Genomic DNA, 72,089 nt, shown 5'->3' on the forward strand with positions numbered 1-72,089 from the left:
CAGGAACTCAGCGGGTCAGGAAGCCTCTGTGGAGAGAATGGTCAGATGAAGTTTCAGGTTGGGACCCTTCTTCGGACTGATGGAAAAGGGGGTTAAAAAAAAGAAGCTGGAAGAGAGATGTGGGGTTAGGGCAAAACCTGGCAAAGTAGATACAGATGAGGGTAGGCTAGAGGTGAAAAGAAGTTATAAAGAATGAAGAGGAGAAGTGAAATGTAAAGCCTGAGGGAGGGATATGGGTAGAAAGGGACAGGTGGGAGGAGAAAGAAGGGTAATAAAATGGAAAATATAGGTCTCGGGGATTGGAGATGAGCCTACGGAGGAGGGAAAAGGAGCTGGGTAACTGAGGTGCGGGGAAAATGTGCACCTCAGGGTAGGTTCACTAAAGACATTGAAGAACGCCCACAGGAAAATGGATTTGAATGATTCTCATTTCCAATGCACTAGAACAGAGATGAAAGAATTTCTGGAATTTATATGAAGATTTCAAGTTAAAGTATTATTACAATAAAATTGAATAGCTTTTGGTGGGTGCAGCAATGGCTTTCTGAACGTTCAATTAAGTGTGCAAATGAAACAGAATCCAAATCTGATAAAAATCAGTCACCACCTAACTTTTAAATCTACTAATTCCAGTTTAGAACTATTGACAATGGAAGGACTGGAATACCCTTCATTTTCCAGTCACAGTCCTTGGCTCCTCATCTTTAATTACTGCCTGGCACAATTAGTACCCTTGCTTTTTAAGAGGTTGCAGAAGATATTTTCATACACGAACAATAATTTCAACTTGTTTGCAAATTGACAATTTGTGAACAGAGATTTCACTGGTTCATTGGTGCTTTATTTCTCACACATGCAACTGCATAGTAAAATTATTTTTGCATATATTACACATGCGGGCGCCATCATTTTTGCCTCCATTATTCAAATTACAAATTCCGGTCGGCACACGCACTTGGAGTATTGGAGCACTTCCCACGAACCAACATCCCACTCCTCTCCTCGTCCGGCCATCTTTGTGTCCTGGGAGGGCCTCCTGCAGCCGACCTTGAAGGTGCTGGAGGCATTACTCCGGTTCACCCTCCAACTAGCCCTTGCTCCCCGCTTCTGACATCTCCAGCTCCCACCCAGTTACGTTGTCTGATGAGCGTTTGGATGGGTTACCGATCCCACCGACCGAAGAGCCTTTAGGCAATAATATTAGATTGTCATTTGCTCCAGGGTGCAATTCCTTGATGGCATGAAGCTCATAGAGCAAACAGTATACGTGGTAATGTTTAATACAATAAATACCAGGATGCTTGCAAAGCAGGAGAATGGTGCAAATATTGTAATGCAATCTAAAGTAATGCAATAAAAAAGATTGACTTACAGAGAAGCATTGCAAAAATAAAAACTAAACAAGAATAAGGGGGCATCTGAATGAGGCAGAGTTAACAGTAAGAGTATGCAGCATCAATCTAGAAGAGGTGATTGGCGCAGGAGTCCGAAAGTCATGGGGAAGAGGCTTTGTCTGGATGTCTGGGCTTTCTGGATGTCCTGTATCTTCTCATAGAAGGCAGGAGAGAGGCAAGGCTGACAACAGAGGTATCATCAACGTAAGCTAAAAATTGAATTGCCACCATACTTGGATGCACAGTCACAGGTGTACTAGTAGAGCAGGTGACTGTTCTTGGATGCATAATCCTGAGGAACACCCATTCCTTCTCTCTAGAGATGCTGCCTGTCCCGCTGAGTTACTCCAGCATTTTGTGTCGATCTTCGGTTTAAACCATCATCTGCAGTTCCTTCCCACACTCCAGTGTTGAGGGTCAGTGTGGAGGAAATGTTGTGGCCAATTCTAACCCGACTGAGGTCTGCTGGTCAGGAAGTCCAGAAGCCATTTGCAGATGCAGGTCTTATAGTCAAGGCAACCTGGGGCTGAATGTAGTGCGGGGGAGAGGGCATCCTCCACTGGCCTATTTTTCCTGTACTTAAATTTCAAGGGTTCTTGATTGATGCCTGTCAAAATTCCTACAGTGCCCAACATATTTTAATAGATTGACACAAAAAGCTGGAGTAACTCAGTAAGACAGGCAGCATCTCTGGAGAGAAGGAATGGGTGACGTTTCGGGTCGAGACCCTTCTTCAGACTAGTTGGGGATAATGAAATGAGAAATATAGACGATGATGTAGAGAGATAAAGAACAAAGAACAATTAATGAAAGAAATGCAAAAAAGTAATGATGATAAAGGAAACAGGCCCTTGTTATAGCTGTTTGTTGGGTGAAAAAGAGAAGCTGGTGCGACTTGGGTGGGGGGAGGGTTAGAGAATTTAATAGTTCTTCTTGATCCAGTTTTGCCTGAAATATTCTTTATCTTTGTTTAATTGTGTAACCATTTATTTAGCTCCTTCCTTTATGTTTCTCCTTTGTGTGCTAACTCGTCCGCCAAGTGCCATTATTGTATATTAATTTACATATATATGTTTGCATGTTTCATTTGAGTTTTATTTCATGATCTGATCAATGATAATCAAAATGTCCACATGGTTGTCTCATCGACTTGTAGGAAGCTGCATTTTTTATGAAGGATCAAAATTCAATAAAGAAAAATCAATGAGCTTTCTTTTCTTTTGGCCCAAATGGAAAAATAATCCTCCACGTTGATAGTAAAGTGAAACTGATCCCTTGCTCATTTCAATTGGAATTACCTAATTGGATAAATCTGGCAGAACATTAAGCAATTAAGAAAAAGGGGCAAGTATTGTATTTACTGCAAGCTGGGTACTTACTGTGAATAAGCTCCAAATGTTACTCAGTATTTCTGATGAGTGGAATGCAAGAGGTCTGAAAATGATAGCACAGGGACTGTAGCACTCTGAAAACATTTTCAGAATGTTTATGAAACAAATGATCCCGGAGATTAGTTTCAATGCAGTAATTGACTAATTTTCAATTATGACATAATTCCAAATTACAATAAATACTCCTCCAAAGGGGGAAAAAATGGTATAAGCTCGTTTTCCTTAAGGCAGCCGTTGGGCACTCCCTCACTGCCTCCTCACGAAGCCTGGGAATCATTCGCCAATCTACTGCTGTGGCTGAGTCCGGGAATGATCCCCTGAGTGAACCTGAAATGGGAGAACTAAATAAAAGACCAGTCGGAATAATTAGCAATTCCTCATTGAATTGATTGTGGGCAGAGGTTTTGTATAAGACTGTCCTTCCTGTTTGACTGACTGTCTTTAATAGGACTCTATGGGAATTCAGTATTATATCTTGCACTAAATGTTATACCCTTTATCCATTATCTGTGCACTATGGCCAACTTGATTAAATTCATGTATAGTCATGTTTCAACTGCAACAAAAGCTTTCCACTGTACCTCAGTACACGTGACAATAATAAATGAAACTAGGATCAATAGAGGCTCCAGGAGTAATACTGTTTCAGTAACAAATCTAAATGAGCTGTATAAACATTTAAAGCAGGTTCCTCTGTTCACATGTTATTGTAAATTCTGCAAGGAAGGTCTTTTTTCACTACAAATATGGACTGGCTCATTGTTCACCGCCAAAGGTAGAGGGTGAGGGTGATCGGGTGGTTGGAATACAAAAGCTCCTGGTGAGCAGCAGTTGTTGTGACCAGCAGAATCCCAGTGTTTATGAATAATGAGTTTTTCACCAGAAAGTCACCATTTCCACAGTGTAATTGGAGGAACTTTGCCGTTTGCCTGCAGCTGTTTTGCTTGCCCTCAGGCTGTGCGTGAAACCTTACCCCAGTCCTACAGCCGGCCAGACAAAGAGGCACCAAAACAGTTCCCACAGACTGCAACTTGAACACTGACCTCACTGACACTGAATGAAGGCTATTCCAGTCTAACAAATATCAGGATTTATTTCAATTTCGGGTATTTGATGCAAATTAAATGCGCCTTTAATATGGTGGAAAACTGCAAGAAACATAAGGTATGAAGGGAGAGTTGTTGGCACATCTTATTCATTCGTTGGATACCCATGAAAATGCATTATTATGTGTGACTGCTTTGTCTGATTCACTGCCGTCTTAAGGACTATACTCCTATTAAATTAATAATGTGCACTGGGTCATAGAGAACTTATGCAGCAGTGAGAACCATCTCCTTTCCTAAAAGGCATGTCATTGCGATGATGATTTGCAGTGCCTGCTTACATGTCAACAATCTGCACTTGGCTTGCACAATCAGCATTTTGGAGGTGGTGCCTGGTTGTTGATGCTCACAGACTAAAATTAGCTTGGATCTCACTTACCACCAATGCTGTTTTAAGGGATGGTACTAAAGGGATCTCCTGAGGATTTATTCTCAGCCCCTTCTTAAGCTTCATCATGAGCTCATCTGCAGATATGGGTCAGCTTGTATGCTAATGATTTCTGGCTCCATCCACCATAGCTGCCCGTGATCAGAACTTCATCATGGCTCCAGTACCATAGGAAAGCAGCTTGGAACATTGTAAATTGCAGCAAATGGCAGAGAAGGATGTGTGCACCATGGTATAACTTGCATACAAGGATGATTGTTTTAAAAATGAGATATTGATTAATCTGCCTGAACTAATGCAAGCTAGGGAACTGAATCACCTGCGCCCCATTGCGGATATTAGACTTTATCTCTGAAACTGGTGCACTACAATGCTGAGAACTATATTCTGTACTTTGTATCAACCACTTTGCTCTACTTATTGGTTTGGTTGTATTTATGTGTAATATTATCTGATTTGATTTGCTAGCATGAAAACAAAAAAAACTTTCACTGTAACATGTGAAACGTAACCATAACAAACCTAAACCCAAATCCAAACCTCGTTGCGTGGCTTAATGTCAGATGTCTAATTATGTTTTTATGCACCCTTGTAGTATAATTCAATGGCAAATAATTGTTGTAGGTTTGAAAGGGAGATAGTTTCTCACAGGTAAAGAGAGAAGTTCAAACTCAAACTCAAATTAGGGCGTTGAGAAGAAAGAGAGGAGAAATGCACCGTTGGGTAATGGAAGGTGAGGGAAAATAAAATGCAAGTGAACTGTAGGGGATTTTGGATTGAAGGAAGAGGGATGGCAAGTCTGGGGGGGGGGGGGGGAATGAAGGAACTGAGCAATGTAGACACTGAAGGAACTGAGCAATGTAGACATTTCTGAATGTTTCTGATGTCCATGTAAGGATTAAAGTTTATGGGGTCTCAACGTTTACAGGGAGAAGGCAGGAGAATGGGGTTTAGAGGGAAAAATATATTTGCCATGATTGAATGGCGTAGACTCGATGTGCTAAATGGCCTATGTCTGCTCCAATGTCTTATGGTCTTATGGAAAGCTATTTGTAAAAAAGATGGCAATCAGATATGACAACAAAGAAAATCTTTATTTCACAATTTCTGCACAAGAGAAGAAGCACTTTTCTTTTGACCCCCTATCATGCCTCATAACCATATGGATATTTGGTGTAACTGCAATTTAAATTATAGCATGTCTGGATTCCATGACATTTACTGTATGACCAATTGATCAAATTACAAGAAGACTAAATCAAGTGGAATATGAGTTTGAGGTCAGTTTTGTGATTTAATAGAGGAGCATTCTTTTTTCCACCTGATTCCAGAAGCTGGATTTGCATCTGTCTTTGCCGAAGTGGAATTTGGTTCAGTCTGCTCTGTTAGTGCTGTTTGGTTTCTTATGAGATAAAAATGTGACCTGTTATTCTTGAGAGGAAAGACTCAAATCTCCATCTACCATGTGTGAAATTCTACTGCAATTAGTAAACGGTGACAGTTCATGTTACAGTAACATTGCCTCACTGTAACATGCATTGGGATGGTCAGATGAGAATGGGCATGGGATGGTTTTATTTTGTGAATAACTTTGTCCCTGTAATCATGAATAAAGTTGTGAATTAATATATGACCTCTCAGTTCTGATAAATATGTAATCGCCCTAGCTCTATCAAATATTGTCGATGCAACTATTTATAAATATTTACACAATAATCCAACCTTTAAAGGACATTAAATCTTCACTAATGGCCGCTGTAGGAAGAAAGTCTGAATAAAACTAGGAATTTCATAGAATTTGAATAAATATTTATTGCTGTGGCAATTTTTCTTTTGATGGTTTTGTAACATAATAAGCATATGTTTGCACATGTTTCTGAGAGGGGACAGTTTGGATACTAGCGAAACGTAGGGTCTATGAGTTACAGGTGGGTAATTTTAGTTTGTTGGGACAATATATGGAGGCTCTGAGAGATGATTTTGGACAGTATCCTCCCAGAAAGATAAATATTATCCCTCAGTGGAGTTGGATAACATCTGTTAATCTCTGCCACAGATCTGGACATGAATTGGATAACTGGATTACACACCCAATCATTTGACGGCACTAAAAAATAAAACAACCCTAGGTGAAAGCACCTCTTATTTTGCATATTGTGTCACACACAGAGTGTTTCTGAACACTGAGTAATAAAGATACAAGTCCGTTCAGTAGAGTGCCCTTCCACAGAATGTAGTTTATGTATCATTCCCAAAGGCTGTATTAGTGAGAGGGGTTATGGCAACTGACCCCGAACAACAGCAGAAAGCTGTGCTTTAAAAAAAAATTATGAACATAAAAAGAGCTTTTGTTTAAAGAAACATAAATTTTCAACATATGGTTCTTAAAAGTCAAGTGAAAGGGTTGAAAGCTTCAGAGGAGTAATTAATTAGGCTGATAATAATGGTTATAATCTTTCCTTCTCTTAAAATCCGAGGGCTGAAAGGACTCTTGGCAACATGCCCCATCTGTCTGTGTGCGTAACTGAGATGGATACTTTACCATCAGACAAGGTATTTTACAGAACATCCCACCCCACCAAGCCACAAAACGACGTCTATTTTCAAAATGTCCTACAATATGTTGTCTACGTATTTCTAAAATTGTGTGGCACACTGAGTTCCTTTGCAATTTGCTGAGAGTATGTGCAGTCCTGCAAGTCGTGAATGCATCATTTCAGTCAATCACCGCTGGGAAATGAACACCCAAGTGGAAAACTGAGCTGCCCGCGCTTGAAGACAGTGGGTTTCGGAAGAGGGCTCTGCTCGAGACGGCTGCCTGTCCCTTTTGCCGGGTTTACATCCGCGCCCGAGTGGTAATAGAAAGGGACTACGCGCTGTCCACGGGCGCCCTGGGGGATGTCTGGGACCGCTAGACACCACGGGGAGTGGAGTGTATCCTCAATAAGGATGGGGAAATAGTTGTTTAATATTTAAGAATATTTGTTTATTTCGTATTATGGTGGTGGATTTGTTTGTATTTTTCTGTGTATTGTTGTAAATAGTTGATTAAAGTTATTTTTGGAAGGAAAAAAAAGAAATTGAGTTAGATCCCCCGTCGGTACAGATCTCGCGTGCTGCGGCAGAGACCATAACCCTGGTATACTAGTCCAGATTTATTCTCATTGTGGCAAAAACAGACGATCTGGTTGGTGTCTCATGGCTGGGTGTGGGATCTTGCTGTGTGACTATTTCCTGCCATTTTTCTTATCAGTGCAACTGCGGTTATATTTCAGAAATGCTGCAGGAGCTTTAAAGTGGTTTAGGACATCCTGAGGTCAGGAAAGGAACATTATAACTATACGCCTGTGGTATGAGCATACCAGCAGCTGCTTTCTGTGCAAGCAACATTGTGAAGATTCGGCTTGCGTTTAGGATTCTGTTCCTGAACATTTTTAATTCACCTTGAGGGGAAAGTGCATACATGAACACACAATGCATACAAGGACAGACTCAGACCTAAGTGATGCCTTCCACATCAACCAGCTCCATCATTTTAGTTTAGTATAGATTAATTTAGAGACACAGCGTGGAAAGAGGCCCTTTGGCCCACCGAGTACACTCTGACCATCGATTACCCATTCCAGATTGATGTTATCCTACTTTTGCATCCTACCCTCTGGGGACAATTTACAGAATCTAATTAACCTACAAATCTGCACATTTTTGGTATGTGGGAGGAGACCGGAGCACCTGGGGACACCCTCGTGGTCACAAGGAGAATGAATAAACTCCGCACAGACAGCACCTGTAGTCGGGATCGAACCCGGGTCTCTGGCGTGTGAGGCAGCAACATTACCACTGCACCCCTCTATCATTGGCCAGTGGCATTTCATCTGATCAAATACCAGATAAATTTACCAATAATATAAACATTATTCCAATTAATTTGAAAGGAAACAATTTTTTCAGTGTGCATGGATATAGTACCTCACTTTTTCTAGATCACAGATACATTTACCAATAACAGACAATATTCCAATAAATGTGAAAGTAAACAGTTTTTTTCCAATGTGCAAGGAAATAATACCTCACTTTTATTGTACTTTTTCTAATTACAGTGCAACGCAATTAAAAGAAGGATTAGCATTGCATGTTGAGAGTACCTGCAAATACGCATCATTGCTTCTGTGCAACAAGTATTTGTTTTATGGACTGACCAGGATATGGGCATCACTGACAATTGATCTATTGCCCACACCTAATTTCCCTTTAGAAGATGGTGGTGAATGGCTTTCTTGAACCACCGCTGTCTGCGAGGTGCGCTGTTTTACATTCTTCATTCAAGTGAAAGACAGAACATCTTGTAAATGTGTTCAAGATAACACTTTACATTGTTAAATTTGCCTTTTTTAAGAAACTAATTTTCTTCTCTTTTTTTTTTCCACAACCCATTCACTCAATTATGCCCAGGGTTCGCCCAAAGCGACCAGTCATTTTCTATAAACGCAGCACCGGTAGTGGTGGCGAGAACAACAGGATCGGCACTTTGATGCCAGCATGTGTAACATAAGCAGCATTTTACTATTTCCAGCAGACATGATGTGGAGGCAGTTCAAACACAGGTAACTTGCTTCAAGTGTAGCTGCAATGCAAGAAGTCCTTGGGCTACCAGAGTCTCTGCAAGGTACTCACTCATCATGCTTCTCATTCTGTTATTGATCTCTGTAATTTCATACTTCCTCTCTGACTCTGATATTTTCATGCCGCCTTTTTCAGATTCCGCACTACTGGAAAAAAATCTAATTAATGGACATTAATGAAACAAAGAAAAAGTAATTCATTGCAACGACCAATTGAATTAACATGTAATGCTTTTGTTGTGCGTGTAATCCTCACAAAAATATCACCACTTCAGGCAACAGCAAAATCCTGCTGTTAATAGCTCGACTGCAGAAGACCACACAGATCTCCATTGACCTCTTGTGGTGAGTACAGTTAACAGGCATCCAATTAAATCAGCCGCCTGGTATATTTCAGTACAGTAATTATAACTTTTTTTACCTGGGTTTAGCCACAAAAATGCAATGTTTACCTTCCATGGACATTTATGTGATTAGAAGCAGATGGTAGATATAACAAGGCAGTGGCTGCATGTGCATCGGTTTGGAGCGTTTCGAAGAGACGCTGGGTGTGGAACATGGGACGCTGTTGGGGAATCTACACCGATGTACAACAAAGAAGTGTTTACTATGAATTGGTGCAACATCTGTAAATAAATCACTTTCAAATGTTTGGAAATCCATCTCCAGCAAGATTATTGCTCCCCTTCATTAAAACTTGTATGGCAATTTGAAAATAGACTGTCACAATAGAGAGAGTCATACGCAGTACTGAAACAGGCCCTTTGGCCCAACTCGATCACGCCGGCCCAGATGCCCAATCTAAGCAAATCCCATTTGTCTTCAGGTGGCCTAAAACCCTCTAAACCTTTCCTATCCATGAACCAATCCATATATCTCCTCCACAGATTTATTCCATGTATCCACCACCCTCTGAGTGATAAAGGTGCCTTTCAGTTTCCAATTAAATCTTGTCCCTCTCACCTTCAAACTATCCTATGTCCCCTGGTTTTTGATTCCCCTATGTAGGGAAAAAAACTGCATATTCACCCTATCTATTGTCGACACATGTTTAATCTTCCTGTGTATTAACCATATAACCATATAACAATTACAGCACGGAAACAGGCCATCTCGACCCTTCTAGTCCGTGCCGAACTAATCAATAAACTATTGATAGATTTTCCTATAACTGTTGTCATTGAGCAGACTGTTGTTTGTGTACAGCATGTGTGTATGGCTCTGTGTGTGTGTCTGTGTGCGTGCAGGTTTAAGAGAGGCAAATTGGATTGGCATTGAAAACATTCAGGAAGGAGTTAAGAAAGCAGCCGTTTTCCAGCCCACGTCTCTGTCCTGCTTTATCACTTAAGTTGAAAGAGGAGAGGAGAAGAAAATATGTTTGGTGACGGCTTTATACTCGAAGAGGCATAGCAATGGAGGCTTGAATATGAAAGTGAAGAAGTGCGTGAAATAGGATTAATGTATCAGGAATAGAATTGCGGATGGGACCACCATTAGGACTGGAACAAAAAATATTCTACATATCCCACAAATAGGTAGGCAAGGGTAGGACAAAGTATGAGTTGTCATAGCAACATCTTTCATTTAGTGGAATCAAAAGGGAAATTGTTCAGTATAAAAGTAAGTTTAGCCAGGTGGTGAAGTTGATGGATGGAGACTGGATTGGCCACCATCCAAGAAAGAAGCTGAGGGCTTTGAGGGTTTCGTGGTGGGGGATGGAAGTGCAGAAAGATTGGACATCCATGGTGAAAATTGAATGGTTAGAACCAAGACAGGGAAACAGTTAAAGTGGTGGAAGACATTAGCGAATTTCAAATGTGCGTGGGAATGGGCTAGACAAGAAAACAATTGTTGAGTTAGGAAGAAATAAGTTCTAACGGAAAAGAAAAGGCAAAAACAAAAGATTTATGATGGCAAATTCAGCTTTTACATTTTGAAAAGAATGTTCAATGGGAAGTAACCATTTGTTATCATTGAGCTGAACAACCAAAACCTCTCTGACTGGAGACATAATACGCAAGTCTTTTAGAGATTTTCCGTGGTGGTAGAAAATAAACTCATTATGAGCATAGATTCTGGCTGGCGCCGTGATGCAGCTGATAGAGCTGCTGCCTCACCGCGCCAGAGGCCTAGGTTCAATCCTGGCCTCGGGTGCTGTCTATGTGGAGTTTGCACATTCTTAATGTCACGGGCTTCTCCCGGGTGCTCCAGTTTCCTCTGACATCCTGAAGAAGTGTGGAATGTTGGTTAATTATCCTCTGTAAATTGTCCCTAGTGTGCAGGGAATGGATGCACACGTGGGATTACATGGAACCAGTGTGATAGGGTCATCAATGGTTAGGCTGGACTCTGTCGGCCGAAGTGCCTGTTACCATGCCGTATCTTTCAGTCAATCAACATAATACAAACGTGCTAGGTCAGTTGACCCATTAAGCCTGCTTTATTTTGGATAAAACTGTGCTGATAATGTTTTCAAGTTGTCTTAAGGACACAGGACTGGGCCATACATTATTGAAGGTAGGTGTGTTTCTTTAAGACAGGAATGTTGAATTTCTCTGCACTTTTGAAATCAATGGTGGGTTTAGTTTCAGGTCAGGTTGCACATGGCTTGATTTGATTGATGGGTCAATTAAATTATTCGAGACATTGCCGAACCAGTATGTGCTTAGTGAGCAAGTCATAACGCACATCATTTAACATTGCTTTACATCTATGAGTTGAGTGAATGCGATAGAAAGTAAATTATATCCTAATTGAAAGGCAATTAGATTTTCTTAAAGAATACCATCATTTACATTTAGCTTTGAGATTCTCAGCTATTTTGACTCAGTTTCGTCTGAAGTCCATTGCAGCTTTAAATTAAATAAAAGACATGGCTAGATGTGGTAGACCTGGCAGATCATCACACTGAAATAATGATGCACACCTGAGTGGTAAAATATATTTACTTAGGTTAAGATAAACTCAAGCTGATTTGAATGGAGTTGACAACAATCTAGAATGCCCGAAATATCGTAAAGACTGAAAAAAAAAAGTGCTATTGGTAATACGGAAAATGCAGATGTGAAATAGGACTTTGTGCCAAGTCATTTACTTTGGACACACGTGTTCCGTCACACCTGGTGCTAATTCTTTAACCTATTTTACTAAATATACCCCTCTGTTGCTTGCCAGTGGATTGTTTCATAAACTGGGACAAAATTAATCTTGGGCAGTGACACAGAACAAGCAGTCAATGGAAATCAGTAACTGGGGCAGCTGGTCTAATATTACTCACCAACAGCCAAGATGAATTTCTAGCCCATTCTTTTCAAGCTACATTCACAGTGAGCTCCACAGTGTGAACTGTTGAAGTGAGGGTGCCTGCATATTTCATTCTTTCACTAATAATATTTTCTCTCGTTTTATTTCCATGTCTGTTCTAATCTGCCGTTGCGCTTTCTAATGCTCTTTAATTCTATTCTCTTCTCCTTGTTGTACTTCTCTTGACCCTCCTGCCCCTGGCAGTGAGGGGTAAATGAGGGAAAGGTGGGCTGCTATGGTTTTGATTTGCGAGGAGCTCCCCTGTACCTCCTGGATTCGGACTGAGGAGAGAATATTTGATAAAACCTAGAATTTCTATAGTCATAGAGCTATACAGCGTGGAAACAGGCCCCTCGGCCCACCTTGCCCACACCAACATGTCACAACTACACTAGTCCCACCTACCTGCATTTGGCCCATATTCCTCTAAACCTGTCCGATCCATGTACCTGTCTCATTGTTTCTTAAATGTTGCCTCGACTACCTCCTCTGGCAGCTCGATCCATGCACCCACCACCCTTTGTTTGGCAGTTCAAGGATTCAAGGTCAGTTTATTGTCACATGTACCAGTTAAGGTACAGTGACATTTGAGTTACCTTACAGCATACTAAGTGAAAAGCAACAAGACACACAACCACATAAAAGTTAACATAAACACCCATCACAGTGGATTCCACATTCCTCACTGTGATGGAAAGCAATAAAGTTAAATCTTCTTTCTTTCAGATTCCTATTAAATCTTTCTCCCCTTCACCAGAAACCTAGGTCCTGTGGTTCTCGATCCCCCTACTCTAGGCAAAAGACTCCGTGCTTCTATCTGATCTATTCCTCTCATGATTTTACACACTAGAATTTTTTCATTGTGGCCGTATCATTGGTTAGGGCCCTGGTAATGCTGTGCTCCCGAATGCAGAACCATATTAAGAACAACCTCGCTCAGTTTGCTGACCTACCTGATCTCCCAGTTGCTAAACCACTTAATTCTCCTTCCCATTCCTACACTGCCTTTCTGTTCTGGGTCTCCTCCATTGTCTGAGTGAGGCTATACGCAAATAGGAGAACAGCATCTCATATTTCGATTGGGCAGCTTACAGCCCAGTGGTATGAATATTGATTTCTCTAACTTCAAGTAACCTGATGCATTTCTTCTCTCTCTAACCCCCCACCAACCAAGTTGCACCAGCTTCTCATTTTCACCCAACAAACAGCTAACAATGACTTATTTCCTTTATCATCATTACTATTTTGCAAATCGTTCATTCATTGTTCTATATCTCTCTACATCACCGTCTATATCTCCCATTTCCCTTTCCCGTGAAATTCAGTCTGAAGAAGGGTCTTGACCTGAAACGTCACCCATTCATCTCTCCAGAGATGCTCTCCTGTCCCGCTGAGTTACTCCAGCTTGTTGTGCCTATCTTTGGTTTAAACCAGCATCTGTAGTTCCTTCCTATACATTAAAAACAACCCAATTTAGTTAACGTGACCTCATACAAATGTCAGGCCCCCTACCTGTTTTCACTCCTAGGTAGGCCCTTGACAACTCATTTACTGCTGTCACCAAAACGCAATTCACAGTGTACTTCAGGGTCATAATGAGCTGCATTGAATGCTTGGGCACCTATTTTGTGTCTGCAAAATGGGTGTGCTGTCATCAAATTTCGAGGGCTATCTTTTCTGAAGCAGTCTTAATAAAGAAAATTAACTGTTTCAAGGTGTTTTAATGGGTTTTTTTCCTGTGGTCTTTGCTTTCACAGTATTCCTTTGTGTAAAATTAGACTGAACTGGCTAACCTATTTCATATGTTATTTATGTTCCATTGCTGCATGGACTAAAGGTAAAGTGTATTTTGAAGGACATAAGAGTTAGAAAATATTTTGATTTTGCAGTTCTTTTTGTGCCTGCAAATATCCTTCCAGATTCTGGGGGTAATTTTTACCCAAGCCCCTTGGGCAGTGGGCTAGTTGAGTGCATCACCATCTGTTTTTGAACCTGAATGAACTTTTATTGATTTAAATGTCAATAACATTCGGAGTGGCCTCCTAATGGTGATCAGTGCATTGTCCCAGTTCATTGGCAATATGTGAAAAGTGAAGGAAGGAACTACAGATGCTGGTTTAAACCGTAGACACTGGAGTAACTCAGTGGGTCAGACAGCATCTCTGGAGAAAAGGAATAGGCGATGTTTTGGGTCAAGACCCTCCTTCAGACAAAGTGAAAATGGCCATTCCCTAATGTCTGCAATTCTCACTCCATCTAACTGCACGATGTGAAATTGATCACAAATACTTTGTGCACAATTTCAAATCGAGAGCATGAAACCTATGCAGCATGGGAAAAGGCCCTTCAGCCCATCTCATCACATTGCTTAACTGTGCTAGTCCCACTTGCCTACGTCTGCCCATATTCCTTCAAACGTTTGTCCAATTCTCTTTTAAATGGCATAATTTAATCCATCTACACTACACTATGTGAAAAAATTGCCCCTCAGGTCCCTTTTAAATCTATTTCCTCTCACCTTAAAGTTATACCCTCAAATTTTAGACTTCCCTACCCTCAGGAAAAGTCTGTGGCTGTTCGCCTCATCTACGCCCCTCACGATTTTATATACCTTGGTAATATCACCCCTCAGCCTCCTTTGCTCTAGAGCAAACAGCCTATCCAGCTTCTCCTTGTAACTCAAACCCTCCAGACTTGTAACATTCTCGTAAATCTTTTTTTGCACAGTTTGATGCCAACCTTCCTATGGCAGGGTGACCAGCAACTTGTACATAGTACTCCAATTGTGGTCCTCTGAATGTCTTGTCTCGCTGTTAGATAATGTCCCAGCACCTGTACTCTGGCTGATAAAGACAGGCATGCCAAATGTCTTCTTCACTACCTTGTCCCCCTGTGTGGAACCTTCATGGAACTATGTCCTTGCATACCTAGGTCTCTCTCTTCTACCACACCCTCTAATGCCCTATGTGAGTCTTGCCCTGGTTTGTCCTGTCAAAATACTACACCTCGCATGTTTCTGAACTGAGCTCCGTCTGCCATTCCTCGGCCCATTGGCTCAGTTGATCACAATCCTATTGAAATCATAGATAAACTTGTTGACTGTCCACTATACCACCAATTTTAATGTCATCTGAAAATGGACTCATTTACTATTCACATCCAAATCTTAATATAAATAATGACGAGCAATTGACCTAGCGCCAATCTCTATGGCTCCAGTATGAAAAACAACACTCTTCCACCATCCTCTTTTTCCTACTTCAAGGCAATTCAAGCAATTTTGTATCAAATTGGCCAGCTTGTCCTGTATCCCATGTGATCTAATCTTCCAGACTAGCCCACCATGTCAAAAGGTCTTGCTGAAGTTCATGTAATCAATCAATCAATCAATCAATCAATCAACCTTTATTGTCATCTTGCAAAGCAACAGTTGTACAGTGCAAAATGAGAAGACGTTTCCCAGGGAATACCAGAGCATCTCTACTACACTGTCTTGATCAAGCCTCTTGATCACCTCTTCAAAAACTCAATCAAATTTTTAAGACATGATTTGCCATGCACAAAGCCATGCTGCCTATCTTTAACCAGACCTTGCCTTTCCAAATGCATATTGATTCGATCTCTCACATTCCTCTACCAAAGGGTTACCTACAACTGATCTTAGGCTCACTTGTTGGTTGTTCCGAGGCTTTTCCTTGCAGCCTTTCTTAAAAAAGGAGGCTTAACATTAGCCACCCTCCAGTCTTCTGGCACTTCCAGATGATGTAATATCTGTGCCATTGGCCCTGCAGATTATTCCATAGTTTCCCCAAAATGTCCTATGGTACACTTGATCAGGTCTTGGGGATTAATACGTTTTAAGACCTCCAGCGCCTCCTCTTCTGTAACAAGGACTTTCTTAAGACTTCACTATTAACTTCCCCGAGTTCCGTTGCATCTATGTCTTGCTCCACTGTAAGTGCAGCTGAGTAAAAATTCATTTAGCACCTTGCCCTGACAAAGACGACAGAATTATTACTCAGTGTTTTGTACAGATGAAGTTTTGTTACTCAAAAAGTCAATGATTTTATAATGGCTATGAGGTTTTCAAAATATTATGGAAGCAATGTTAGGAAATGCAGTATTCTTGCTTTTTATCCCTTTAAAATTACCTCTAAATTTCTCTACCATGTCATCCATTCTCACTGCTACTTCCACTGAATACTGTTTTCTTTGGGCAATGTTGCTGCTGCTACTTTGAAGAAAGATAAAGAACAATATCTATAACCAGTTCAGAAGGTGTCAATACTTTGCTTTTCCTTTAAATTTAAAAAAAAACGTGATCGACCTGTTAATAAGAATGATGCAATTTATTTAAAAAAACTCTGGACGAATATTAACATCCAATACTCTAAGCTGATATACGGCATGGACAATGAGAGAGCAAAAGCCTTTCTTTAAAAAATGCCTGAATACCAATCTCAGGTAAGCAATCATCAGCTATTTGACTAATATTGTGCAACCCTTCTCAGTTTCGACCTCTGAGGCCTGCAGAGAAAAGAGGCTTTCATTTGCTCCGAGAATCTTGGACTGGAGCCTGGGTCCCAGAGGTAGGAGAACAATGTGAACACTCTCTGCTGCTTCAGGTTCCCAGACAGGTTTGGTGCAGAGTGAATCAGAATTAACTAAGGCAGAAACGTTGCCAACTTGTAAATGTGTTTGGTTACCTAATTATATAATAAAAATGGATGAGAATTTTAATTTGTTTGACTATTTTGTTTGGAATAAATAGAGGCCTTTTTTTTATCCACCACCAAAAATGCAACAGCAAACATGAGCTGGCAAGTTCACAAGCCACGGGAGCAGAACTAGGCCATTCGGCCCATTGAGTCGATTCCGCCATTCAATCATGGCTTTCCCTCTGAACTTCATTCTCCTGCCTTCTCCCGCTAGCCTCTGACACCGTTACTAACCGCTGTAGAGTTGCTTCCTTACAGCGCTAGAGACCAGGGTTGGATTCTAACTATGGGTGCTGTCTGTACAGAGTTTGCACGTTCTCCCTGTGACCGCGCGGGCTTTCTCCAGGTGCTCCAGTTGCCTCCACATTCCAAAGCAAAATGCAGGTTAATTGGCTTATGTAAATTGTCCCTCGAATGTGGGATAGAACTAGTGTATGGGATGATTGTTGGTCGGCGTGGACTCAATGAGCCGAAGGGCCTGTTTCCATGCTGGATTTCTAAACTAAACTAAACTAATCAAGAACCTGTCAATCTCTGCTTTAAAAATACACAATGACTTTGCCTTCACAGCTGTCTGTGGCAATGAATTTCACAGATTCACCACCCTCTGACTAAATAAATTTATCTTCATCTCCTTTCTAAAGGTACATCCTTTTATTTTGAGCCTGTGCCCTCTGGTCCTAGACTCTTCCACTCATGGAAACATCCTCTCCACATCCACTCCACCCAGGCCTTTCACTAATCGGTACATTTCAATGAAGTGGCCCCTCATCCTTTTAAATGCATTGATATATTGTGTTCAGCTCAGTGACATGGTAGGTTCAATCCAAACCAATTAATGGTCTAAGGTGGCTGAAACCAATCTGGAAAACAGATAGGGATTATTTCTTTTCTATATTTATTGGGCACTGTCCTGGCCCTCGAAATGTTTGATGCCAGAATTACTAGAACATCATGTTATTGGAGACTTAATAAAGGTCAGCTCGCAGGCACTTTGATAGCCACACAACTGCTTTGTTCCCTCTGGTATGGTGCTCAGTCATCCACCTAACTCACGAGGAAAATCAAAGGCTGCCCGCAACTATCCAAAAGCAAAGATCTTCTGTTTTGTTCTGGAACCTTCTATGTTAGCACGCACATTTCTATGGAAAATGCATTTTCAACTACAACAAGGTGCTCAAGCAGCTCATTTAAAAAATGTTTGCTTTGTCTCTTTCCTGTTTCAAACTAACTGCTCTGAAGGCTGGTTGCCAAGTATCCTTTATTTTTCTTTGGTCCTTCCATGATATTAGGTTACCATGTTTCCCAGTGGGAGTTCCCTTTACATGTTTATGAAGGAAGGGTGCCCAACTGCCTGTAATATTCAGCCCATACTCACAGCTGGTGCTTGCCTGACATTGAACCTGTAGAACTGGGTTCCCAGCATGGCAGCCAGACTCATCAATCATTCCCAAAATGGCACCGCCACTAGTGAAAATGGTCAGCCGCCTCCTTCATCTGCCACCTTTTGAGTATCCTACAATTCTGCCCTAGGAGTGGGGTATCTTGAAAGTGAGAACAGGAACTTATGTGTCATTACTGCGTCATCTCCATTTCATCGGCCCTCCAAACTGGGAGCTGTTGGGCAGAGGTTTGGTTTTCTACCTCCAAATTATTGTACCACCCGCAGTAACATGCCAGGCTGTTCAGTTGCCTCAAGTAACCCTTGCAGAGAGATGTTTAGTAGGTGTCAGAGAGAAGGTGAACAATCATGTCAGGATGGCCGAGTGGTCTAAGGCGCCAAACTTCTTGCTCTCTATAACATCTTAGGATACACCTGGTCAGAGAGTGGGATTTATCCACCATTATGCATTCATGCATGTGAATGGTCTGGGACGACCACATTTAAATACTTTGTACACTATATATATTGGAATATCGCTCACTTGGATTGTGCATAACTGCATTGAGAGAGACACTTGTTTAGGAACGTGGCCATTTCTAAATGAGTGTCTCCCTCATTGCAGTTATGGTCAAATTCTACCTAAGAAGCTTTTTTTTGACAATGAGACAAAAGTCCACTGCCAGCCACATCCTCTTAGCTCCTTCCCATGCTCTCAGTCCCACTGCCCATTTAAGAGAATATCAACAATGCAAGGCACAAGGAAATGATCTCCACTGCAGGTTCTAAACCTTTCACTAATTCCTCCGCGGGAAAAATAAGTGGAATTTACTCTTCACGTGCCAGCTGTGAACAGGTTTTTAAAAATCCCAGTTACCTTTCCACCGCACAAGATGTTTTCTAAACAGAAGACTGGGCCACGGAGCTAGCAAGGGTTTACAGAACACAGTTTGGGAGAATGGATCCCCTTGGGCCCAAAACGTTGACAATGAAGCAATCTAAATGACTATGATTAGTCCGAACCTGTGAAAATGCTGTTATAATCTGATAATGAACGCACCTAATTCCTCTCATTGACAAGGCCCTTGATTGAACACAATGGACAGTTCACTGGACTGCAGAAGTCTCCCACAAACTGATGATCAATCCCACTCTTTTACAGAAAGCAATTTGATGATGAGCGGCCCTATTATTAGCACGGCTTCAATGACTTATGTGACAGTAGAGCCTTGTTTATCAGTGTCAAAGAGGAATCTCCTACGTCTTTCAGGACAGTTGAAGCTTTGCAAAGCTAGCAATTTTCTCATAAACCCCATTTTAAATTGCAGTCTTCACAGGCAACTGCTGCCAGCCCCTAATGAAATGTAGAGCTTAATTATAACAAAATAGTGCTGCTGGGTTAGAGAGAAAAGAATTTCAGGGCAATTCTTTAATACATTTTTATTATTTCTTTTAAACCACTTGAACTGCGTAGTTATATTTGATATAACTTTGTCAGGAATTAGGGTGTCTTCTCAAACTTGTATGCGGATTGTTTTAACAGATTCAATTTTAAAACTAGGTTAGATTGGTGATCTGTTCAGACAGTGAGATTTCACGTTTGACCATATATTGAATACCTGTAAGCCTGGAATGGTAGCGGGAGTTGAAAGATTTCACATTGGATACAAGCAATTTGAAGAATAAATCGACCTTTGAAATAAGGCAAGCAAATTAAGTCTGTGCAGGAACAGGTTGCCTTCGTATCTTCTGTTCCTATCGAACCCATTTCTTTACCGAACTGCTGTGCAGATTTAAAGAACAATGCGACATTGTTCTCAGGATTTAGTAGAACAGGGTTTGATTTTTGCAGGAAACATTGAAGAACCCGGTCACATTTTTGCCTTTTCCCACCAACCTGATTCAAATAAATATACTTTTATTTTATTTTTTTGAAATCTAAAACAAAGTGCAATTGCACTCATTTATAAAAATAAGTATTTTTAGTTAGCATGTTATTCCCAGTAATTGGTTGTGATTAAAGGGCCTGTCCCACGAGCATGCGACTGCATGCGGCAAGCGTGACCAAACCGGAAGCGGGGGCCGCGCGGAGGTCGAGTGATCCCGTACGAGTTGACGTGAAGTTTAGAGCGAAGTCCGTACGCCGTCAAGACGCTGCATACGGCGTCGAGGCGGTGCGTACGGCCTCAATGCGGCTGCGGGGCCGGCAGGCCATTGCCGCGCAGAATTTTTTAACAGTGTCAGTTTTTCGGAGCCCCGCGCGATGTCGGGACCAACTCCATACAGCTCCGGCGATCGAAGTGGGACCGGCCCCGCAAGGCCGTACGGCTCAAGCGACCACGTTAGGTCGCGCTTGCCGCATGCAGTTGCATGCTCGTGGGACAGGCCCTAATTGTGCTATTACAGCTTAGTGGTGCATCTCTTCTCTCAGATGCTGGGTGTTTTGGATGGCTGACACTATGTGTATGAACAGAAGGAGACAAACAATGGCTGAGAGATATTGCCACCTCCAGTCCCCCTCCACCCAAGCACCCAATGGTGGTGGGTGCTCTGGGGATGGAATGGCCTGATGCTTGATGGGTTGGACTTTGGAACAGTGAGCAGAATGCCACCGAGGCTTCTTGCTGAAACTACCAGAACCCCCTTCTGGTGGGGGTTGAGGGGGCTCACGAGTGTGGGTCTCAGCTGGAATTGCTCAATGGAGCCCTGCCACAGGACCCTCCACAGGAGCCGGTCCCACAAGACCTGAGCCATCTGTCAGAAATGCTCTCAGTGCTGTTCCATGCAATACAGAAGAGTTTCCTATCGGGGTTGCTCCTGCACATTCACCACCTCACTGTCATTTGCTCTCTGGACATGTGCTGGTGGTCTTGGTGGTGTGCGCTGCCATCTGGCAACAACGTGTGTCCTCAGTGGAGGCCCTTTTATGTGAGGTCCTCCACTTCAGGGTACAATGAGATAATCCATATGTGCAGCCAGATAATGTAGGAAAGGTCCAAAATGAATACTTCTGATCTGTATTGCAGTGGTAAAGAAAGCATGTGGCATGCCCTGACTTCAAAGCTCAGGGCATGGAGTATAAATGTTGAGGCATTAAATTGCAACTTTGCAAAACTCTGGTTAGACCGCACTTGGTGTATTGCGTGGTGCTCTGGTCACCGCACTATAGGATGGATGTGGTTGCAATGGAGAGACAGGGGCGGAGATTCATCAAGATCTTGCTTAGATTGGTGGACTTTTGTTACAGGGATAAATTGGACAGGCTAGGTTTATTTTCTCTGCAGCAAAGGAAATCTGAGTGGTGACACAATAGTGGTATATGAAATTATAAGAAGCATAGATATGGTGGATGGTCAGTATATGACAGCGGTCTAAAAACAATCGTGAGGTCTAAAAACAAGAGGCCATAGGTTTAAGGTGAGAGGAAGAAATTTTAACGAGGATTTATGGGGAAAGTCTTTTTACCCAGAGAGTGGTTTACATTTTGAATGCACTGCCAGAGGAGATGGTGGAATCAAACACAATCACAGCATTTTAGAGATATTCAAACAGGCCCTTAAACAGGCTAGGCACAATATATTCCCCATATATGGACTTTATATGGGATTGTGCAGGTGGGGCTGCAAGATCACATGGATGTGGTGTGCTGAAGGGCCTGTTTCCCTGCTGTATGACTTCACAACTCAACGATTCCATTAGCAGTCCTGGAAAAGATTGCAAAATCATCCTGCCACAAAGAAAGTTGCTAAACAAGCCAGGACTCATATCTGCTATTGTAAATTAGAAATGTACACTTTACATTATCATTGACTTCTGCAAGCTTTAACTTTGGCCATTATTATGTACTTTCACTTTCTGTCAAGTAAAACAACAGAACAAATTGAATCCGATGTAGAGGCACAAAAGACTGTAGATACTGAAATCTATCAAAAAAGGAGAGCAGCTGTAGGAACTCAATCAGTCAGGCAGCATCTGTGGAGGGAGATGGATAGTTGTGGTTTTGGTTCGAGACTTATCTGTGCTAAAGGATTAGAGTGGATCTAACTAATGGAGGAGTGGGCCAAGTTTCAGTTTAGTTTATTGTCACATGTACTGAGGTACAGTGAAAAGCTTTTGTTGTGTGCTAACCAGTCAGCAGAAAGACAATACATGTTTACAATCGATCCATTTTGTCAGTGTATAGATACACGATAAGGGAATAATGTTTAGTGCATGGTAAAGCCAGCAAAGTCCAATCAAGGATAGTCTGAGGGTCCTCAAAGAGGTAGATAGTAGTTCAGCACTGCTCTCTGGTTGTGGTAGGGTGAATCAGTTGCCTAATAACAGCTGGGAACTGTCCCTGAATCTGGTGGTGTGCGTTTTCATGCTGCTATACCTTTTGCCTGATGGGAGATGGGGGAAGAGGGAGTGACCAGGGTACGACTCATCCTTGATTATGCTGCTGGCCTTGCCGAGGCAGCGTGAGGTATAAAGGGAGTCAATAGAAGGAAGGTTGGTTTGTGTGATGGTCTGGGCTGCTCCATGATTCGCTGCTCTTCTCTTGGGATAACATTTTACATAAAATATGATCGGCAGGATGTTTTCAACAAAACTTGCAACCCAGCAGATGGAGTTTGGAGAAAGCAGATTTACCGGAAAACAGATGAAAATACTTCACATCAAAAATGCTCAGCCTATTGAATGCCACGCAGTTTTGATTTTCTATCTGTGTTTTTTTCTTTGCTGCAAAATGAATGAATGGATGAATACGTTTATTCAGATTCAATCTTTATTGTCATTGTGCAGTGTACAGTACAGAGACAACGAAATGCAGTTAGCATCTCCCCCAGAAGAGCAAACATAGAATAATGAGCAATAAATCTATATACGTACATACAGTAGTAGTAGTGCAATTATTCTGGGGGAAGGAGTGTCCTGTGGGGGGGGGGGGGTGACTGGCAATCACCGAGGTGCAGAGTTAAGTAATGTAACATCCGCAGGGAAGAAGCTGTTCCTGGACCTACTGGTCCGGCAACGGAGAGACCTGTAGCGCCTCCCGGATGGGATGAGGGTAAACAGTCTGTGGCTGGGGTGAGAGCAGTCCTTGACGATGCTGCGCACCCTTTTAGACATCGCTTGCTTTGGACAGACTCAATGGAGGGGAGTGAGGAACCGGTGATGCGTTGGGCAATTTTCACCACCCTCTGCAGTGCTTTCCGGTCGGAGACAGAGCAGTTGCCATACCATACTGTGATACAGTTGGTAAGGATGCTCTCGATGGTGCAGCGGTAGAAGTTCACCAGAATCTGAGGAGACAGATGGACCTTCTTTGGCCAAGAATTCACATACAAGAAATTTGCCTTGGTGCTCTGCCCACAAAATAGCGTTTACATCGTAAGAAAATAGTGCAAAGTCTGGATAGAGTGGATGTGGAGAGGATGTTTCCACTAGTGGGAGAGTCTAGGACCAGAGGCCATAGCCTCAGAGTAAAAGGACTTACCCTTAGAATGGAGATGACGAGGAATTTATTTAGTCAGACAAAGGTGAATCTGTGGAATTCATTGCCACAATCGGCTGTGGAGGCCAGGTCAATGGATACTTTTAAGGCAGGGATTGATAATTCTTGTTTAGTATGCATGTCAGGGGTTATGCTGAGAAGGCAGGAGAATGGGCTTGAGAGGGGAAGATAGATGAGCCATGATTGAATGGCGGACTAGACTTGATCGGCCAAATGGGCTAATTTGGCTTCTGTAACTTATGAAGGTATAAACTTATGAAGATACATTTAGTTTAACTCGGCTACTGTAACAATATTATTTTTCCTAATTGTAGAAGAAAAGGTTGATATAGTACCTGTACAGTAAAAGTCCCAATAACCTTAAAGAATAAATCAAGGTCTAAACGTTACATCTCACCTAAAGCACTGCTTGGACTGGATGTGACATTGACAATTGTCATCATGAAGTCCTTTCTTTAGCTCTCTAATTGTAGAAACAATCTACAGCTTCCCTTCAGCTATCAATATAGTAGTAGTTCGAATTTATTTTTATTTATTTATTATTATTTTTATTTTTATTTTTATTTATTAGAAGAACAGTAAGTTGCAGTAGTACAAGCCACATATATCTTATTTCATTTTTTAAGCTTTAAGGAAAGATAGAAATAAAGGAAGTAAATAAAGTGAGAGAGTCTTGTTAGTGTGAAAGAGTGATCAAAAAGAAAAACCCATTAAACAAAGAATTAGGGAAAAAAGTTACGAAATAGGCCATAGAAAAGAAAGAAAGAAAAAGAAGTTCGAATTTCTTGTGGAAGAAAATATTCTTTCTTTATCACAGGCCAGCTGGAATATTTTATTAACACTAAAATGGGGAACCGTGTATCCATTTTTGTTACCGATTTCCCCAGATTTATTGCACTTTGGGTGATGCCATCTACAATCTGCCATGTTACTCACATGTGTGCCTGAAGTGTGCTATGGATGTAGTTATACACGACTGTGTATTGTTTGTGAAAGAGGGAGGGAGAGAGAGAAGGGAATGCCCATGCACATGTGTACAAACCCACACCCGGAAATTCAATCAAATAATGCTGTTTTATTTCCAACATTAAGTAATTGAATGTCAATTTCCACTAGAGTGTAAACTTCAATGATCAGAGAGAAATGTGTTACAGACATGTTGCTACAGCCCAGAAATTCATCTGGGCATTTCTGGACTTGGGCCATTGTTGCATTTGCCATATAGTTTTGTATATCATAGCTCTGAGGGATATAATCAAGTCAAGTCCATTTTATTTCTATAGCACATTTAAAAACAACTCTCGTTGACCAAAGTGCTTTACATTAGTGCAGGTACTTAGGCACGGAAATTGCTATCAAAACTTGGGGGGGACCGCGGGGACACAATTTCTTGACGGCCACGCGTGCATGCGCGCACACACACACACACACGCACGCACGCACGCACGCACGCACGCACGCACGCACACTCACTCACTCACTCACTCACTCACACACACACACACGCACGCGAGGCTTCAGCCGTGGGCCCTGTAGAGGCCCACATAATAAACTTAAGCGAGAGAGGTAGCGGAGCGAGCACTTGGTGCTGGTGCTCGGTCTGTTCAGCAGCAAGGGTGAGATCAACATCAGACAAGGCGCTAGTGGGGAGAAAAAGACATACATATATACATAGAGCCCTCCCTCAGAGGACCTCAAGAAAGGCTTGAGAGTAGAAATAAGTTTTAAGTCTAGACTTAAAAGAGTTGATGGAGGGGGCAGTTCTGATGGGAAGAGGGATGCTGTTCCATAGTCTAGGAGCTACAATTGCAAAGCATGGTCGCCCCTGAGCTTATGCCTAGACCGCGGGATGGTCAGTAACCCCAAGTCAGCCGATCTGAGGGACCTGGAAGTGGTATGGTGGGTAAGCAGATTTTTGATGTAGGTGGGGGCGAGCCCGTTAAGGGCTTTGTAAACAAAAAGAAGGAGCTTGAAATTGATTCAAAACCGCACTGGGAGCCAGTGGAGACAGGCCAGAATCGGGGTGATGTGGTCCTTTTTTCGGGTGCCTGTCAGAAGTCTCGCTGCGGCGTTTTGGACCAATTGCAGGCGGGACAGGGATGATTGGCTGATGCCAGTGTAAAGGGAGTTGCAGTAGTCAAGGCGGGAGGAGATCAATGAGTGGATGATCTTTTCAAGGTCATCAAATCGGAGGAAAGGTTTTATTTTTGCTATCGTTCGAAGCTGGAAGAAGCTAACTTTTACCAGGCATTGACTTGTTTGTCAAATTTCAATGCGGAGTCAAATATTACGCCAAGGTTTTTGATGTGAGGTTTGAGTAATGGGGTAAGGCTACCAAGGCTGCCTGCTATCGTTATGATAGATTCCGGGGCCGAGTAGGATGACCTCAGACTTACTCTCGTTTAGTTGGCAAAATCAGTCCCTGTGTTTGTTTTACAGCACTGTGGGAGAATGTGGCTTGTCGTTCTGGAGGTGTCAGTGGTTAGGGTCTGGTGGGATAGCCTGGTCATCCAAGTGCTGTGTTAATCTGGGAGGTCTATCAGGTTAGTCCATAATTACTATCGTATTACTATTATCTACCTCGTTGGAGAACCAATTATCTACCTATTGGAGATAATTATCTACCTCATTGGATTTTCCTGGACTTTATCTTGCACAAAACGACATTCACATTATCATGTATCTGTAAACTGTGGATGGCTCGATCGTACTCCTGATTAATTTTGCTGAATGGATGCTTCATTGTCACCTTCCCCTCAGCTAACAATGATCCATTCTACATTTCTTTGATCATTGTCTGCTTTGATCTGTCGTTTTCATACCATACCCTTCCACATATCTCTAGTCTCCCTCTCCCTTGACTCTCAGTCTGAAGAATGGTCTCGAGCCGAAACACCACCCATTCCTTCTCTCCGGAGATGTTGCCTGTTCCTCTGAGCTACTCCAGCATGTTGTGTCTATCTTCGATGTAAACCAGTTCCTTCCTACATGGGTTTGTAGTCCATTTGGCTTGGTAAAATTGTAAATTGTAAATTGCCCCCAGTGTGTGTAGGATAGTGGTATTGTGCTGGTCCGTGCTGTATCTCTAAACTAAACTAAACTAAGCTCTTGGCGGTGGTGGAATAGCAACTGACAAAAGGAAAGTCTGGCAAATAGGAACCAAGTTGGAGATAATCAGGGGCTTGCTGGGAGGCATGTCAAGGTAGCCTGGAGAAGAGGCTGGGTGTTGAAACACCGGTGGTGAGTTGAGGGTTGGTGTTGGAGTGGCGGCCAGCTTGTCTGAGAGATGGTGAGCCAGATGTGGGTTCTTGCCTGCAACCTAAACCATTCATGGGGGCAGTCAACTCATAGTCAGAGAGGTCTTATGGCATGCTGAGCCACCCTTCCACAACAGATGGCTAGCTTGCCCTCAGCAGATTACCTGGTGCCATGCTGGTGCTCTTCATGACTTGCATCTTACTGAGTGTATAGCAAATGACTTCTGGATGACATTCATTTGTAGAAGAGAGGGTGCTTCCCAGATTGTTTCCCAGTGAAGATCAGGGAGGAGAGAGATCTCCCAATGACTTGCCATCCTCCTGAGCAATTTCCTCTTCTCCCTCTTTCCTCAGTTGCTTCAACTATTCTTCTAGGCAGATTCCCACCTTCTCTACTCCTTATTTCTTCATGTCTCCTCTTCCACTTCAGCTCTTTACTTCCTCCTCCACCTTTCTGTCTCCTCTCCACCTCCTCCCAATCTGCTCTTCCATCTTCGCCACTCTCCTCCATATGATTCTTCTTGCCAAATTAGCATTTTCTCATCCCCTACCTCTATTCTTTCTTCTTTCTCTACATTCCTCATTTCACTCTGCTCCTCCTGTTCCTAAAACTCTTCCCATTCCTGCATGCACTCCTCCATCTCTTGCTCCACCTTTTCTTCTTCTCTGCTTTCTCCAGCTTTGGCCTCTTCCTCCTCTTCCATCTCCTATTTTTCTCTTCTTTATCCTCTCCTCCTCTTTCTTTCTTCACCTTTCCCTGCTCTTTTTTTCCTCTTTTTCTATTTTCCCCTCCATCCTCTTTCTCCTCTTTCCTCTCCTCCCTTCGTCTATGCTGCTAGTTCACTTCTCAAAGACTTATCGAGTCTTGCAGCATGGAATCAGGCTCTTCGGTCCAACTTGCTCACACCGGCCAACATGTCCCATCCACACATCCCACCTGCATGCAATTGGCCCATATTCCACTGAACCTGTCCTATCCACGTATCGGTCTAAATGTATCTTAAATGCTTTGATAGTACCTATCTCAACTACCTCCTCTGGCAGCTCGTTCCATACCCCTACCTTCTTTTGTGTGGAAAAGTTACCCCTCAGATTCCTATTAAATCATTCCCACTTCACCTTAAACCTATGTCCTATGGTTCTTCATTCCCCTACTCTGGGCAAGGGACTCTGTTCGTCTACCCGATCTATTCCTCACATGATTTTGTACACTTTTCTCTCCTCTTTCTTCTGCTATTTGTCATCCTACCAAGCCACCCATAACGGCAATAAAACTAATAAGAAACCATCCAGCAAGTTATTTTTCTCAGCCTCAAGAGTTATGTCTTCACAGCTTGTAAATAGTGAGAAAATGTTGTGGTTAACCAGGAGCCACAGATGATAACTCGGCAACAATTCTGTCTGGTTTAAACATTTTTTTTAGCTCAATTTACTTTAGAGATACAGTGTGGATACAGGCCCATTCGGCCCACTGAGTCCACGCTGACCAGTGATCAAAGCACACTTAATTGTCCTACACACTAGGGACAATTTGCCATTTTACCAAACCAATGGTAAAATCGTACATCGTAGGAGTGTGGTAGTTAAATGGAGCTCCTGGAGAAAACCCACGCAGGTTATGGGGAGAACGTACAAACTCCAGACAGACAGCACCCATAGTCAGCATTGAACAGTGGCCTCTGGGCTGTGCTATCGTGCCGCCATTATTGGAGCAAAAATACTGCAAGTGCAGGAAATAGCAAATCACAAATCACAGATCAGGCAGCATCAATGAGGAATGAAACAGTCAATGTTTCTGATGATCAACTCTTCCACCAGAACTAGAAATGTAAAGGGACGAGTATGTTAAGTTGCAGAGATTGCAGAGAGGCCGAGGGGCAGAGAGAACAAAGGAAGTGTATGTTAGTCAAAAGTTGATAAGGTATCAACAATTTAAAAAAACTGGCCATTTAAACAATAAACCAATAGAAAACCCTTATGATGGAGGCACAGCTGGAATGAGCTTTGAGCAAGAATTTGCATGAGCAAATTTGTAAATCTGTATAAATATATGTTACGATGATCTAATATTCTAAGTTCTTGAGAATGGAATAATTGTCTCTTTTCAGTGTTGCAATTTGCTGCATTTTTAGGCTTTTCTGCAATAATAATATTATACATTTCACTTCATACCTGTAATATTTCCTTTGTTTCAGAGTAAGTTTGCAGTAATATGTGTGAAGGCAACCTTAAATAACTTGAATTTCTGAAACATCCTTTACTTCTGGTCTCTTGAGGTAAACAACTGGTGTGTCAAGTCAACATTGTCATATGCAAGAGTACACTGGGGTACGGGTGCAATGAAAAACTTGCTTGAAACAGCATCATGGGCACATGGACTCAGTGGACAAACAATAACATAAATTAAACCTGAAGTACGCATACATTCTGCAAGAAAGTGAAAAGAAAAAGACGGTGCAAAAAAAACCCGACGCATTAGGTTTTAAAAGACAATTAGAAGAGAAGTGCACGGTAATGGAACAGTTGGTCCGTGATATTCTGTTGCTGAGGTAGGATTATGGGCCTGTCCCACTTAGGAAACCTGAACTGGAAACCTCTGGAGACCTTGTGCCCCACCCAAGGTTTCCGTGAGGTTCCCGGAGGTTCCCGGAGGTTTTGGTCACTCTCCCTAATGGTGGAAAGTGGTTTCCGCGTAGTCTAATGAAGGGTTTCGGCCCGAAACGTCACCCATTTCCTTTCGCTCCATAGATGCTGCTGCACCCGCTGAGTTTCTCCAGCATTTTTGTGTACCTCCGCGTAGTCAAGGCTTCTTCTATGTTCCTGCGATTATTTAAAAAAAAAATAAAGCCTCGACTAAAAATAGGTTGCCGTTTGGTCGAAGCCAGTGGAGTGGGGTCGCTATTTACTTACAGGCAGTCGAAGGCAATCTCCTTCGCTGACCGGCCATTTTGATTGGCTCATTGGAGTTTTCAACAAAGATCCTATAGGATCTTTGGTTTTCGGGACCGAGAAGATCCTCTGGAAGGTAAAATGCCCGCTAACTTTATTAAACTTCTTAAAACTGCCTCCACTCCTTCTTCCCCCCACTTCTCTCCCCTCCTCTCTCCCCTCCTCTCTCCCCTTCTCTCCCCTTCTCTCCCCTTCTCACCCCTTCTCCCCCCTTCTCTCCCCACTTCTCTCTCCCCTTCTCTCTCCCCTACTCTGTCCTTCTCTCCCTCCCTCCCGCGCTCTCGAAAGGACTTACCATGCTCTGTGGCAGCCGTTTACCTTCCTCTTCATCGCGCAGACAGCGCTCCTCCGCTGTCCCTGGCCCCCACCTTCGCGATGTGTTTGCGTGTGCGTGTGAGGTCGGTAGCAAAGATGCTGTAGGATCTTTGGTCAGTAGATGCAGCTCACGCTTCGGTCGAGGCTTTCCAGGCGAGTGACCAAAACCTCTCATGGAAACCTTGGGTGGGGTTTCCTAAGTGGGACAGGGGCATAAGGCTTCTGTTTTATATCAGCAAAATGAGTGCATGACTCCGATGGTGGGGTTTCTTAATGATGGGTGCGTCTTCTTGAAGCAGTGCCTCATGTAGACGCTGTCAATAGTGTGGGGGGCAGTGCTCGTGATGAACTAAGTCCACCACCCTCACGCTGCCTTGGCAAGGCCAGCAGCATAATCAAGGACGAGTTGCACCCTGTCCACTCCCTCTTCTCCCCTCTCCCATCAGGCGAAATGGTTAGAAGTGTGAAAATGCACGCCTCCGCTTTCAGGGACATTTTCTTCCCAGCTGTTATCAAGCAACTGAACTATCCAACGACAACTAGCGAGTAGTCTTGAACTACTCTCTACCTCATTGGTGACCCTCGGATTATCTTTGATTGGACTTTACTGGCTCTACCTTGCACTAAACGTTACATTATTCCCTTCATCATATATCTGTATTATACTGTGAATAGCTCAATTGTAATCATGTCTTCATTGTCTTTCTGTCTAACTGGTTTGTACGCAACAAAAGCTTTTCACAGGACCTCAAAGCACGTGACAATAAACATAACTCAGAACTCACTCTCTGCAGTTTCTTGAGTTCCAGTGCATTGGAATTGGCATTTCCGGCCATGATACAACCAATCAGGATACTTTCTACAGTGCACCTGTGGAAGTTTGTTCGAGTATTCAGTGACGTGCCGAATCTCCCTAAACGTCTGAGAAAGTAAAGGCACTGACTCTGCTTCATGTTTACATCTTTGTGCTGGATCCAGGTCAAAACATCCGAGATGTTAACCCTCAGGAATTTGAAACGGCTCACTCTCTCCACCATTGACCACCAATGAAAACTGCATGTAGTCACCCGACTTGCCCTCTCTAAAGTCAACATTTAGTTCTTTGGTTTTGTTGATGTCGAGAGTGATGTTATATTTGTTGCATCATCCAACAAGGAGCTCTATATCTCTCCTGAATGCTGACTCATCACCACCTGTGATTCGGATAATGTCTGGTTGAGGTGATATCTAAAGTCACCTAAATTGCAGCTGCCTGGGACAAAGCCCATTTTAGCCCTTTTTAGCCCTTCCAACGTTCTCATTCCTTAAAGCCTGAGAAAGAAAAATCCTGTTGGTGGAAAATGCTAAGAATTTTAGTGAGATGCAGATTTTGACTCCTTTTGACAGTGTGGCATTGAAAGTCTTCTGCTTAATCACTGGTTTGTGCCAAGGTATCTGAAGTCTGCAATATTCCAATTAACCTAATTTCTGGAATTCTCTTCTTGGTCCACTTTCCATCTCTGCTGCTCTTTCTTCCTTTAAGATACTTATTCATAGTCATACTGCATGGAAATAGGCCCTTTGGCCCAACCTGTCCATACCGACCAACATGCCCCGTCTACACTAGACCCACCTTCCTGTGGTTGGCTCATCTATCTATCTATACTATTAATAAAAGTCTCATCTTGACCACTTCCTGTCTACATTGTAAATACATTTTAGAAAAATTGCTATCCTGTATGCCACGATTTTTTCGCCATCTTACTCACTGTCCTCCTCTCCTCCAAGTGTCCCAAGGTTTTTTCCGATCGGTGAAATAATTAAAAAGTTATGAATGTTTAAAAAATCATGAGATCAGCCGATTGCTCTTATCGCCTGTCATTCACAATGATGAAGGTAATGCCCCTTCTGGGGGACCAGGAGAATAAAGCCCCGGAGGCGAGATGTGCATCAGTCACCCTGGAAGACCGTGAGTGAGAGTTGAGTCCAGAACTGTGAGTCTACGCCGTGAGTGAACTGAACTGTGAGTCAGCATTGTGAGTGAACCGAATTGTTAGTCTGCACTGTGCTTGTGTGGAGAGTGTCCATTAAAGCTGGACACTCTCCATTATGTGTGGAGAGTGTCCAGCTTTAAGTGTGGAGAGAGTGACCAGCTTTAAGTTTCTGGGCACTCACATTTCAGAGGACCTCACATGGTCCACCAACACCGCTGCGCTGGTCAAGAAGGCACAGCAACGACTGTTCTTCCTGAGGACATTAAAAAAGACTGGTCTGCCCCAACTAGCTGCTGACAACGTTTTACCGCTGCACCACAGAGAGCATATTAACGTATGGCATCTCTGTGTGGTATCTCAGCTGCACGGAGGCAGAGAGGAGAGCTCTTCAGCGCATCGTCCACAGAGCGCAGAGGATTATTGGGACAGAGCTACCAGCCTTGGTGGGCATCTACCACACACGGTGCCTCAGGAAGGCCGTCAGCATCCATAAAGACTCATCACACCCCTGTAACGGTCTGTTCGAACTACTACCCTCCGGCAGACGTTACAAGACCTTCTACACCTGAACCTCCAGACTCAGAAACAGCTTTATTCCAAGAGCTATAGCGGCTCTGAACCGGCCCTGCTGAGTGCCCCCCACCCCCCCTGGACTGTCTTGCTCGGATGGTCACGACACACAGCTTATTTATTTATTTTACTTTTCTTTTTCATCGGTTGGAGCTGCATACTAAATCTCGTTGCACTGACGTGCAATGACAATAAAAGATATTATTATTATTGAACTGAATTGTTAGTCTTCACTGTGCTTGAACTGAATTGTTAGTCTGCACTGTGCTAAGTCCAAAGGTTGCGCTCATTCTGGAAGTCCCGCTCACTCCGGAAGTCCTGCTCAGTGGAGATGCCGCGCTCAGCCGTGTGAGCAGATTCAAGAGAGTTTTACTGTCACATATATGTTGTGTGTGTGTGTGTGTGAATGTGAGTGTGTGAGTGTGTGAGGGAGTGTGTGAGGGAGTGTGTGAGGGAGAGTGTGAGGGAGTGTGTGTGAGTGTGGGTGATGGAGGGTGTGTTTGTGTGTGTGTGAGCCCACCAGCCGTGAGTCAACTGCCAGCCCACCAGCCATGAGTCAACTGCCAGCCCACCAGCCATGAGTGAGTCAACTGCCAGCCCACCAGCCGTGAGTGTGTCAACTGCCAGCCCACCAGCCGTGTGAGTCAACTGCCAGCCCACCAGCCGTGAGTGAGCCAACTGCCAGATCACAAGCCATGAGTGAGTCAACTGCCAGTCCACCAGCCATGAGTGACTGAGCTGCCAGCCCACCAGGCCTGAGTGACTGAGCTGCCAGCCCACCAGGCCTGAGTGACTGAGATGCCAGCCCACCAGGCCTGAGTGACTGAGCTGCCAGCCCACCAGGCCTGAGTGACTGAGCTGCCAGCCCACCAGGCCTGAGTGACTGAGATGCCAGTCCACCAGGCCTGACTGATCTGCCAGCCCACCATGCCTGAGTTTCTGAGCTGCCAACCCACCAGGCCTGAGTGACTGAGCTGCCAGTCCACCAGCCATGAGTGACTGAGCTGCCAGCCCACCAGGCCTGAGTGACTGAGATGCCAGCCCACCAGGCCTGAGTGACTGAGCTGCCAGCCCACCAGGCCTGAGTGACTGAGCTGCCAGCCCACCAGGCCTGAGTGACTGAGCTGCCAGCCCAAGAATCCATTCGGCCCACAATGTCCATACTAGCCTTCTGGAAACCAGTCCCTTCGGCCCACAACACCCATACTAGCACTCCAGAAAGCCGTCCCCTACTGGCCACCATTATTAGAATTGGAGAGTTGGAATATTGCGTTGGGGGACCAGCCCTCCCGTGTGATGCTGGGACCCAACGGGCCCCACTTAGTCTAGAATTCCTCTAAATCTATCCTATCCATGTACCTGGCTAAATGTTTCTTAAACGTTGCGATTGGAGTAGCTACATTTGATAGTACCTGCATATAGTACTTGTTAAAATTGATCTTCCTGATCAGCCTTCAGTTAATCTGTGAAAAATGCCTGTTATCTGGGAAGGCCTGAAATTCTATTTGATAACATTCCTATTGGGACCATTCATTGTTGCAGAGGTTGGGGCTATTTCTTTATAAATCACCATTGCCTGGCTCTTAATTGCCACGTAGTGATCTGTGTTGGAAAGTGTATAGTTGCTGTACATGCCTATTGTGTGAGTTAATGAGGATTGACTCTGATGCATCCTTGACAGCCTTATCCTATCTAAAAACAATTCAAGTGTAGCCTTAAAAGGAGATCACTGGTGTGTTGCTGGTACCTGTGAAGTGATGAAGTTCAATATGAGTCACCACTTACAAGAAAGGCGAGGGGAATCTGTAAGGGGAAAACAGTCTTGTCTCGCACAAGAGATTCTTTGTTAAAATATGTCCTGATACACTTCATTTTCTGAACTATGAGGTCTCTGAACGCATTTATCTGATCAGTACTTATCTCTCTCATTAGCCTTACCTATTTGTTAAGATCATATTTCCAATAAATTGGATTGCATAGAACATGCCTTGAGGTGAAGAGCCCAGGTATGTGGACCCCCTGAGAGTCTAAAAAAATATCTGGATCTCCCACACTGCATGAGCACAAGGCCCTTACTTATTTTGCTGCCTGATTCCTGTCACCCTCCCCCCATCCCATGCTCCACTCCCGTCTCTCTCGCTCTCTCCCTCTCTCCCTCTCTCCCTCTCTCCCTCTCTCCCTCTCTCCCTCTCTCCTTCTCTCTCGCTCTCTCGCTCTCTCACTCTGAGGCCTGCTGTAATATTGTTTCATGGACACTAGCACTTACTAGCTTTTAGTAACTTACCCAAGCAATGGTTAGCTATCTGGGAGCCTGGATATGCTACATTTATTGCCTCCCATTGCTGAATTTACCTTGACTTCCTCCTCTAACAAACTATGGCCAAACTTTAATGCTGATGTTCTTCAGTAAATTAAGTGTAACACATGTCAATTTTCTAAATTTGGAATGAAAAACAATGCCATGTTATTAATCCTCCCACCTGTAAGTCTCCATTCACTGGTGCGTATCTGAATTGAGTGACGTGCCTCCTGTATCACCATATCTAATGAGGGAAAGTGTTGAAAATCAATTCACGTTAAATCATTTCACATGAATACATTTATTTACAAAGCATATGGTTTTCCTATAAAACTTTCTCCCTCTGGCGCTTTAACGCTTGAATGCATGCAGTTGTTGCGGCCCATCTGCTGGGAAAAGCCTGCCCAGTGGCTAGCTGGGGAGGGGCTGGTGATTGACACGGTTAAAGAGTTTGGAGGCACAGGAAGCTGAATGTGGGGGAGTGGATATTTTCCAAAGCCTTTCAGTGTTCAATAAACCTGTGATGTGCATGAACTGTGCACTTCAGATTATGAATGTAAGGCGATACAGTCCTCCCACAGGGAAGGAGGCAACACTGTTATGGTAACTGTTTAGAAAAGCCAAAGCGTAACCCATGGCGATAGCTTCTGTGTGACATCATCCTGATTGCTGAAAAGGATGGTGGTGAGTGGAAATGGGAGCTCATGTTTCCATGCTTGCCAGAACAGAATTGAAACCAGTGGACTTACATTGTCCACCAGTGATCCACACTCGTTTGTTTCCCGTTTGCAAATAACTCACCAGAGGGCAGATGGGTGATGGCGTGTCAATTGTCAGTTCCACGCTGCAGCGTCTGACCTGGGGGGAAAGGTTGTGGACCGTGGGGCTGGTGGAAGTTAGATTGGTGTCTGCAAGGTTGACCATGTTTCACTTTGAGTTTGTGGGACCTCGCCTCTTCCTGTGGGAATATTTTGATGCTTGGAAGCGGGCTCACGATCTGTCACCTTGCAAATGTTCCTGGCCTGTGAACTTCCCCTTAAAGCAAGGGTTCGATGAGCACATCCAGTGGATGGAGGTCCTGCAGACCTTTTGAGAGGTCCTGCAGACATTCTGGGATGTCAGGACTTTCATATGAAGAAAGACTGGATAGACTCGGCTTGTACTCGCTAGAATTTAGAAGATTGAGGGGGGATCTTATAGAAACTTACAAAATTCTTAAGGGGTTGGACAGGCTAGATGCAGGAAGATTATTCCCGATGTTGGGGAAGTCCAGAACAAGGGGTCACAGTTTAAGGATAAGGGGGAAATCTTTTAGGACCGAGATGAGAAAAACATTTTTCACACAGAGAGTGGTGAATCTCTGGAATTCTCTGCCACAGAAGGTAGTTGAGGCCAGTTCATTGGATATATTTAAGAAGGAGTTAGATGTGGCCCTTGTGGCTAAAGGGATCAGGGTGTATGGAGAGAAGGCAGGTACAGGATACTGAGTTGGATGATCAGCCATGATCACATGGAATGGCGGTGCAGGCTCGAAGGGCCGAATGGCCTACTCCTGCACCTAATTTCTATGTTTCTATGTTTGTTATGTAGTTACACTGTCAAGGCTCTTGCAGATCTTTTGGGACCCGATTGTTTTCTTTGTGGATCAAGTCCGGGTGAATGCCAGGGAATACCTAACATGAAAAGATGGATGAGAAATTCATAGGAAATTAAAGTAGACAACACACGCATTGTGAGGCAGAAGGGTGCACCATTAACTCACACCCTTCCTCTTGATCATATTGCAGTCAGCCTGCCAACATTGTGCTGCCTGCTCATTTTAGTGCTTCCACTGTGTGGGTTCCGACTAGCCTCGTGACTCAGATCTGTGGGCTAACCACGGCCATTCAATATCAAACTGCGGCTTCTTGTTGTGGTTCATATGAAGGGGCACAGAAGGCCAGTGCAGTTTGAGGGTAGTGTGACTGATGCCCACCTGAGCAATATACTGGGAATCGTCTCACACAGCAGGTGCTAACACAGTATGGGAATAAATTCATATTTGGTTCATGAATTCATAATTAAATTCATATTTAACCGGGCTTATATGAGGCATGTATGCAGGCAGATCTTCTGAGCTGCAAGGTACACAAAAATGCTGGAGAAACTCAGCGGGTGCTGCAGCTGAAACGTTGCCTATTTCCTTCGCTCCATAGATGCTGCTGCACCCGCTGAGTTTCTCCAGCATTTTTGTGTACCTTCGATTTTCCAGCATCTGCAGTTCCTTCTTAAACATCTTCTGAGCTGCAAGGTTGCTTACATTCTGTGGATCTCCTCAGTTGCTCTGTGTGGGAAGGAACTGCAAATGCTGGATTACACCAAAGATAGACACAAAATGCTGGAGTAGCTCAGCAGGACGGGCAGCATCACTGGAGAGAGGGAATGGGTGACGTTTCGGGTCTGAAGAAGAGTCTTAAACTGAAACGTCACCCGTTCCTTCTCTTCCGAGACGCTGCCTGTCCAGCTGAGTTACTCCTCAGTTGCTCTGCCTGCCCGCCTCTGTCAAGGGGGAGTAGGATGACTGTGCTTCTTTCTCTGTAGAGTCTCAGTAACGCTCCACCAGAATGCAGCGGGGCATTTCTGAACCACAAGACGTTGCTTATGTCTTTGACCACATTTGGACAGGAACCAGGTGTGCAATAGTTAAGACCCAGGGTTAATTTTCACAGGCGATGTGGTCCCTGTCCTGCTCTGGGGTTGCAGTTGGAAGATTTCAGTCACCACCTCTCAAGCTATGTCCCTTGTGGAATTAGAGGGAGGGATATTACTCCCTTTGAACCCCAAGCCATCGGAATCTTTCCTCCAGCTTGCTCTTCCAACAGCTGGTTTTACTCTGTGTGGTCTCACTTCATTCTACCAGTCAGGTTCAATTCCTGAAAGGAACTTGTTTCACAGCAAGCTTCTAAATCACCAATAAAACGACTTTAGGACACCCAGACCTTTCCATGTAGATTATTAAAACTTTTAGCCAAGTACAGTAAAACTCTGAAACAACGACGCCAGGAACCAACAAAAATCCAGCAACTTACTTGAAAGCAATTCATGATTCCTTTAAATAAAACATCAGAATGTACAAACTCCTGATGAGGAGTTCTTTCATTCCATTTAATGCCATGTGGAATTAAGACTGGCGTATGGAATTTTGGAATCGCAGTGTTGGGAAGGGGAAAATTAATCACAAAATATAAGAACATGGGAGACCTTGATGGTGTGAGCAGGAAGGACTTATTTCTCTGAGAAGGGATATCTCGCACTGATAGGACAGGTTTGGAGGAATATGGACCAAATGCGGGCAGATAGGACTATTGTAGCTGGGACATGTTGGGCGGTGTGGGCAAGATGGGCCAAAGGGCCTGTTTCCATGCTGTATCAATCTATGACTCTAAGCGGCATTGGTTAAAGACTGGTAATAAGTAAAACATTAGTGAGGGTTTCAGCAACAATTTTTTCACCTGAAGGTTGGTGAGGGGATCTGGAGCTCACAGCCTGATAGGATGTCATAGTCATAGAGTCGGATAGCATGGTAACAGGCCCTTTGGCCCATCATATCCATGTTGACCATCAGGTACCCGTATAGCTACTTTGGTCTTTAGCTACTGTGCCTTGGAAATGATTCTTAGATGCGGTTGGGGTTGCAACTCTCATGAGCACTTGCTCTGTTATGAGGCTGCAGAACTGGGAAATGGGCTTATATAGACTCTAGACTTTAGACAAGAGATACAGCGTGGAAACAGGCCCTTCAGCCCACCGAGTCTGCGCCGACCACCAATCACCCCCGTATACCAGCGCTATCCTGCCCACTAGGGCAATTTACAATTTTACCGAAGCCAATTAACCTACAAAGCTGTATGCCTGGAGTCAGGGAGTAATCCAGAGCACACAAAGAAACTCAGACTGTCACAGGGAGAATGTACAAACTCCACCAAGATAGCACCCGTAGTCAGGATCGAACCTGGGTCTCTGGTGCTGCAAGGCAACAACACTACCACTGCGCCACTGTGCCGCTCTTTTTGATAAGGTACTCTTTTTTGGTTGGTATGGACACAATGGACCATTGGCCTCCTATTTTGCATCCCATCAATTTGCATGAATCTGATGTGAACTGACTTACTTTCCCATCACCGTGATCTACGCGGCATTGTCAGCTTTATTGCCATCTTCATGTCCACCTTCACGGACACAGGCCGCGCCTCCGGATCGAGGATGACTCGCTGCCTGACTTTGTGAGTTCTGAGGTGGCTAACGAGACCAGTGTGGAAACCACTGACTTTTCCCCAGACTGGGCAGATGGTGGCTGGCAGGATGGACAGATGGTTAATTAGGTCAGTAATACATCCCTCTTACACTTCTCACAGAGTTCCCTTGATGCATCACCTCAAGGTTCACAAGTTCATAAGTTCATATGTCATATGAGCAGAATTAGACCATTCAGCCCATCGAGTCTACTCTTCCATTCAGTCATGGCTGATCTATCATTAACTTTCAACCCATTCTCCTGCCTTATCCCCATAATGTTTGACACCCTTACTGATGTTGGCCTTCATAACAAGAGGATTTTAGTATAGGAGTAAAGGGGTTCTTCTGCAGTTGTACAGGGCTCTAGTGAGACCACATCTGGAGTATTGTGTACAGTTTTGGTCTCCTAATTTGAGGAAGGACATCCTTGTGAATGAGGCAGTGCTGCGTAGGTTCACGAGATTGATTCCTGGGATGGCGGGACTGTCATATGACGAAAGATTGAAAAGACTAGGCTTGTATTCACTGGAGTTTAGAAGGATGAGGGGGATTCTTATAGAAACATATAAAATTATAAAAGGACTGGACAAGCTAGATGCAGGAAAAATGTTCCCAATGTTGGGCGAGTCCAGAACCAGGGGCCACAGTCTTAGAATAAAGGGGAAGCCATTTAAGACTGAGGTGAGAAAATACTTTTTCACCCAGAGAGTTGTGAATTTGTGGAATTCCTTGCCACAGAGGGCAGTGGAGGCCAAATTACTGGATGGATTTAAGAGCGAATTAGATAGATCTCTAGGGGCTAGTGGAATCAAGGAATATGGGGAGAAGGCAGGCACGGGTTATTAATAGGGACCGATCAGCCATGATCACAATGAATGGCGGTGCTGGCTCGAAGGGCCGAATGGCCTCCTCCTGCACCTATTTTCTATGTTTCTATGTTAATCGGGAATTTGTCAAAAATACCCAAGACTTGGCCTCCACATCCATTTATGGCCACACCTTCACTGCCCTCTGACTAAATAAATTCCTCCTCATCTCCTTTCTAAAGGTACGTCCTTATATCCTGAAGCTGGGCCCTCTGGTTCTTGACTCTCCCACTAGTGGAACCACCCTCTCTACATCCACTCTATCCAAGGCCTTTCACTGTTCGGTAAGTTTCAATGAGGTGTCCCCTCATCCTTCTAAAGATTCCTAACACCACTCCAAATGCTCCTTCTCCACTTTGAATAGCTGTGTGTCAGAGTGTCCCTAGAGTATGTGGGGATGGTTCACTCCATAGCGAAATGGTACGAGAGCAGGTGGCTCTATGTGCTGGTCCCAGAGAAAGATATTCTCAACTCTGGTACTTTTCTCTTTGCAAACTTGTTGTACCTGTGTATAGCTTGATTGTACTCATGTATAGAATGATTTGGCTTAATTGGATAGTATCCAAACATAGGCGTTTCACTGTATTCAGTATATGTGACAATAACATATCAATAACAAAAGAAAATGTTGGTCACTAATCCAAACTTTATCATCCACATTTGGAAGGAGTAGGATAGTCTTGGGAACCAGAGACGAAACGTCTCAAACCGAAACATCACCTTTCCTTTTCTCCAGAAATGCTGCCTGACCCGCTGAGTTACTCCAACATTTTGTGTCTTTCTAATATTGGAGTTACTCCAATATTTTGTGTCTTTTCTGTGTAAACCAGTATCTGCAGTTCCTTCTCACAAATGTTTTAATCATTATCATCTTCAAAAAAAGCAGGGGAACACTACAAGCACACTAACTGTGAAAACCTCAGAAGGATCGTCTTGCTGTCGTCTACAGTGAAAATCATCATCATGGTTTCTCCTCAACCAGCTCCTCCCAGTGCCCAAAGAGCCATTTCCTGAATCACTGGGTGGATTCTGCCCGTCCATAGGTTTCATGACAAATGCAGGAAGCATCACTATGCCTGGCCTTCATTGATTTCATCAAAGCCTTTGGTTCCATCAATTGGGTAGAATTGTGGAAGACCATCCTCAGGTTTGGATGCACCGTAAAGCCCCTGTCCCACTTAGGAAACCTGGACGGAAAGCTCTGGAGACTTTGCGCCCTACCCAAGGTTTCCGTGCGGTTCCCAGAGGTTCCCGGAGGTTTTTGTCAGTCTCCCTACCTGCTTCCACTACCTACAACCTCCGGCAACCACCTGCAACCTCCAGGAACCACACAGAAACCATGGGTGGGGCCAAAGTCTCCAGAGGTTTCCGTTCAGGTTTCCTAAGTGGGACAGGGGCATAAGTGGGACAGGGGCATAAAAGTAGTCTCCGTTTTACGTTTGCTCCATGATAATGAGAAAGACATGCAAATATCCTGTGGGTCACTTGGATGGCTTCACAGTGCTGCAGCTGGTAGAGCTGCTGCCTCACAGCGCCAGAGACCTGGGTTTGATCCTGATGTCGGGTGATGTCTGTGTGGAGTTTGCACGTTCTCCCTGCTCCGGTTTCCTCCCACATCCCAAAGATCTGTGGGTTTGTAGATTAATTGGCCTCTGTACAATTGCCTCTAATGTGTATGGAGTGAATAAGAAAGTTGTTTAACATGGGATGAGTGTGAACTGGTGGGTGGCATGGATTCAGTGCACCCTTCATCTTTCCTTGCTGTATCTCTATTGCTGTATCAGAGAACTATTCTCTGGAAAAAATAATGTCAAGCATTGTTGCCCCATTGTCCCAGCACTTTTCTCATTCTTTCTTGTCGTCTCACTTCCAAGAATCACCCTATGGAGAGGAGGTAATCTTCAGATCGAATAGAAGGTGTTCAACCTACACCAACTACAATCCAAAACATGTTACCCAGACCTCAGTGACTGAACTGCTCAGCGGCAGAGGTCCAAGTCATGTTGATGCGTTCAATGAAGTATATAAGAGGATGGGTCAGACACTCAACAAGACAAGGGTCATTACAGCTTGTCAAGACAGCTTGCCCTTGCTGCTCCACAATGCCTTCAGACAATAACGTCCTCAACAAGACCCTGGTAAACATATCTTGGAAGTCACCTCTCACCCACCACTGAAATCCACCTCTGCCTTCAATGTACCAGCAATGCCTTTGGTCAATTGCGAAAGAGAGAATTTGAAGAGCAAAACCTTAGGCCTCGCATGAAACACTTGGCCTCCCAGACAGTTGTGATCCATGCCTTTCTAGATTCATGGGCTACCTACAGCAGGCATCTCATGTCACTGGAAAACTAATACCAACACTGTCTTCACAATGAGCCTCCAAATTCACTGGAAGGGCAAGCAGACCAAATGTCACTACTCTCTCTCAGGCCAATGTTCAACACATGGAGGTTCTAGTTACATACATTGGCTCCATTGGACAAGCCACGGCATCCAGTGGTCAGGAGATAGCCAACAGGAAATTTAGCAAAGAAGTGGGCGATATATCTTTGGCCAGCATTTTATATGTGGTGGAAGGGGAGAAAGGATCATATGACAGGAAGCAGAACTCACAATACAACTGTTGGACCATGCGTGAAGCCTTCATTTAGCCCCCTTTCCACCCCTACTTTGCCCGGTGCCAGGGGGGATGACAGAAGGTAGAACTAGATCTTGAGTTTTCAGATATCAATCACAAAACTGCAAGAGTTGCTCTTTCACTCTACTTAACTCATGGGGCACATATTTGTGTTGGAGCAAGTGGAACCGGCTAAAGGAGAGAATTTTATTGCAAGAATATAATGGACAAACTACCCACTTATTGATGCTTATCTCCAGCCTGCAATGTGGGTCTATAAAGGTTTCAAACTTTGCTTCCTTTGCTGATACACAATAAAAAACAAATATCATTCAGTTTGTGGTCTACCATCGTGTTGGACAATGACTAAGCTGTTGCTAATTGTATTAACCTGTAATTATAATTGCTCACCTCTGTAGTTTACGCAGTTTATGCCCCTTTTGATGTGCAAGTTGGAAGAATGTATAAACTGTTTTCACTGCACTCCTTCATTTAATTAAAAAAAATCATTCATCAACCTCATTTTATTTTCATTTTGTAATCATGCTGAAATCGTACTCTCTTAATATAAGAATGTTTCTGATTTATTTTTCTTTCTTCTGGCAGAAATCCATGAGGGCTCAAAGTCCTGACCAAAGCTCCAGACATCTGTATAAACAGAACGTGCTCCAGTGTAATGGAGCGATTGACTGTCGACAACATTTGAGAGATGTATTGCACGTCAACAGGCAGCAAGCCTGTTTTGTTGCAAATGTCGTTATAAAACGAAGTTATTTTAACTCCCTTTATTAATGTAGGTTAACAATACAATAACAATAATAACTTTCCACTGTTGTTTGCACAGTGCAGTCATTTATTGATAGGCTCTAAGGATTTAACTTAAGGCAGCACTTTTCTCATTAGCTTTGAATCGCTCATACCGATTCCTCACAAAACAAAACATACGTAAATAAATAGCTGTTTTTCTCTCAACAAAAACCAATTCTAAGATTTTTTTCTGGAGATAGTCCAATCAAATCTCAAAATGTTAGAAGGATTTGCTATGTTAAGAAGATTATGTACGCACAAGTTGTTGTGGAAATATATTTAGCTTTTCACGACCCCACTTGATTTGGAATTGTCAAAAATGTTTTGTCATCTAATTATTTGTGTCATTATTTTTATTCACATTCCATTTTCTGTACTTATGGCCTGTTGATTTGTTTTCTCCTGACTTGTGGTTCTCCTCGATGGTTGCCACCTAGGTTGGTTGGCTATTTTTCACATGTAAGCCTAGACCGTGTACATTGGCAGCTTGCTCAACCATGGCAAGGATCAAAGCCAACCTCAGGTTCCTTTTGCAACAATTCAAAGGACACTCCCCCTTTCCGACACACAGGGAGTGAGGAAACGATTTGTTTTCCACACGGAGAGGAGTAAATCTTTGGAATTCATTACCCATGAAGGTAGAGAGGGCTCAGTGACTATATTAAACATAGGGATCAATAGACCTTTAGGTATTAAGGAAACAGCGGACATGTTATTAGTGCAGGGAAGTGGTTGTGCAATTAAAGTTCAGCCATGATATTATTAAGTGTCAGAGCAGGCACAAGGGATTGAACTACTCCTGTTCCAGTGTCCTCTCTTCCTGGGTGGGCAGGGTACAGGTTCTTTAGTCAACATGAACTCAAGCTAATAATTTGGCCCAACATGGATAAACAGCATCAGTTTCCCTCAGAACCTTTCACTTTTCACCTTGTCAAAGTTTTCTAAATTGCTCAAAGTTCTGCTGAAACTTCAAAAGACATTTGTGGTAATTTTATCCATGGAGTACAGCCATAGTCCCACAGAATAGAAACAGGTCATTGGTCCAACCCTATTCGTACCAATCAGTGGGGACACATCCATAATGAATCCCATCTTTCAGCACTTGGCCCACAGCCTTCTATGCCCAGGCAATTCAAGTGTTCGTCTAGACATTTCATAAACGCTGTCAGCGGCCCAGCTACAACTGTTCTCTCACAGTGTATTCCAGGTACTCACCACACTTGGGCTGAGAAAGGTCTGCCTTGGGTTTCCTCTAAATGTCTTTCCCATTACCCTAATTCCATCCCCTCTCTTTATATCTAGTTATGGTCTGGCGAATAGTTTCCAGCATTTATCCCGGGAAATAGATTCCTGTAATCCAACACATCTACACACTTCATCATTTTATTAACCTCAATCATGCCTCAAGTTTAGTAGATGCACTCTTTTACCCAGAGTATGAAAATCAAGAACCAGGGGTGAGAGGAAAAATATTTAATAGGAACCTAAGGGGCAACTTTTTCACATAGATGGTAGTGGATATGTGGAACGAGCTGCCAGAGGAGGTAGTTGAGGTAGGTACATATAACAAAGACACTTGGACAGGTGCATAGATTGGAAAGGTTTAGAGGGATATGGGCCAAATGCAGCCAGGTGGAACGAGATGGGGTATCTTGGTCGGCATGGGCAAGTTGGGCCGAAGGGCCTGTTTCCATGCTGTATGACTCTATGCCCCCTCTTAACCTTCTCAGCTCGCTTCTCTTACCCACCTGTATCAGCATAGTGTCCTTACAAATTGTGGTAGAGCAGCTTTGGACGCCGACATTTTTGCAACCTCCAACGGCATCCCATTACTGGCCACATCTTCCCATCTCCACCCCTTTCTACTTTCCACAGAGACCGTACCTCCGCAACTCCCTGGTCAACTCATCCCTTCCCACCCAAACCACCCCCTCCCCGTGTACTTTTCCCTGCAGGAGATGCACACCTCCCCCTTCTACTCCGTCCATGGACCCCGAAAATCTTTTTAGGTGAGGCAGATGTTCACTTGCACCTCCTCCAACCTCATCTACTGTATCCGCTGTTCCAGGTGTCAACTCCTGTATATCGGCGAGACCAAGCACAGGCTCGGCGATCATTTCACTGAACACCTCCACTCAGTCCGCCTAAACCTACCTGATCTCCCGGTTGCTCAGCACTTTAACTCCCCCTCCCATTCCAAATCTAACCTTTCTGCCCTGGGCCTCCTCCATTGTCAGAGTGAGACCCAGCGCAAATTGGAGGAACAGCGCCTCATATTTTGCTTGGGTAGCTTACACCCCAGCAGTATGAACATTGGCTTCGCTAACTTCAAGTAGCCCTTGCTTTACCTCTCTCTCCATCTCCCCCCCCCCCCCTTCTCAGTTCTCCCATTATTCTTAGTCTCCGACTACATTTTATCTCCGTACAGCCCACCACCCTGACATTAGTCTGAAGAAGGGTCTCGACCCGAAACGTCACCCATTCCTTCTCTCCAGTGATGCTGCCTGCCCCGCTGAGTTACTCCAGCATGTATGTCTACCTTATAAACCCTCCAGCTCCAATATTCTCTGCAGTTTGCATTGGTGCTCTCGTGGTTGAGCGTGTATCATGTATCATGTTCTCCTGTGTGACCTGAACTCAAGAGCAGGAGTCTGAGTGTCACAGGCATCAGTCCTCATCTAAACCACCTCTTCATGGCAGTCTAGTGGTGATGGCAGGTGGTGATAAAGTACTGCCTACACCAAGCTACATGTTCAATTTTAATGAAAACTAGACTAAGTGGGACCCGTTGGGTCCCATGTTCACATGGGAGGGCTGGCCCCCCCAATGCAATATTCCACCCCTCCACCAATTCCAATATTGGAGGCCAGTGGGGGGGAGGGTACGGGGGGGCTTTCTGGAGCGCTAGTATGGGTGTTGTGGGCCAAAGGGACTGGTTTCCAGAGGGCTAGTATGGACATTGTGGGCCGAATGGGCTGGCAGCTCAGTCACTCAGCCCTGGTGGGCTGGCAGCTCAGTCACTCGAGCCTGGTGGGCTGACAGCTCAGTCACTCGGACCTGGTGGGCTGGCAGCTCAGTCACATGAGCCTGGTGGGCTGGCAGCTCAGAAACTGCCACAAATTCTGCCCAAAACAGGTGAGAGACTCTGAGAGAGAGAGAAGGGGGAGAGGGTGGAGAATTGATTTTAGACATTTTTCATCTATTGCTGCAGATCACAGCAATGAAGGAGGAAAGTCTATCCTGGCCTGGATCGCACATGGAGCCAATGAAGGGAGGGAGAAAAATAATGGGGTGAGGTTTAATATTTGCAGGGGGAATACTTACTGATGGACCGAAGGGACTCCTCCTGGGCTAGTGCAAGCCTGATGGGCTGAAGGGACTCTTTCAAAAAAAAAATCAGATTGAATTCTCAGTGAAAGGCACTTTTTCCAGACTTTTCCTGGCCTGGCACGGGCCTTTTGGGCCAATATGCTCTTCCTGGGCTAATACGGGCATTTTGGGCAAAAGTGACTGGTTTCTCAGCTAATAGGGACCTCGTGGGCCGAAATGAGTGGTTTCAGGCAGGCCTAACAACTCATTTCATTTCCATTTCAATTTCAAGCACAGGGCAGGCCAAACAACTAATTACATTTTCATTTCATTTCATTTCCATTGCCATTGCCATTTCAGTTTCAAGCACAGGGCAGGCCAAACAACAAATTTTATTTTCATTAAGGGCTAACATTGCAAGTACATTCCAGACTCACAGTTCAGTAGACTCACAGTTCAGTTGACTCACAGAAGAATCACAGTCGTGGCCTCTCCCTCGCGATCTCCCAGAGTGACTGACTCACGTCTAGGCATCCGGGGTTTTATAGTCCTGCCCTCCATAAAGGGAGTTACCTTCATCATGGTGATTGACAGGCGAGAGGACCAATCAGCTGATCTCAAGATTTTTTAAACAGTCATAACGTTTTTATTTTTCATCGATCGGAAAAATCCTCGGGGCTGCCTCAGCGGAGGAGGACTGTGAGTAAGACGCACAAAAATCATTGTGATATATGGTAGATAGGCAAAAGTGCTGGAGAAACTCAGTGGGTGCAGCAGCATCTATGGAGCGAAGGAAATAGGCAACGTTTCGGGCTGAAACCCTTCTTCAAAAATGGTTTTGGCCCGAAACGTTGCCTGTTTCCTTCGCTCCATAGAGGCTGCTGCACCCGCTGAGTTTCTCCAGCACTTTTGTCTACCTTCGATTTTCCAGCATCTGCAGTTCCTTCTTGAACAGCGATATATATGGTAGTGTTTTTTCCTAAAATCAACATACAGCACAGACAGGAAGTGGTCAAGATGAGACTTTCAGTTATATAGATTAAACTGCACAGTGGCTCAACAGTAGAGTTGCTGCCTTACAACACGAAAGACCTGGGATTGATTCTGACCATGGGTGCTGTCTGTACAGAGTTTGTATGTTCTCCCTGTGACCACATGGATTTTCTCTGGATGCTTCGGTTTCCTCGCACACTCCAAAAACCTACAGGCGTGTATGTTAATTGGCTTCGGCAAGTTGTAAAATTGTCCCCAGTGCGTAGGTTAGGGTGATCGCTGGTCTGTGCAGACTCGCTGGGCTGAAGGGCATGTTTTTGTGCTGTATCTCTAAAGTCTAAAGAAACATTATAAACTGTTGGGGACCACACAGGTTGCATGAAGTCAATCATTGTTTTTTACCCTTCATGGATAGAGGGCCTCATATACATTCAGTAAATGTTACAGTGTGAACCATATGTTGTGGCAACTGTCAAAAAGAGCACATATGGCCCACACTAACGTTGGGGCCCTTAACCATGAGCAGGCTTTCCTTTCTTCCTCTGTGTTACAAACAGGGGCATTTCCTGGGAAGGGAACCTGACACCATTGGCCCGTTTTAGGGTAGGTATATATCTCCTTCATCTTTTGGCTCCCCACCTCCTTCCCACTGACCAGCTTGCACCAGCCACTACACTGATCGTTGCATAATGACCACGGGCACCACTCGATAAATTGCAAACTCTTTTGCTGCAACTTGATTAACGTGAGAGCATAAGAACAAAACACGAGAGATGGAAACAACAGACGGCCATTTGGCCCACTTGGGCCTGCAGCACCTTTCAATGGCGTCAAGTCTCATCTTCCATCTCAACATATTGAATATAATCAAGGACGAGTACCTGGAATAAATAATTCGAAAGGTGAAGTAATGTTTCCGCATTTCAGTCTTAAGTGCCTTGCACCTTATTTTGAGACTGTGCACAGTGACGCAGTGGTAGAGTCGCTGCCTTACAGTGCCAGAAACCCGCGTTCGATCCTGACTATGGGTGCTGCCTCTATGGTGTTTGTACGTTTTGCCCATGACCAGGTGGGTTTTCTCCAAGGGCTTCGGTTTCCTCCCACATTGCAATGACGTACTGGTTTGTAGGTTAATTAGCTTCGGTAAAAGCTGTCACAATGTCCCTTGTGTGTAGGATAGTGCTAGTGTATGGGGTGATCGCTGGCCAGCGTGGACTCAGTGGGGCAAAGGGCCTGTTTCTGCACTGTTTCTCTAAAACTAAAACTAATCTATAGATCTAGATTCCTCAGACAGGCTAAACATCATCCCCACATCTACGGGTTATGGCCTGTAAGAATTTTGTACATTTCAATGAAGTCTTCTTTCATTTCTTTAAACTATGTGGAATAGATGCTCCCCCAATCTCTCCCCCAGTGACAGATCTGCCATCTCAACAACCAGACTCGTGACTTCTCCCTCCTCCTCTACCTCCAAAGTAATATATTTTATTTTTCTTATACCATTTTCTTATTTCGCTTGGTAACTTCTAAATCCCACAGACCTTACATTTGCCCTTGCCATTTTTTGTTTCATTTTACATAACAATAGAACCTTTACAATCTAGTTATGTATATGTTCCTCACTAGCTTAGTCTTTAGCTCTGCTTTCCCTTTCTTTATCAATGTTACAATCAAACATTACTAAATTCTATAATAATATTATTGCTTTTCCTGGTCTTTCCCTTAGGTATTATCTTTAATTTCTCCTGCAACCCATTGTTGCACCACTGTTACTGTTGTGTCTCTGTGCTTAAAAAGATTGACCCCATATTTCAAACTAGTCTTGAGTAGCTAACAGGATTTAAAAATTAACTTGCTGACTGCTGTACTTTGTCTGAGCAGATAAGAAGATGGAAGGTGGTCTTGATGAATTATGTTGTCAGGCACAAGAACTTCTTTAGATGACTTGACCCTGGGAGGTCTGCACCGATTAGCTGTTGTTGAGTGATTCGAAGGAGATCTCACCAGGGGGAAAAGCACTGTGTTGGGACCAGTCATCTTTGATGGTATAAAAGATGCTACCTAGTAGCATTTAAGGCAGTTCAATCAATGAAAGTAACGTGGTTGCCTGAGTTAAAGAAGGGCACCCTGATCACAAAAATGATGATCATTCTGCTAGTTTTTGAGTGGATGGCAACTTGCTTATGATCATATAAGCCGTGCACGTGAGGCGATTTGAAATTGAATTAATAGCTTAAGGTTAAAGTACAGAGGATCTATTTTCCACACTTCTTGCAGCTGAGTGTGTGGAACAATAGTATCAGATGCTTACTTGTAATCTCTTACTGATTTTAAGTGGGAAAGGCTCAATTGGGAGGATGTTTCCACTAGTGGGAGAATCTAGGACCAGAGGTCATAACCTCAGAATAAATGGATGTTTCTTTAGGAAGGAGATGAGAAGGAATTTTGGGTCGAGACCCATCTTCATTACCTTTCTATGTTCTCCAGAGATGCTGCCTGGCCCACTTAGTTACTCCAACACTTTATGTCTTTTTTTGTAAACCAGCATCTGCTGTTCCTTGTTTCTTCATCAGATCTCATGCTAGATGAATGTATTCACTGTGTCTACCAAAATGTTTTTCCTGATCAGATGTTTTCTCTTTGGTAATGTTGGTGGTCTGATTGTAGGCATCACAATTCAACTGTTGCAGAATGATGTTCCATATCTCATCCATTTATAGCATTGTCTATCAAAACAAGAAATGAGTATGAACCAGCTTCAATGCGTCTTTCACCTTAATGTTAGTATATATGGTCATTTGGCATAATTGTACTGTTTATGAATCCATATCGTTGGTACAATTAGTCAATGCAGGCTGTGTAGTCAATGTAATTCATACTGACATATGCCTTGGGTTTGTAATTGCCTCTTTACCAATTATAACAGTAGAGACCTCAGTGTGAGAGAAGACAATCGGCATTGTGTTGATAATCCATTTACACCTACAATGTCCGAAAATGTTAGCAATGTGACAAAGGCAAATCTAACTTGATAAATGTCAATTGGAAATTAAAGACCAACCATAGAAAGGGAGGGCCTTTGAACTTATCAAAGGGTGTTGGTGAACATTAAGACTATACACACAACAGATATATATATATATATATATATATATATATACTAGACTAAGTGGGACCTGTTGGTCCCAGGTTCCCACGGGAGGGCTGGTCCCCCAACGCAATATTCCACCTCTCCACCAATTCCAATATTGGTAGCTAGTGGGCGGGGGGGGGGGGGGTTCTGGTGCGCTAGCATGGGCGTCGTGGGCCAAGTCAAGTCAAGCACAGTGAGTGCAGGGCCAACAATCCATTTCATGTAAAGTCAATCCATTTCAAGTCAAGTCAAGCACAGGGCAGGCGGGGCCAGCCAACAATACAATCCATTTGCTTTCATTTAAGGTGAGGTCAAGCAAAGCAAAGGCAAAGCAAATCAAAAGCACAGGGCAGGTGAGGCCAGCCAACAATACAATCCATTTGCTTTCATTTCAGGTGAGCTCAAGCAAAGCAAAGGCATAGCAAAAGCAAAAGCACAGGGCAGGCCAAACAACTCATTTCATTTCATTTCTATTTCCATTTCAATTTCAAGCACAGGGCAGGCCAAACAACTAATTTCTTTTCATTAAGGACTAACAACTCATGTATTGCAAGCACATTAAGGGTTAACAAATCATCATTCATTGCAAGCACATTGCTGGCTAACAAATAATTTATTGCAAGCACATTAAGGGTTATCAAACCATAATTCATTGCAAGCACATTGCTGGCTAACAAATCATTTATTGCCAGCACATGAAGGGTTAACCACATAACCACGTAAAGCACATAACCACAATACATGTATGTATTGTTAGGTCTGTGTACCATTGTATTAGCACATTAGTACCCTAACTGATGTACAGCACTTTGGTCAATGTGAGTTGTTTTTAAATGTGCTATACAAATAAAATTGATTGATTGATTGATAACCTCATAAAGCACATAAATGGTAGACTCACAGTTCAGTAGACTCACAGCAGAATCAGAATTGTGGCCTCCCCCTCGCAATCTTCCAGAGTGACTGACTTACGTCCAGGCATCCGGGGGTTTATAGTCCTGCCACCCGGAAGGGGCGTTACCATGATCATGGTGATTGACACGCGAGAGGACTAATTAGCTGATCTCAAGATTTTTTAAACATTCATAACTTTTTTATTTTACAGCGATCGGAAAAATCCTCAGGGCTGCCTCAGCGGAGGAGGACTGTGAGTAAGATGGCCGAAAATCATAGCGATAGATTGTAGCGTTTTTTCTAAAATTAATATATAACGCAGACAGGAAGTGGTCAAGATGAGACTTTTAGTTATATATAAAAGTTATATATATATATATGTATGCCTGGACTCAGAGACATAAAGGTCAATCAAATATGACTCTTCCATCTCCTATGAAGAATTGCAGAGTAGTTGCCGATGCTATTCCAGAAGCACCTCAGCCTGAGGTGGAAATTCACATTGAGATAGGATGTGTGGAGTGCAAGGAGGGTATGAAGTGATGGCAGTGGAGGAGGGAAGCAAGAAGGGAAGTGAATGTTCATGAAATAATTGGAGGAACATTCTTGCTTCAAGCTCAAATCATCTCAGGCCATCTTTTCTTGCAGAACCCTGTGCCGGGTAAACCCGACTCTTCACTGGAAGCTCAAATGACTAAGGACCTAAAGTGGGGCTCTAGCAACCAAGCTGTAGAACTGGTGTCCATACTGAATTGGTGCTGGCTAGAATGAAATGCTCTGCACTCATTATGCAACTGAAAAGCCACCTCTGCATTTCATTTACTTGTACATTTTCTAGAATTCAATCAGTTAAATGCCAGAGAAGATGTATTTCTTTTTTTTTAACCAAAAAACCAATATTAAAATAGTGAAGCAAAAGTAAATATCAGCTAAAAGAGCATTCGGCAAATTGCCCCAGCTGGATGATGCTTTTGAAATGAATAACATATGCAACAGATGTAGCTCATTATAGCCTCACAGATCTGCAGTGCAGCAGAAATTCAGATGTGACCCAGCTCTGGTTAGACAGTTAAACCAAAATATTAGGAATCACTGCTCTGAAATGCAGTTTGCAGAACTGGAAACACCCTTTCCCTCAGTGGAGCAAGACTACTCTCACGAGAATGACCATGGTTTGGATAACACTTTCATTGCATCACTGGCCTGATCGCTTCAAACATAGTTGGAGCTTGATTGTGTTTGCTTAGCTTCACTCTCAGAGGTGCTGCATCAAACGTGATTGACTCCTTTTGATTTGCTTCCAAAGTTCCAGTCCTGTCTGTGGTGATGGGATGAGACCACGGGAAATAGGAGCAAGCATTTTTATGTGATTACATAGTGAATAACGTTTTTCAGGTGACATTTCCTCTTTCCTTTTCTTTCATGAGTTGGTGGCGTGCTGCTGGGATTATCCCTCATATGGAATATGCTATTAGCCTGTCATAAGATATTTTGCATTGTTTCCTGTGCTCTAAATCTCCTGTTTTTTTTCTAGATTGCTAAAACTTGTCAGCCTCAATACATCCTTCGAATCTTCAGATCTAATATTGCATACAGCAGGCACCAAGTTCACCCACATCACAGCCTGAGGGATCTCTGCAGAGGTTGTGTACCAGTGGTGTGTTCAAAAAGGGAGAAAGCAGATGTAGCAGCAGAGATTAGATTAAACCATTTTATGCAGTCATTTCTCATCATTGCACAGATACATGGATAGGGCAGGTTTGGAGGGATATGGACCAAATGCAGGCAGGTGGGACTAGGGCAGATGGGACATGTTGGGCAAGTTGGGCCAAAGAGCCTGTTTCCACGCTGTATGACTCTATGACACATTGGGCTCCTCTGACAGATAGCGCACACACATAGCTTTGCTGATGGCACGCATTAAGGGAAGCCCATCCTAATGTAATTGATTAGTGATCAATTTTATTAAATCACTATACAGATAAAACTATGGTTTATTGTCGGCAATGTATGTATACTGATTGTACGTATATACTTCAGAAAATTGATTAATTTTCCCCTCTTGCATAAATGCCTCATTTTGCTCAATATTTTAATGTCTCAATCTCCCTTGTAAATTTATTGCATGTGAGGGAGCTGTGCTCTTTGGAAAGTTCAGAGCCTGGAAACCCACATCTTTGCAGGGAAACGATCTCAGTGCCAGAGTACAATGCACTGTGACCAGAGAGCATGTTTAGTGCTACTGAATGGATACTCTATCCTATTACTACCCAATCTGAGCTCCCCCTGAGGAATTGAGGGTGGGCCTTTTTCTTTCAATGATGTAAGACGCTCCTCATTTAAAACCCATTTTATGATGACATAAGAATGCAGATGGTTCACTTCCTGCTCCTCCCAGTCTCAGATTATGAGCCAGTGCGTAAATTATATTGCAAATGGTAAGAGTCAAAGAATTTTGTACTTTAAAATATTAAGAATCCGTTTACCACAAATCCAGGTATATTATTTATTTAATCTTGTGCATTCAGTCTTCTTTAGGTTGTATGTTATTCCTGTAGGAATTATAAATAAACATCATATCAAATATGTTCATAAACTGTTGTCAGAGAACATTATATAAAGAGAGCTGATTCTATTTTATTTTAAGTTATTAAATTGCAGAAGTACCTTTCCATTGTTGTAGAACTGTTTTTATAATTTAGTTTTAGTTTAGTTTAGAGATAGAGAGCGGCAACATACCCTTTGGCCTACCAACTCCGCGCTGACCAGCGATCCCTATACACAAGCACTATCCTACACACTAGGGACAATTTACAATTTTTCCCAAGGCCAAATTAATCTACGAATCTGTACAATTTGGAACGTGGGAGGAAACCGTAGCGTTCGGCAAAGTCCCACGTGGTCACGTGGAGAACATACAAACTCCGTTCAGACATCACCCGTAGTCAGGATTGAACCAGGGTCCCTGGTGCTGTGAAGGGCATGTCCCACTTACACGACTTTTTCGGCGACTGCCGGCAGCCGTCATAGGTCGTTGCAGGTCGCCGAAATTTTCAACATGTTGAAAATCCAGCGGCGACCAGAACAAGGTACGACTCTTTGGGCGACTACTCACGACCATACAGGCTTCACATGTCGCCAGAGTGTCGCCTGTATGGTCGTGAGTAGTCTCTTCAGTCGCCCAAAGAGTGGTAGCGTCTTTCTGATGGTCGCTGAATTTTCAACATATTGAAAATTATGGCGACCTGCAATGACCTATGAGGGGGGCCGGCAGTCGCCAAAAAAGTTGCGTAAGTGGGACAGGCCCTTAATGCCCCTGTCCCACTTAGGAAACCTGAACGGAAACCTCGGGAGACTTTGCGCCCCACCCAAGGTTTCCGTGCGGTTCCCGGAGGTTGCAGGTGGTTGCCGGAGGTTGCAGGTAGTGGAAGCAGGTAGGGAGACTGACAAAAACCTCCAGGAACCTCCGGGAACCGCACGGAAACCTTGGGTGGGGCGCAAATCTCCAGAGGTTTCCGTTCAGGTTTCCTAAGTGGGACAGGGGCATAAGGCTGCAACTCTACCACTGCGCCACTGTACCGCCCCATAGCCGTCTTCTTTGGGTTGTATGTTATTCATGCAGAAGTACCAACAAACATCAAATAAAACATGTCCAACAGCTGTTGTCATAGAACATTATATAAAGAGAGCAGATTCTGCTTTATTTCAACTTCAGAACTTCAGAAGCAACTTTTCATTGATTGTAGAACTGTTCTGGAATTCTCATGCACAGTAATCATCAGGAAAGGTACTTTGTACGGGTGATGGCTGAGCCTGGAGAAAGGCAGTTATCTCTCTTCAGTTATTAGTGTTGAAGAGCAATCCCCAACATTGTCTTTGTTACTTAAATGTAGGAGAAGGGGATGAAATCATGAAGATGCCAGTGAAATACTACACAGTTGGCAGGTAGAATTGGGGTGAAGGGTTATCTATTCAACATGCATGACTAATTTAGCAGATTACATACTTTGGTCTGAAGTTTAGGAAATGACCCCTAACTACAAATAATTTAGCTTTACTGACTTTTTCATCAAATGGTTGCCCTAACCAGGCTACCTTTCCTACGTTTTAAACCAGAAACAGACCTTCCAAGGCAGTGGTTAGGGAAACTGGTGCAAGGGATTACAAAATAAGAGTTTTGATATAAATTGGCAAGACAATATAATCCTCAGCTTCCTTTCAGGAGATGAGGGGCCAGCAGCAATACCAGCTGAGACTTGGGGTGAGGTCAAAACGTTTGTTAAACGAAGCAAGGTTTGCTGACGAAAGTTGGTTAAAAGTATCCATCTCCTTCAATCAGCAGCAACAAGGATCCAACTTTTTAAAACATTTGTGGTTCCTGCGAGTTGCTTGTGGAATGCTTTAATTGTGCACTGGAGTCCTGATTGGGTTTTGCAGTTAAAACCTCCTTCGAAAAGTTTATGTTGTGAGTCCATTGAGACTTACTATTTCTTTCCCTTTGCAATGGGGAATATAGTGAACAAGAGTTATTCTTTGGACTCTCGAGGCTATAATCCACACACTTGCAATATTTTTCTTACAATAGATTTTTGCTGCTATAATATATCTTACAGACGGTTCAAAGGACCCTTTAATGGAATAGTCAAGCACCTACCTCCCACTTTTCCCCTTGTGGACCTCTGCTGTCATCTATTATCTTTCATCATCTGAACATGAAAATTGTGATCCTCTTTGTTAGTTCCCCTCTATACCACCAGTTCAAGTACGTTGTGAATTGCTTTTGAACATCTTTCTGCTGTTTTCTTTGAATAGTTTTCTGTAAGTGGACTTGATGATATTCTTGGGGCATCTGGCTTGGCCAAGACAACTAGCCTGATGCTGTGTGGGAGTTGGTTCAATGTCATCAGTCATTAACCTAGGATGCTCTGGGTTCAATAGAATTATGTTGTGTTAACTCATTGTCTGTTGACATTCAAACTTCAAAACACAGTCATCCAGTGGTGTCATCAGAACTTCTTATTCGATTCTTGCATTTAAAAGCACTTTTAAATGATCAGTTAATCAGGTAAAACATAGAGTCATGCAGCACAGAAACAGGCCCTTCGGCTCAACTTGCCCAAGCTGACCAAGATGCCCCATCTGCACTTTTCTCACCTGCTTGCATTTAGAAACATAGAAACATAGAAAATAGGTGCAGGAGTAGGCCATTCGGCCCTTCGAGCCTGCACCGCCATTCAATTATGATCATGGCTGATCATCCAACTCAGTATCCTGTACCTGCCTTCTCTCCATACCCCCTGATCCCTTTAGCCACAAGGGCCACATCTAACTCCCTCTTAAATATAGCCAATGAACAGGCCTCAACAACCTTCTGTGGCAGAGAGTTCCAGAGATTCACCACTCTCTGTGTGAAAAATGTTTTTCTCATCTCGGTCCTAAAGGATTTCCCCTCTATCCTTAAGTTGTGACCCCTTGTCCTGGACTTCCCCAACATCGGGAACAATCTTCGTGCATCTAGCCTGTCCAACCCCTTAAGAATTTTGTAAGTTTCTATAAGATCCCCTCTCAATCTCCTAAATTCTAGTGAGTACAAGCCAAATCTATCCAGTCTTTCTTCATATGAAAGTCCGGACATCCCAGGAATCAGTCTGGTGAACCTTCTCTGCACTCCCTCTATGGCAAGAATGTCCTTCCTCATATCCTGCAATACCTTTCCATGTACCTGTCCAAATGTATTTTAAATGTTGTGATAATTCCTTTTCAACTACCTACTCTGGCAGTTTGTTTCATATACCCACCACCTCATGTGGAAAAGTTGCCACTCAGGTTCCTATTACATCTTTTCCGTCTCACCTTAAACCAATATCCTCTGGTTCTTGATTCCTCTACTTAAGGTAAAAGAACGTGCATTCACCCTATCTATTTCTTTCACCAAAGGTAAAACATAAGCTTTGAAAAAAACAAATTTTGTGACTTACTTTTATGCTGCAATTTTGTGCAGTTTAGGTTTTTTTAAATTCAGGGATATTCAGTGCAGAAACAGGCACTTCGGACTATTGAGTTCGCATTGATCAGCAATCCCTGCACATTAACACTACCCTACACACACTAGGGCCAATTTTACATTTATACCAAGCCAATTAACCTACAAACCTGTATGTCTTTGGAGTGTGGGAGGAAACCGAAGATCTCGTAGATAACCCACTCAGGTCTCGGGGAGAACGTACAAACTCCCTACAGACAGCACCTGCAGATCTAACCGTGTCTCTGGCGCTGTAAGGCAGCAGCTCTACCTCAGTGCCACTGTGTCACCCAAGCGTGCTGCCGTTATAACAACAAATTTAGTGTAACTGCAAGTTCAAAGAACGTCATTAATGTATGGAAAGAGAAACTGAGTTAACGTTTTAGGTTGAAAGCCAATCAGAACTCTTCCCCACAAACGCTGAGCGTTTTTCAAAATTTTTCATTTTTTATTTCAATTTCCAGCATCTGCCATTTTACTAGTTGTCATGTCTTGAGTTTCTTCATCTGCCATTCACAAGCAAACAAAAGCATCTATGTTTTTGTTCTAAACCCTGCACACTAGTGTTTGACTTTATCTGTGTCCCTCTGTTTTTCGACTTTGGCCACAATATCGTGATGGATTTCGTTTCTTATTCCTTCATAAAATGGGGATGCAAAAAGCATCATCCCATGCTCTTAGTTACATTACTTTTCCAGATACTTTTGTCACCCTGCACTTATTTTGTCAATTTTATTTTTGACAATTCTGCTGGATAAAATTAATGCAACATATTGTTGGACCATTTTGAATAGTCTCTTGATCTTCAACATTTGAGGGAATAAACGTGAAAAGCTTGTGTTACAAAGTCAGAATGCAAAAAAAAATTCCCAATGTTTCTTTGAAGTTGTACCATAATATTTCCTAATGTTGAAATCTCCATTATACTGTAACTGAAGCCTGGGAGATATGCAGTCACTAATGCCAATACTCAGAATTTAAGATAGAAACAAACATACAACAGATTCTAGTACTTTCATAATGAATAGAGTGATTTGCTTTTCACAGTAATTTTGTCCCAATTTTAAGATTGTAAGAACATCTTTTACCACAACAATACTTCCCATTCTTGGTTGCTTACAAAGGGATGTTACCAAATAAGGGTTTTCTCCAGGTTGCTCCAGTTTATTCCCACACTACAAAGGATTTACAGGTCTGTAGGTTAATTGGCTTTGGTTAAATTGTAAATTATCCCTAGTATGTAGGACTAGTGTTAGTGTACGGGGTGATTGCTGGTCGGCGCGGACTCGGTTGGCCGAAGGGCCTGTTTCTGCACTGCATCTCTAATGTTTAAAGGACAAGTAAGTGCCTTGAACAATTTTAATTGTCCACCAGGTCTTGCTTCTGCTAATCAAGTTGCCTCATGGCACCGCTGTGAAAAGCGCCATATTCTATTTAATTTGGTTGCTCTATAATCTAGATTTTTTTTCCTCTCTTAAATTCTGATTGTTGGCAGAGGTCTGGGCTTGGCAAACGTGATTACAGATCGACCAGACCGCCACCCAGTTCAGCTATAAATTATCCCACAAAGAGTGTTTTTTTCTGTGCTTGACTCTGTCCAGATTGTAGATCTGGGCTATGGATTGGGTTCCATTGCCTGCCACATTCGGAAGAAACGCAATACATAATATGGTTCGCCAATCAGTTACAAACCACCACAGAAAGCCAAAAAAAAAGCTGATTTTAGAAATCTGATTTACATAGTAAATTAGTACCAATGTTTACCTGTACAATCACTTGCTTGTGAGCTGGCAGACTTTATTTGGAACAATGCAGAAACTGTTGCGAAGCAAAGACAATTGTTTTAGTTAACAGGTATATGTAAAGGGATATGGAGACTGGATTAAGCTGAAAAGTGAAACACAATTGGGAAATCAATACTGCACAACTATGTAGCTCAATGAGAAAGAATCAAAGACGACTGTAATGTAATACAGATCTGAATGCAGACGCTATAGTCTGCCAACGGCAGTTCAGCAGGTAATTGATCATCTTACCTCCTTTTTATTAGAAAAGTTTCCTGCTAGATAAATCGCCTTGCATTGAAAAAATGTTTAAAAAAATAAAGTTGTAATCATGAGCTCCACGTTCCTAAATCCCGAATGACTTGCTGAAAACCTCAAAAGAAATGCAGAAAGTAAGCCCTGTAAGTACATAAACCTTTAAAAGTGAGAGGCGTAGCATAAGAACAATAGTGTATATATTCCGCGGTGGCACTAATCAGCTGGCTAAGCATTCAGAATTGCTCTGATTACGTTAGATTCATTAAAAAAATGCTGGATCCGCTGGGACACTGCAGATGTCTACTAACAATGTAGTTTTACAGTTTAGAGGAACAGCATGGAAACAGGCCCTTCCGCCCACTGAGTCTACACCGACCATAGATCACCCATTCACACTAGTTGCATGTTATCCCACTTTCTCATCCTCTCACTACACACTGGGGGCAATTGAGAGAAGCCAATTAACTACATATCTAACTACGCATCCAATTAACTCGCACATCTTTGGGATACTGGAGGAAACTGGAGCACCCAGAGGAAACCCACGTGATCTCAGGGAGAACGTGCCAACTCCACAAAGGTAGCACCCAAGATCAGGGTTCAACCCAGGTCTCTGGAGCTGTGAGGCAGCAGCTTGACCAGTTCGCCACTGCAGCCATTAGAAATGTTTACATGAATGGAGAACCAAGGAGATGCAGAAATGCTGCATTTACCATTATGTTCAAACCATGAGGCAGCCACGACTCTCCATCCCCATTTCCTGATTGCATCCTGAAGCCTAAGTTTGTTGGTTGCCACCAACCACACCACCCCCAACATTGCCATTTAATTCCATCCTTGAAGCTTCAGTGTTGTAAACTTAGCACCAAGATGTTGGGGCTGCAGTAGGCATTACAGCAGCCCAAACCTTAGCCTCCTTTATCAGTTCGCTGGCAGGAGGTGCTCAGTAGTTGTCTGCAGAGTAATTGAAGTGAAGCCAGAGGCCCAGCCAAACAAGTGCCTTGGCCATTTGAAGCCAAATGTAGACACCGATCTCCTGAAGGAAAAGAGTAATCAGAATCAGAATCAGAATCAGATTTTATTCGCCAAGTATGTATTGCAACATACGAGGAATTTCACTGGCCAGGTCAGTCGTACAATTAAAAGCAACAGACTCAAAAACACATTTTAACATGAACATCCACCACAGAGACTCCTACACATTCCTCACTGTGATGGAAGGCGAAATAAAGTTCAAGTCCTTCCCTTGTGTTCTTCCTTGGTCGGGGGCCTCGATCCCCCGTTAACGGGATGATCTTGACTCCCGTAGCCGGTGGCATTTGGGCCCTCCGCGTCGAGGCGTTCAGCTACCGCATAGGGGGGCTGTCAGCTCCCCTGCGCCGGGCGATCAAACCTCGAGTCGGGGCTGGTTGAACACTTCTGCGGCGTTGGAGCACCCGACTTGCCTCTCCCTAGACTGCGAGCCTTTGATGGTAAGTCCGCAGGCCGCGGTGGGAGCGATCCCAGGCAAGGGATCCATTCTGATGTTAGTCCGTGCCCAACAGGGGCTCACAACAGTCCGAGGCGGCTTCCAGCTCCAGCAATGGTAGGCCGCAGAGCCCGGAGAATGTGATCCGAAAAATGATCACATCTCCGGGCAGGTAAGAACCTGAAAAAAAGTTTCCCCCGATCCCCCCCCCCCCCCCCCCCCCTACATAAAATAAACCGAAGTACATTAAATCAAACTTTTAACAAATACTAAAAATAACAAAAGATGAAAAAAACAAACAGACTGCCGGCAGGGCTGCCATTTGCCCAGCGCCCTGGTGGTAAACAAATCACATTCTAGGCATATAGATCATTCAGGTTCGATGTCAGAAAGGATGGCACAGTGGGGGAGCGGTAGAGTTGCTGCCTTACAGCGACAGAGACCCAGGTTTGATCCTGATTAAGGGTGCTATCTGTAATGAGTTTACATGTTCCCTGAGTGACTGTGGGTTTTCTCCGGGTGCTCCGATTTCTTCCCACACTCCAAGACTTACAGGTTTGCAGGTTACGGCTTTGGTAATATTGTAAATGATCCCTAGATAGTGTTAGTGTACGGGGTGATCGCTGGTCAATGTGGACTTTGTGGGCCAAAGGGCTGTATCTTTAAAGTAAAGTCTAAATGATGTTCGAGAAATGGACCAGGGTGGTTTTGGAGTTGAGAGAGTTTAGTTATGAAGGTAGGCTAGTCAATCTGCAGCACGCTACACCAAAGCAGAAAAGGTAAATAAGTAGTTTGATTGAGATTTCTTAAATATTTTCTTTAGGTAAATAGAAGTGATGTCCTCCTGTGCTTTTGACCCCCTGTTGTCTGCGTAATGTTTTGGTGCCTATCTGTAAATATTTGGAACCATAATAGTGAATTATTTAATCAGATAATTTGCTGTAATATACAATTCATTCCCTCTCTATATGTGATTCTTGACTTAACTACAAAGTGAAGCCTTCTATTTCATTGTTAGCTACTTATTGTAAACACAGAAATTTTTTATTTATATCCATGTTTGCAATTTTATTCTGAATAGAGAGAGGAAATATTTCTCTGAGACAGCTGGCTGACTTAACGATTATGTTAAAAGAAAGCGATTTCAATTTAAAAAAAACTGGAACACAATTTCAATGTAAATTCCAAGGTGAACATATCTGATATTTAAAAAAATCCTATTTCCTCAAAGGCAGGAAACTGAATCAGCATGAGCACTGTTGTATTTGAAAATGGTTCAGGTATTTGCAAAACCATTTCCCCTTCTGTGTGCAGCAGTGTGAGTCTTGTGCCTGAGGAGAAGTCCGAATAATTCCTGTTCAAGATGCACAGTGATTATCTGGCCAGCTCGGTATTGCTAATTTCTATTTTATATGAGGGGAGGAAATCATTAGCTCCATTATCTATGTTATGGACAAGAAAATGTTCTTTCATTACTCCGTTGTCCTCCTTGTGAATTCAAAAGACATCTGTATAATTTCAAAGACTGGCTCGATGAATGATTAGCTGAGCTTTTCCAGATTTCCTTTTGGTTCTATAGTACTAAGGAGTTATTACCATTGCCGGGATAAAGCAGTCCAAGCTGTCTTCTACATAGCTCTCAGCTGACCTAAGCAAATATTCTCATTGGCTTGAAGCAGGCAGTCTAATGCACGCTAAATGGATTGAATTATTGCCTTAACACTTAAAATTTATCAGCAAATATTTCATGGTCCTTATCATTTTTCAGCTTCTGTGTATGTCTATGTTATATTTTATGGAGAAACTGAGTTGCTCTTCACATTGTGCATCTCAGGATAATAGAACACAATTTACATATTAAACTGTGGTGGAATAATCAAGGACTTTTCCCCTGTGGATTAACCTTATAATCAGAATCAAAACCCAAGGAAAGATTTGCCAGACCCTCGGAACCATTTAAATAATGGACGGAATGATGGTTAGTAATGTTGTGCTCCTTGCTGTTCTTCGACAAGGCATGCTTGTTAATCTTAGCTCAAGAAACTGCTCATTTCTACAAGTTTCATCTGCGACGTTACTTGAAAATTCAAAAGGTGTCCTAAATATTTAAATAACGGCATTTTGCAGCTTTACAAAAAAAAAACCTCATCTTAGGAGAGCACATTACTGGGGGAAGGGCAGATAGTTCCAAAGAGTCCTACACCATGAGGAGAAATAATTAAATGTGGGCCGATCATGGAGTTGCTGATCCTTGTGTTAGCTTAAAGGCCTCTTGTGAGAATTGGTAGCCACAAGTTGGGTCATAACAACAGTACTCCTGAGGAAATTAAATCTACCCAAAGAAACAAAAACAAAGAAAAGAACATGTGCCATAGTGGAGTATGTGTTTCTTGGACCTTCTCAAGGGAAAATAAGGATGAGTAATCAATTCTGACCTTGCCAGTGACACTCATATCCTATTAAAGTATAAAGTTCAGAACACTGATGTTGACAATGTTTTGCTCATCTTATATGAAATAAACTAAAACAATAAAATTAGGACATTTGTTTTTAGTAATTGCTATTAAATGAAATACACCTGATTTATGAAATTTGTATAAAGTCAGACAGAATAATTCTGTTCAATGGATTAGTATCACACTTAAATTAATAGAACATACTGCCTCTGATTCATATGATGAAGAATGCAGGTTCTGTGATCCATCAGAAGTATAAAATACTAAAATATAATTGTACCGCATTGTAAAGACTTGCACATCTGTTTCCTTTAAAATATTTTTTTTAAAGTACTCTATTCTTTAAAAAAATTTTAAAGTGCTGTTTTGAATTTTGTGACTTCTGAAGTACAGGCAGATTTCTGGCTTTAAAACTTGTTGGTGTGCAGATAATTGTATAAATCTTGGAGGTGTTGATGGAAATGTGGGAAGAATAAATAATGGGATTAATGTAGGATTGGTAGAAATGGGTGGTTGATGGTTGTTTTGGACTTGGGCTGAAGGGCCTGTTTCCATGCTCCATCTTCTTCTGGCTAGTGCGTGGGAAATCATATCTCACATATTCATTGCTTTGTGCATGGAAAATCATGTCTCACAAATATGGAAGGATATTAGTCAAGTACAGGCAAGTGGGACTAGCTTGGTTAAACTTGGTTGATATGGATGAGTTAGGCTGAATGGCTTGTATAGCTCAATGGCTCTTTTACTCTAATCCATTTGTTCATACTGAATCTGTGGAAAATATTCTTAATTATTTAACAGAAACATTGCTGGAAGTTGAGGAACTTGAAACCATTGGAAGTTTCTCATGAATTTTAGGGGACTGGGGAGCTCATCTGCCATTTCCAAACCTTCTTTCATTTCAGAGCAGCTGGGTGATTGCCGTGTTTCAAATTCCAAACTTTTGCTGAAGCTAATGGTGTGAACGAGAATGTTATTACAATTATTTTTCCCTGGCTGGATTAAATGTAAGCTCTTTCTTTCCAAAATATTATGGACATCTCTCGTAAGTTCTTGTTCCAGATCAGTTTGCAGACTAGCTGAAGAAATACAATAGTTAACGGGGAAAGCCTTTATTGAAAGATAGACTCCGGATCTGAGAATGTGGTAGCAGCTGAACTTCTGAGATTCCACCAGGTAGTAAACTTGGTTGTACCATTATAGGGGACTCCTGGAACAAGGCATGTGAGCTAAAGCATGCTTACATTCTAGCATGAATGGTGAATCATTGATTCCTCAGTGATGAAGACATGCAGTTAAATTAGATAAAGGAACATTGCAGTCCAATGAGAGGACAATTTCTGGTAGCACTGTTTAATCTGTTATTCTGAAATTAACTAAAGCTATGCAAATAAATGTGTAATTTTAAGTGCATATTATTTCCATGCTTTTTGCAATAATTTCAAATCATTGCGCTGGAAGATTGTCTCACCCAAATAACCAGCTATGTCCTGAGTGGAACGACTCCTCCAAATGTGTCCAACTGTGCACATTCAAAAGAGATCACTTAAAATCAAACCGTTTTCTTAACCACACGAACATTATGTCTTCTTTTATGACCAAGGAGGACTCGCAGCTGTAAAAGTTTATAAGGATTCCCAAACTTTGCATCCTTGCAGGTGCATGGATAGTCTTTCTGCCCTTATAATGGAGATGAGGTTTTGTGTTTAGAGATGGAAACAGACCCATTGGCCCATCGAGACCATGCCGGCTATCGGTTACTTGTTCACACTCGTTCTGTAATATCCCACTTTTGTGTCCAATTTCACGAGGGGCAATTTTTTTAAAGAGGCAAATTTCCTTACAAACCCACATGTCTTTGGGATGTAGGAGGAAACTGGAGCACCCGGAGAAAACCCATGCAGTAACAGGGAGAACTTGCAGACTCCAAAGAGGCAGCACCCAAGGTCTATTTCCGTGCTGTATGACTCTATGCTCGACTTTGGTTAGGATTGAGCTTATTTTCAATTAAAGAATGACATGTGCTACTCTGGTAGTAATAGCTGGCACAAACATGAAGTCCAACTATAGCTATGTAATTACAAAGTCATGATTCATAATTATCATTGGTAGCTACTTAGGTTTAAAACAGTTAGAGGAGACTAAGGCTACAAGTACTGGAATCTGGTAAATAGGGAAAATGATAATGGGAATCATTTAAGGAAAAGATGGGCAAATGGAACCAGATAAAGATAACAATCCGATGGGTGAAGTGTGTGAGCAGTTGGGGGATGAAACCAGCGAGGGGAGGATAACAAAATGGGTGATGAAAGGCTGTAGGAAGTAAATGGGGAAATGGAGAAAATGTAGGAGGAGCAAGGATGAATCAGAAGGGGAGAGTGAAGCACACAGATGATAGGGGTTACCTGAAATATGAAAATTCAACGTCCATACCATTGGATTGTTGACGACCCAGGAGGAATATGGGGCTCTGGAGTCTAACATCTGCGGTCTCTCGTGTCTCCTACTGAGGATAACCTCAGGCACTTGAATCCCTTTATAATTAGTGATAAATCAGTGGCATCCTGAGCCTGATTGGCAACATGAACGTTTGTTTGATATTGAAGCAAGGTTTACTGTTTAATTTACGAATCTGACCTTTTTAAGCCTCTGCAACATATTGTTTGAAGCCTCTGCAATTTGCAATATGCTCTAAGGGTCTTGACCCGAAACGTCACCCCCCATTCCTTCTCTCCAGAGATGCTACCTGCCCCATTGAGTTACTCCAGCATTTTGTGTCCATGCTCTAACATCTGTTAGAAAGTGTGAGATTAATCCCAAGACCAGGTTCTAGTTTGATATTGCGGCAAGGAATTTAAGTTTTAGCTCTCGTACAGAGAGTAGAGAGCTTGTTTTCCAATTTACCAGGATTTATTCAAAGCAGAACAAACATATCCTGGTGTCTTGGCCAAATTCTATCTTCAGGCAGCACCATTCAAAGCAGATCAGTTATCTATCTATCTATCTATCTATCTATCTATCTATCTATCTATCTATCTATCTATCTATCTATCTATCTATCTATCTATCTATCTATCTATCTATCTATCTATCTATCTATCTATCATCTATCCATCTATCCATCTATCCATCTATCCATCTATCCATCTAATTACTAAAACTCTCATCTTGACCACTTCCTGTCTGCATTGTAATTAAATTTGCGCAAAAACGATCACCCATTGCGCTACGATTTGTAGCCACCTTACTCACCATTCTCTGCTGCAAGTCAAATAAGTTTTGTTCCAATCGGTGAAATGGTACAAAAGTTATGACGGTTTTGAAGGTTCCCCCTCCCCCACAGGCCCCCCGCCCCCACACCCCCCACACCCCCTCCCCCCCCCCCCCCCCCCCCCCCCCACACACACACACACACCCCTCCCCACACCCCCCCAGAGTGGTGGATCATTGCTTTGGGGGAACGGGTTGCGTTGGGGGAACAGGTGAGTGGTGGAATATTGTGTTGGGGAATGGGTTGCGTTGGGAGGGGCCAGGGCTCCCGTGTGATTGAGACCCAACGGGACCCACTTAGTCTAGTTTATGCTAAATGCAACTTGCTTTGCCTTATCAAGAAATCATTTGAACTTGAGGAAATTGCAAGCTTCAGCAGATAATGATTTATGTCATCTAATCCAGACGTATAGCACACCAACCTCAAAGGAAGGTAGCTGTGGTTTTTTGGAGCCAATTCTCTCAAACCCAGAGCATGAAAGTCTGGAGAAGGGGCTAGACCCGAAACATCACCAATTCCCTCTCTCCAGAGATGCTGCCTGACCCGCTGAGTTACTCCAGCATTTTGTGTCTACCGCACAACATGACAGTCTAAATGTTTAACTTCTTCCCAAGTATATGATGCTTTAATATACACTTTCAATTCAACTGCTTTAGTACCTCGTGAAATTACTGGAGCATTTGACAAACATCTTTAGCTAGGAGTAAAGAAACATGCTTGGTCAAAATCCTGGAGCTCCCTCAATAACAGCTTCATGAGTGCACCCGCACCTCAAGGGCTGCAGCAGTTCAAGAAGGCAGCTCACGAACACCTTCCCAAGGGCAATCAAGGATCAATCTGCGGAGCCCAAATCCCTTAAACAAATAACAAAAAAATACTCACCCTCACTCACGCTTTAATCTGCTGACCCAGCAAATTGTAGCCAGGGAGTCCTTTGTAACTTGGAGGTGGAATTCTTGGGGGGAAAAACAAAGTTGATCCATTTTGTATCGTATTGTCCTCAGTTTGTAGCCTCAAGGTTACCATTGATAAAGTGTCCATTTAAATGTGATGTATGACAACAGATACATGACCAATCCCTTCTCTGAAGAATGTTTGTGAAAATAATATTTTGGTAACTGTGTGACAATAATTGTGGTATACCCAGCTATAGAAATATTAAATACTTAATGGAATATTGACCTTGGTCTAATTGCACACCACTTGTCCTAACATCCTCTTGAGCTTGTGTACTGGAACTATTCACCAAATAAGCTCATCTTTCTTTAATGCAAGGATATTCTTGCTGAGTGTTGGATTTACTCGGATATAAAAATAAGTATCTTTCTCCAACTCAGTAAGTGATCTATTGACAGAGTGGGGTTGGCAAATATATATGACTGCAGTGAAATCAAAATAAACTTTGAGATAATTTTAGGAAAATATTACAAACTCAAACAGACTAAATAGATGACCGCCAGTAACAGACTGCTCATTCATCTTGGGCTGAATCTTACTTATTTCCGCCAACTGAAGTAAATCCCAGGCTTATACATGAGCCGTGAATTCAGGCTCGGAAGGTTGAATCTGCTGGCTTGCCCAGTCATTGGAATCCAGGAGGGGGTATAGTCTAGCTAGCTTTTTTCCAGCAGTATGCTGGGGAATTGCTTCAAATCCTGCATCAGTCAAGCCTCATTTCAATCGGGAGTTTAGGATTGCAGCGTAGAAAAAAAAGATTTGTTTTTAGTTTTAGTTTAGGTTAGAGATTTAGTGTGGAACCAGCCCTAGCATGTCAGCTCCAACCAGCAATCCCTGTACACTAGTTCTGTCCTACACACCAGAGAAAATGTACAGATAATTAATCTACAAACCTTGCCTGTCTTTGGGATTTTAAATTATTAGGTTTCAGTTTATTGCTGTTAAATGTTTTCACATGTTTTAATTAACTTTTGTTTTAATGATTTGTTTCAATTTTACTATCATTCACATCTCTCACGGCAAGAGATGTTTTAAAATGGGAAAAATCCATGAAAGCTTTGACAAGAGACCAGCTCCGCCTCCAGTTTTGCCCACAATTAAAGTGGTGGTTAGGGTCAAACCAGGGGTGGTACACCAAGCTTCATTGTCTGAGGCCTCTGGACCTTAGTGTTTGACACAAGGATATAGAAGAGCCACTGAGATTAACCCTGTACATCTGGATTAGGTAAAAGCGGTGCCCGCAGACGCCACAGAAACAAGGAACTCCAGATGCTTGAATCTTGAACATAGAAACATAGAAAATAGGTGCAGGAGTAGGCCATTCAGCCCTTCGTGCCAGCACCGCTATTCAATATGATCATGGCTGATCATCCAAAATTAATTCCTGCTTTTTGGCCATATCTCTTGATTCCATTGGCCCTAAGAGCTAAATCTAACTCTCTCATGAAAGCAGAGAACAAAAGACAAAGTGTTGGAAGAACTCAGCGTGTCAGGCAGCATATCATTTTGAGATGTAGGTAGGTGATGTTTTGGGTTGAGACCCTTCTTTGACCTCAGACAATAGAAACATAGAAACATAGAAAATAGGTGCAGGAGTAGGCCATTCAGCCCTTTGAGTCTGCACCGTCATTCAATATGATCATGGCTGATCATCCAACTCAGTATCCTGTCCCTGCCTTCTCTCCATACCCCCTGATCCCTTTAGCCACAAGGGCCACGTCTAACTCCCCCTTAAATATAGCCAATGAACTGGCCTCAACTACCTTCTGTGGCAGAGCATTCCAGAGATTCACCACTCTCTGTGTGAAAGTTTTTTTTCTCATCTCGGTCCTAGAGGACTTCCCCCTTATCCTTAAACTGTGACCCCTTGTTCTGGACTTCCCCAACATCGGGAACAATCTTCCTGTATCTAGCCTGTCCAACCCCTTAAGAATGTTGTAAGTTTCTATAAGATCCCCCCTCAATCTTCTAAATTCTAGCGAGTACAAGCCGAGTCTATCCAGTCTTTCTTCATATGAAAGTCCTGCCATCCCAGGAATCAGTCTGGTGAACCTTCTCTGTACTTCCTCTATGGCAAGAACGTCTTTCCTCAGATTAGGAGACCAAAACTGTACGGGCTGGTTCTAGCAAAATCTGGGTAATGTTTCTGTTTGTCAAGGGCGGAGCATGTGCGGAGCTATATCTGCATGTGTCCACTTAATAAAAATCACTCTCCTTCAATATAGTTCAATCTAATTTTTGTAAGATCTGAGTTTTTCCCTGGCCCATAACGAATGATATGGCAGCTACATTAATGGATCAGTCAGCTTCAAGAATACTTTTTAATTATTAGTCAAGTTACTCGGAGGTTTGAAAAGCTAGGTGGGAAATGTAAAACAAAATGCTCCAGGCAGCAAGTGTGTGAAGTACAGATATTTATTGTTCTCTCTTTTCATATTAATGAGAAAATATATTAACACTGGTCCAAATTTCTGTGTGGGTGCTAAAGGCCAAAACTTTGGGTAGGGCCTTTGTCAGGCAGGCAGGGAAGATTCACAAGCTGTCTAAATGGCATCAAGCATTGGGTCTCATTTCTTTGAGATGACAGTGTTTCAGAGAGATGTGAGAGGTGACACCTTTGATTTTGAAAGACCTCCTAGGAATCCAGTATAATTTTTATTGCCTAGATTTCTACAGTCCTTTTTAGTCGGCTCTCTGCTTGGAACTGACAAATGGTCTCTCTGCACTGCTTCTACTTATGGTTTGAATAAACGTGTATGTCAATCAGTGTGACAAGCAAAACACATAAGGAGATGTGCAGCCTCCTTCTCGGAGAAGGGCAGGGAGTCATGGGTCATGCTCCCTCTTTGAAAAACTACACATCAAAATATCCTGCTTCCTGCAATTTTGACTGATATTTTCTGAGCGATCCCACGTCGGATTTAAGAGTTGGGCTGTACTTCTCCCTCTGGATGCCAATAATTTTAATGTACTGTATGTAGGAGTTTAGAAGAGTTTTTATCACTATGTTAACCTCCCAGGAGAGACCACTCTGGTACAATGCATGGAACCATTAATGACAAATATAATAATCTGTTGGACGAGCTTCCGCGGGGTTTAATTTTCAGCTAAAAACTTTCTCAGGGGAAGCCAGTCTGCTCGCAATGCAGTTTTCAATATGTCTAATATCATGACATCAGCTGTCTGTTTTGGTAATCATTATTTCTAGCTTTTGTCTTAAAGACATTTGAAACGTGTTTGGAGAAAATTTCAGACTAAATAAACAAACAAACAAAATGAAGTGAAATCTGGAATATTAGGATGCAAGGATCAGAAAGCGAACACTCTCTACACAGGTCAATGGGTGCAGCATTTAATGAGTTTCGGAGAGATAATGGAAAACGTGAGAGCAATAAAACAGTTGTGGAAAAACAATAAGGAAAATGAATGAACATGGCAGAATGGAAAAATAACTGAAGTCGTGGCTGCAATGTGCAAAACCCTGAGCCAGAGTAAACATCACTACTGCGTGGAAAACTGTCTGGCTAAGTTTCACAGTGAACCAACGAGCTGTTCTTTAATAAGTCTGAAAGCTGCGTGCCTCATCTGCTTCCTGGCCTTTACTGCAAAGCGAATTTTTGATGAAAATTACATTTCCATGCGCTCTTCAAAGGTACACTTAACAATTGTAATTCATACAGAAAACAACTGCATTTCCACTGAATATTACGTAGCTATCACTTGAGAATTTTCAGTAACTTTTAGTTTTTCCCCATTTAATTCTTGGAGCAGATGGCAGCACCAACAACTTTACATTTTGAAGGAGATAAAGAT

At 42.9% G+C, this 72,089-nt stretch overlaps 1 long non-coding RNA gene across 3 annotated transcripts; it reads left to right on the plus strand.

Annotated features, from left to right (window-relative positions):
* The first annotated feature begins 3,693 nt into the window (after positions 1-3,693).
* LOC116977106 lies at positions 3,694-43,896 on the plus strand. 3 transcript variants are annotated; one of them, XR_004413119.1, is made up of 4 exons: positions 3,694-3,949; positions 9,038-9,246; positions 26,240-26,343; positions 43,531-43,896. It is a non-coding gene; the product is annotated as an uncharacterized LOC116977106 (long non-coding RNA). The 3 variants fall into 3 exon arrangements; XR_004413117.1 differs by lacking the exon at positions 3,694-3,949 and adding an exon at positions 8,618-8,945; XR_004413118.1 differs by lacking the exon at positions 9,038-9,246.
* Positions 43,897-72,089: the final 28,193 nt, after the last annotated feature.

The sequence above is a fragment of the Amblyraja radiata genome, chromosome 9 (assembly GCF_010909765.2).
Source record: "Amblyraja radiata isolate CabotCenter1 chromosome 9, sAmbRad1.1.pri, whole genome shotgun sequence".
Lineage (NCBI taxonomy): Eukaryota > Metazoa > Chordata > Chondrichthyes > Rajiformes > Rajidae > Amblyraja > Amblyraja radiata.